Source organism: Ursus americanus, chromosome 24 (genome assembly GCF_024610735.1).
Source record: "Ursus americanus isolate L20-20 chromosome 24, mUrsAme1.1.p, whole genome shotgun sequence".
In the NCBI taxonomy this organism is placed as follows: domain Eukaryota; kingdom Metazoa; phylum Chordata; class Mammalia; order Carnivora; family Ursidae; genus Ursus; species Ursus americanus.
The window spans coordinates 35,652,888-35,712,767 of NC_142150.1; the positions used below are offsets into that span (position 1 = coordinate 35,652,888).

The 59,880-nt window shown below is 39.7% G+C and overlaps 2 protein-coding genes across 9 annotated transcripts; both read right to left on the reverse strand.

Annotated features, from left to right (window-relative positions):
- Positions 1-6,217: 6,217 nt before the first annotated feature.
- LOC123785071 (glycine N-acyltransferase) lies at positions 6,218-27,845 on the reverse strand. Of its 5 annotated transcripts, none has more exons than XM_087854892.1 (7): positions 27,608-27,845; positions 27,173-27,370; positions 23,915-24,010; positions 20,186-20,293; positions 9,229-9,355; positions 7,701-7,872; positions 6,218-7,269 (listed from the first exon to the last, which is right to left on the reverse strand). In XM_087854892.1, exons 3-7 carry the CDS (start codon positions 23,990-23,992, stop codon positions 6,867-6,869), a joined length of 888 nt encoding a protein of 295 aa, XP_087711018.1. In that variant the 5' UTR covers positions 23,993-24,010; positions 27,173-27,370; positions 27,608-27,845; the 3' UTR covers positions 6,218-6,866. The 5 variants fall into 5 exon arrangements, with proteins under 5 accessions (XP_087711018.1, XP_045642697.2, XP_045642695.2 ...); XM_045786741.2 differs by having other exon boundaries at positions 27,570-27,845; XM_045786739.2 differs by lacking the exon at positions 27,173-27,370.
- Positions 27,846-39,081: 11,236 nt separating this feature from the next.
- LOC123785073 (glycine N-phenylacetyltransferase-like) lies at positions 39,082-58,787 on the reverse strand. 4 transcript variants are annotated; one of them, XM_087854894.1, is made up of 7 exons: positions 58,682-58,787; positions 54,067-54,156; positions 51,377-51,484; positions 48,353-48,479; positions 47,088-47,259; positions 45,023-45,210; positions 39,082-39,987 (listed from the first exon to the last, which is right to left on the reverse strand). In XM_087854894.1, exons 2-7 carry the CDS (start codon positions 54,142-54,144, stop codon positions 39,869-39,871), a joined length of 792 nt encoding a protein of 263 aa, XP_087711020.1. In that variant the 5' UTR covers positions 54,145-54,156; positions 58,682-58,787; the 3' UTR covers positions 39,082-39,868. The 4 variants fall into 4 exon arrangements, with proteins under 4 accessions (XP_087711020.1, XP_045642699.1, XP_045642700.1 ...); XM_045786743.2 differs by lacking the exon at positions 39,082-39,987 and having other exon boundaries at positions 43,739-45,210; XM_045786744.2 differs by lacking the exons at positions 39,082-39,987; positions 58,682-58,787 and adding an exon at positions 54,556-54,667 and having other exon boundaries at positions 43,739-45,210.
- Between the last annotated feature and the right edge of the window lie 1,093 nt (positions 58,788-59,880).

Here is a 59,880-nt window from a genome sequence, read left to right on the forward strand (position 1 = left end):
CCTGAATTGCCAAGGAATTGTTGAAAAGGAAAAACAAAGCTGGGGGCATCACGTTGCTGGATTTCAAGCTATACTACAAAGCCGTGATCACAAAGACAGCATGGTACTGGCACAAAAACAGACACATAGACCAATGGAACAGAATAGAGAACCCAGAAATGGGCCCTCAACTCTTTGGGCAACTGATCTTTGACAAAGCAGGGGGGCGCCTGGGTGGCACAGCGGTTAAGCGTCTGCCTTCAGCTCAGGGCGTGATCCCGGTGTTATGGGATCGAGCCCCACGTCAGGCTCCTCAGCTATGAGCCTGCTTCTTCCTCTCCCACTCCTCCTGCTTGTGTTCCCTCTCTCGCTGGCTGTCGAATAAATAAATAAAAAAAAATCTTTAAAAAAAGAAAAACCTTTGACAAAGCAGGAAAAAACATCCAGTGGAAAAAAGACAGTCTCTTCAATAAATGGTGCTGGGAAAATTGGACAGCTACATGCAAAAGAATGAAACTTGACCACTCTCTCACACCATACACAAAGATAAACTCCAAATGGATGAAAGACCTCGATGTGAGACAGGAATCCATCAAAATCCTAGAGGAGAACATAGGCTGCAACCTCTTTGACATCGGCCACAGTAACTTTTTTCATGACACATCTCCAAAGGCAAGAGAAACAAAAGAAAAAATGAACTTGTGGGACTTCATCAAGATAAAAAGCTTCTGCACAGCCAAGGAAACAGTCAAAAAAACTTAGAGGCAGCCCACAGAATGGGAGAAGATATTTGCAAATGACACTACAGATAAAAGACTGGTGTCCAAGATCTACAAGGAACTTCTCAAACTCAATACACGAGAAACAAATAATCAAGTCAAAAAATGGTCAGAAGATATGAACAGACACTTTTCCAATGAAGACATACAAATGGCTAACAGACACATGAAAAAATGTTCAAAATCATTAGCCATCAGGGAAATTCAAATCAAAACCACATTGAGATACCACTTTACACCAGTTAGAATGGCAAAAATTGACAACGCAGGAAACAATAAATGTTGGAGAGGATGTGGAGAAAGGGGATCCCTCTTACACTGTTGGTGGGAATGCAAGTTGGTACAGCCACTCTGGAAAACAGTGTGGAGGTCCCTTAAATAGTTAAAAATTGAGCTACCCTATGATCCAGCCATTGCACTACTGGGTATTTACCCCAAAGATACAGACGTAGTGAAGAAAAGGGCCATATGCACTCCAGTGTTCATAGCAGCATTGTCCACAATAGCTCAATTGTGGAAGGAGCCAAGGTGCCCTTCAACAGATGACTGGATTAAGAAGATGTGGTCCATATATACAATGGAATATTACTCAGCCATCAGAAAGAACGATTACACAATATTTGCTGCAACATGGACGGGACTGGAGAAGATTATGCTAAGCAAAATAAGTCAAGCAGAGAAAGACAATTATATGGTTTCACTTATTTATGGAACATAAGAAATAGCAAGAAGATAGGTAGGAGAAGGAAGGGAAGAAAGAAGGGGGATAAACAGAAGGGGGAATGAACCACGAGAGACTATGGACTCTGGGAAACAAACTGAGGGTTTCGGGGGGGGGGGGGATGGGATAGTCCGGTGATGGGTATTAAGGAGGGCACGTGTTGCATGGTGTACTAGGTGTTATACGCAAATAATGAATCATGGAACATTACATCAAAAACTAAGGATGTACTGTATGGTGACTAACATAACATAATTAAATATATATTAATTATTATCAAAAAATTGCACACATGAGTGAGACCATATGATAATTGTCTTTCTCCGATTGACTTATTTCGCTCAGCATAATACCCTCCAGTTCCACCCATGTTGATGTAAATGTAAGTATTCATCCTTTCTGATGGCCAATATTCCATTTCATATATATACCACATCTTCTCTATCCATTCATCCGTCCATGGACTTCTTGGCTCTTTCCACACAGTTTGGGTATTGTGGACATTGCTGCTATGAACATTGGGGTGCAGGTGCCCCTTCTTTTCACTATATCTGTATCTTTGGGGTAAATACCTGGTAGTGCAATTGTTGGGTCATAGGGTAGCTCTATTTTTAACATCTTGAGGAACCTCCATACTGTTTTCCAGAGTGGCTGTACCAGCTTGCATTCCCGCCAACAATGTGAAAGGGTTTCCCTTTCTCCACATCCTCACCAACATTTGTTGTTTCCTGTCTTGTTAATTTTAGTCATTCTGACTGGTGTGGGGTGGTATCTCATTGTGGTATTGATTTGTATTTCCCTGATGCCGAGTGATATAAAGCATTTTTTCATGTATCTGTTGGCCATTTGTATATATTCTGTGGAGAAGTGTCTGTTCATGTCTTCTGCCCATTGTTTGACTGGATTATTTGGTTTTTTTAGGTGTTGAGTTTGATACGTCCTTTATAGGTCTTGAATACTAGCCTTTATCTGATATGTCATTTGCAAGTATCTTCTCCCATTCCGTAGGTTGCCTTTAATTTTGTTGACTGTTTCCTTTGCAGTGCAGAATCTTTTTATCTTGTTGAAGTCCCAATACATTTTCTAAAAAATCACTAAGTTGAAGCTTTTAATGTAGACCTGAAGCTGGAGGTGGAAATAAGTTTCTATTAGCTGATATAGGAACCAGAAGCATTCAGTTCCTCCCTCTGGGTCAAGGTTCAGGGAACTGGTTCTGCAAGTTCGGAGTTCTGGTTGTGTCTCAGGGTTTGGATCCTGAGGCTACCATTTACAAGTTGTGTGTCTTTGGCCAGTTATCTAATCTCTCTGTGCTTTTGTTTCCTCTTCTGTAGGTGGGGTTAATAATACTACCCACTATTACTAGTTTTTTTTTTAAATTAAACACTCTAACATTTGTGAAGTGGTTAGGCAAGTTCCTGACAAATATAAAATATATATTAGTGTTTCTTAAGTGAAACAAAACAAAACAAAATTACCCTAATGTGGAATAGGTTGTATATGTAAATGTATCTCTCAAAATACTGAGTGAAATACTTTTCCCGGTGGTTGTAGATCCAGCCCCTTTTGATATGATCATGCTAATGAAGAGAAAAATGATGCAATGAAAAGAAGAATGTCAAAAAGAGACGATATATTGTCCTGCAGCACAGTCGTACACAGTCCAGATAACTGTGTGTGCTTTTCCTGTTAAACATCCTCATCAGATTCCTCGTCTGTGTTGACTCAAGGCGACTCTTCCTAACCAGCTCATTATATGTAAGTGGAAATGCTTAAGTCACAAAGTTAGATAAACCTTTGCCTTAATTTGAGATTCCTGGTATTCAAGAAAAGCAAAAGCATGTTAAAACAGATAAAAAGTATTGGAAGTTGTCTCCATCTCAAAAGGGAACTAACTTAGGCGAGGAAGAAACAGTTTGAAGTCAGGTAGGATTTTATTTATCTTAGACTAGATTGTTCGAACTCACCTTTCGTGTTAATCCAGTGTGTTGGCAATGGCACAGATTTCCACCAGTTGGCCAAAGAAAATCCAAGGCGATTCTATTACCCCTAACTCTGTGGACTAAAGTTCATAAACTAGTTTGATCTTGCTATATGGCTTGATGTGTGTTATTTGTTATGATAGATAATTGGAAGCACGATCATAGATGACCACCTCGGGCTGTCCAGTTCCAGTTCTCAAGAGGTGTCTCATCCACTGGCAGGTGTAATTCCATGTGTACTTGACATTTTCAGACTTGGAAAGGATGCATAGTCCACTGAGGGATTGGGGAGAGATACACTGGAATGGACTAACTGAGATTCCCACAGTCCTGGCTTGGCAAAAAAGAATGTGATTCCCTCAGAGGATAAGAAGACAAGAGACTTTCATGAGGTATGTTTAAATTTGCTAATGCTGTGGGTTTTGCATATCTTGTTTTACTATGAACAAGCAGTTCTGATTCTCAGGAATATTTATATGTCCATCTTTACAGCACAAGGACATTTCCTTCTTCTATATATTGTACGAAAAGAATATAATTGTTTGTTAAGAGTAACATAACAGTACGGTACCATCTTTACTTCTTTCTATGTCTAAGAATTTTGAACCTTGGGGCACCTGGGTGGCGCAGTTGTTAAGCGTCTGCCTTCGGCTCAGGGTGTGATCCCAGAGTCCTGGGATCGAGCCCCACATCAGGCTCCTCTGCTGGGAACCTGCTTCTTCTTCTCCCACTCCCCCAGCTTGTGTTCCCTCTCTCACTGGCTGTCTCTCTCTCTCTCTGTCTGTCAAATAAATTAATTAAATTAAATCTTTAAAAAAATAAAATAAAATAAAAAATCAAAACAAGAAAGGACATAAACATGTGAAGGAAAATGGGACAATTAGTAGAATCTTGTTTCTGTGGTCTTTAGTGGAAGCTCAGAAATTTATCTGGATTTCTGGTTTTGTTTTTGTTTTGCTTGTTTTCAAGGCAGTCATCTTCTATGTACTATTTGCTTTCAGAGGTTCCCTGGAAAAACTGCATTTTATAACTTTTAATAGGTTAACTCTTCCAATTCTTATCATCTGGGGTTAAGTCTTTGTGTAAGCTTACAACTGTATTGGCTATCAGGAAAACCTGATAGAGCCTCTTCCAGTGAGACTGCCTTATACCCCAGGGCAGTCTTTTTTAGATTTCTTTTTCCAGAATCACCTGTTTTTATTTTTTCATTTTTTTTTAATTGAGTAGAGTTGACACACCATGTTACATTACTTTTAGGTATACGAAATAGTGACTCAACATCTCTATACCTTATGCTATCCTCACCACAAGTATAGCTACCATCTGTCACCATACAAGACTATTACAGCATCATTGACAATATTCCCTGTGCTGCACCTTTTATTCTCATGACTTACTCATTCCATACCAGAAGCCTGACTACAATAGATCCTTCAGGTCAGATTTCCAACAGCCCAGGTAAATGGTCATGCTGGGCAACTCTTAGCACCCAAAGGTCTGTGTTTTTCCATGGAACAGCATTCAATAGCTGAGGATATTCTTTTCCTTTATTAAAAAATCATTCTCTAGTGAGCAGGTTTTATGGGGAAGTAGTGAAAGTGTAGTTTGGTGTCTGCTTATTGCACTGTTTAATGATGATGTTTTTAGAAGCTTTAGGTATTTATTTATTTTTATTTTTTTCTACTATGTTATGTTAGTCATCATACAGTACACCATTAGTTTTTGATGTAGTGTTCCATGATTCATTGTTTGCGTGTAACACCCAGCGCTCATTGCGACATGTGCCCTCCTTAATAATGAACTAATATGATCAGTTAGAATGTATATTTACATTATACCTACAGAAATAAAACAGTATACCTAAGTAGTGTGCAATATGAATTTTCATCTATGGCTCTAGGACATAATATGTTCTATTATTTCTCTAAACCAGTGGTTCTCAAAGCCTGGTTCATGGACCAGCAGCATCAGGATCACCCGGAAACTTGTTGGAAATGTAAATGCTGGGACTCTACCCAAAATGTGTGGAATCCGAAATCTAGGAGTTAGGCTCCACAGTCTGTGTTTTAACAGGCCTGACAGTTAAATCACAGCCTGTGATTCTGATGCAGGCTCAAGTTTGAGAATCCTTTCTCTAGACTGCTGGCTCTCAGTTACAGGTGACTTTGCCTGCAGCACACACTTATCAATATCTGGAGACGTTTTTAGTTGTCATAACTGGGATGGAGGATGCTACTGTCATCAGTGGGTAGAGGCCGGGGGTCCTGCTAAGCATTCTACAAATGCACAGGACACTCCCTACCCCACAACAGAGAACTGTCCAGTGTAAAATCTCCGCTGGGCCAAGGTTGAGAAACACTGACTGGCCAAGAAATTAAACGTCAGTCCACTTCTGTGTGGGTAGGTGGGTGGAACATTTCATCCCCAATTGCATAGCCTAATGCCAGGCTGAGGTGGACCAGAAGGAAACAGTTTCTTAATCCAGGTGATTTGCTGTGGCAAAGGAAGCCTCCCAGTTCACCTATCCCTACCAGGAAGAATACCCTGCCACACTCCCAACCATATTCTCCCACGAACTTCATAGAATTCAGGCATCCTGAAATAACGGGCTGAGGGCAAGTGGGGCAGTACGTATCCATACCCTCCCTATCATCTTCTGTCTCTTCTCAGTAAATATGCACTGCCTGGTTGCTCCCGCTTCCCTCTCTCCGTAAACTCACCCGTGCTCTCCCCATCATGAACCACTTCATTTCAACGTATGCAGTGAAACACAAAATCTCTTTATTTTTGGGGGTTCAGGTGGGTTTAGGAAAGTGTGGGAGTGAGGAGGGGACAGGCTAACCTATGTCTTTTTCTTATTAATTCTCCCTGCTATATCATGTGACTATGTTTAACCTAACATCTTACATATATTTATATATATTTAATGTACTTCTGGGGCAGCAATCAGAGGAATAGATCATCTCTACAAACCTACTGAGCAGAATACACTTGCTGACCACTAAGGAAACAGCCATAGAAAGGAAGAGGAATAAATCATATTGCCCAGAAAATACTACCCCTCCCTGGAAAATGTGTCAAGGCTCTACTAATCCATGTCCTAGGGATTCCAGGAGAAGCGATTTGGAGCGACATGTAGCTGATCAAGCAAGGTCACAGAGATCCCCGGACTGTGGGGGCTAAGTTATGTGGGGGCCACTGCAGGAATACCTGGGGCTGCCTCAGACTGATAAGTCTAAAGAAGCCCATACGCGATTTGTGTGCAGGGACCGGGGCGGTCTTGTCGACCAATCATGCTGCTTCCCCAGAGCCCCAGTAGTGCTATTCCTTCAGCGGTGGTTACAATTACAGTTTCTTCTTTCCCTCTGTCGGCCCAGGCCCATCCTCTGTCTTGTGTGCAGGGCTGCTTCACAGAGGTACGCAGTGCCACTGGTTCCAGTCACAGGGCATGGGGATGTAATTCAGTTTGTAACACATCTTCTGCATAATTTTGTTATTCTTGTCTGTGTGAGAATACAGGGGGAAGCCGAGTTTTTCTAGAGCCTGGGTCTGGAAATAGATGACGTGAGAGATAAGGCCTTGGTCCCGGTACTCAGGCATGGTCCCCGCCATCCGCATCTCGCCTGTCTGGTCCATCAGGTCCCAGGACACAGGGGTCCCTTCAGGCCCCAGCAGGCAGAAGGTGGGGAAGGTCCGGATGCAGCGCTCGATGAATCTCTGGCTCCTGTCATTGCCACCGAAATGCCAGAATTTATTCACCAAGGGAGCATGGGTGACGTCCAGAGAGGAGAGTTTAAACATCTCTTGGTTGCTATGGAGGGCCAGGAGAAAAGCAAAATCCATGAGTATGGAGCTTTGTGTCTGTTGTTACCTCTATTGTCTCGAGAGACAGAGTTGGCAGGGGAAATAGCAGATGCAAAGTCCCCTAGTATAGGTGAGCTTGCGGTGACAGAAGGACAGAAAAAGGCCACCGTTGTTGGAGTGACTGTGCAGGAAGGGCAGGATTGGTCAAAGAAGTAGGCAGAAGTCTGACATATTCCAGATGAGAAAGGAAATGGTGGAGTATTTTAAGCAGAGAAGGAACATGGTCTGAATTACACCTTTAAAAAAAAAAAAAAGACCCTTGCTGCATTGAAGAAGACTGATTGCAGATGGGCCAGCGTGGAAGCAGGGAGAGAAAGCGGGAGGCTAGGTCAGTGGTGGGAGTTGTGAGTAGTGTGGAATGACTTGTATCAAACTCACATGGTGTTGGGCTTGCCCTCACTGGGTGACAACTTCTTTCCGTCCAGCAGGGAGGGAACCAGTTTCTTCACTTCATTAACCATCATATAGAGAAAGCACTGTGTTTGCTTGACTCGGACGGATTTAGTGGCTGCCACATTTTCTATCACCTCATTCAGGCTGGGCTGTGAACCTAGATGGGATTACAAGGAGAGACAGTGATTTAAGTACCTTCTGCGTAGCAGTGCTCCAGTGGAGTGGGAAGTGTCTGGGATTTACAGAGCACCTAGGCTCAGTGCTGCTGCCGTGTGACTGGAGTCATGTCAGGATTTGTGCAATCTTCCCCATTTCACGTAAGTGAAAACGGGCCCAGAAATTCATTAAGCCATTAGTGGCAAAGCAAGACTGGAACCTAGTTTTCTGGACTTCATGATCATGTACTTTTGATAATGAAAGGAGAGCAGTGTTTTAGAAAAAGAGTAGCCAGTATCCATCGTGCACTTACTATGTTCTCAGTGTAGTAGATTGCTGCCCTAATGGCCTACATTCACCCGTGTCTCCTCGTATCCATTCCCTAGAGTAGTCCTTTCCTGCACCGCATCTGACCTTGGCCATATGATTTGCTTTTGCCAGTGGGGAAAGATAAATTTGATGTAGGGGGAAAAACTTAAAAATGCTCGAACACTGGGGCTAGCCCTCGCCTTGTGATCTCGATGATCTTGAAACCAATACCATATGAATAGGCCTAGGCTAGCCTGCCGAGGTCATGTGCTCCTAACATGCCACCACCACAGCAGCCAACACTGACAGCCAGAACCATCATTCAGACACGTGCCTGAGGCCATGCTGCAGCAGCCGACCCTTAGTCCACCCGCCAACGGACTGCAACTGCATGAGTAAACCCAAGTGAGACCAACAGGACTGCCTTGCAGAGCCCAGCCCAAACTGTTGATTCATAGAATTATGAGGTTTGTTACACAGCAAAAGTTAACAGACCCATCCAGGTATCGTAGTAAGAAATTCTTATTCAAGATTTCATTCAATCTTTTCAATGCCCCTGTGTTCTAGAAACTATTACTATCCTCATTTTTGCATATGAAAGTCATGGTCTCAGGTTAAGTCATGTGACTAGAATCACATAGCAAGTAACAGGCAGATGCCATTCTAGGCAGTCTGACTCTGGGGGCATGTCCACAACCATGACAGTTGTCCTCCATGATCTGGGGTGCTTTATGGCACCAGTTGTCATTCTTTTTCCAGGAACGGAAGGCCCTAGGGGAAGCTCTGCTTTGGTACCCAGTCCCTCAAAGGGATCCTGGATATGTCTGCAAAATATGCCACAAATCCTTAGCTATCAAGAAATTATATTATGGTTCCCTATAAAACCCATTCTTTGCAAGATTTGAGGGTATTTTTTCTCCCTTTATGAGTGAGTTAAAAGATTGGGCAGCAGGCTGAGGGTCTGGAGCTTGGGGTGTAGGAGATATGACTCATAGGGAAAATTGTTCAGGACAGAGAAGTGAGTCTGCACACATCCCATTTCTCTTACTTTGGATCTGCAAATGCTGTTTCCAGTTGATGACTTCTGGTGAGCCAAGGAATTCCTGACAGTTCTTGAGGTCGCTGGAGTAGATTTGGTAAGTATTGGTGTAGTGATCGAAATCATCTATCATCTCCTATTGTCATTGGGAAAAGGGGAATAAAACAAATTCTTTATAGTTCATGATGGCAATACTTTTTTCTAGTTTCCACTATATTGTGAGTTTTTAAAATTGAAGTATGGTTGACACACAACATTACATTAGTTTCAGGTATACAATATCATGATCCAGCAAGTCTATACTTTATGCTATGCTCACAAGTATCACTACTGTCTCTCACTATACATCACTATTACACCACCACTGACTGTATTCCCTATGCTGTACCTTTTATCCGCATGACTTATTCATCCATAACAGGAAGCCCGTACCTCCCTCTCCCCTTCACTCGTTTTGCCCATGCCTCCACCCTCTTCTCCGGGAACCATCTGTTTGTTCTCTGTATTTATGGGTTTGTTTCTGATTTTTGTTTGTTTGTTTGTTTTTTAGATTTCACTTATGAGGGAAATCATATGGTATCTGTCTTTCTCTGTCTGACTTATTTCACTTAGCATTATACCCTCTAGGTCCATTCATGTTTCACAAGTGGCAAGATCTCATTCTTTTTATGCCTGAGTAATACTCTACAAACACGAAATCTTTTTTGTGTGTGTGTGATAAAAAGATTGGGTAAAAAAAGATTCTTCTATGGATGGACACTTGGGTTGCTGTCATATCTTGGGTATTATAAATAATGCTCCTACAAATATAGGGGTACATATATCTTTTCAAATTTGTGTTTTCCTTTTCTTTGGGTAAATACCCAGTAGTGCAATTATTGGATCATATGGTATTTCTATTTTTAGTTTTTTGAGGAACGTCCTTACTGTTTTCCACAGTGGCTGTACCAATTTACATTCCCACCAACAGTGCATGAAGGTCCTTTTTCTCCACATCTGTGCCAATGCTTATTATTTCTTACCTTTTTATTGTAGCCATTCTGACAGCTGTAAGGTAATATCTCATTGTGGTTTTGATTTGTGTTTCCCTGATGATGAGTGATGTTGAGCATTTTTTCATGTGTCTGTAGGTCATGTGTATATCTTCTTCAGAAAAGTATCTAATTCAGGTCCTCTGCCCATTTTTAAATTGGATTATTTGTTTTTTGGTGTTGTTGAGTTGTGTAAGTTCTTTATGGATTATGGATATTAAGCCCTTATGGTGAAGAACTGAGAACTTTTCTCTAAGGCCAGGAGGAAGACAAGGATGTCCACTCTTGCCACTCTTTTTCCTAAAGATTTATCTAGTTATTTCAGAGAGAGAGAGCTCATGAGTGGGAGGGGCGGAAGGAGAGGGAAAGAGAATCTCAAAGACTCCACACTGAGCACTGAGCCAGATGCAGGGCTGGATCCCATGACCACAGGATCTCATCCTGAGCCGAAACCAAGAGTCAGACACTTAACCAACTATGCCACCCAGATGCTCCCACTCTTGCCACTTTTATTCAGCACAGTACTAGAAGTCCTAACCACAGCATTCCAACCAGAAAAAGAAATAAATAAAATTCATCCAAATTGTTAAAGAAGTTAAACTGTCACTATCTGCAGATGACGTGATACTACACATAGAAAACCCTAAGACTTCATTCAAAAACTTTTAAAAGTAATAAATAAATTCAGTATAGTTGCAGGATACAAAATTAATACACAGAAATTGGTTGTTTCTATACATTTATAATGAAGTAATAAAAAAATTAAGAAAACAATTCCATTTACAATTGCATCAGCAAGAATAAAATACGTAGGAATAAACTTAACCTACAAACTGAAAGGCCTGTACTCTGAAAACTACAAAACACCGATGAAAGAAATTGAAGATGACACAAACAAAGGGAAAGATATTCCATACTCATGGGGTGGAAGAATTAATATTATCAAAATTTCCATACTACCCAAACTACAGATTCAGTGCAATCCCAATCAAAATACCAACGGCGTTTGGGGGACCTGGGTGGCTCAGATAATTAAGCATCTGTCTTAGGCTCAGGTCATGATCCCGGGGTCCTGGGATCAAGTCCCGTGTCGGGCTCCTTGCTCAGCGGGGAGCCTGCCTCTCCCTCTGTCTCTACCTCTCCTTCTGCTTGTGCTCTCTCTCTCTCTTTCAGATACATAAATAGAATCTTAAAAAAAAAAAATACCAACAGCATTTTTCACAGAGCTAGAACAAATAATACTAAAATTTGTATGGAACTACAAAGACCCTGGATAGCAAAAGCAATCTTGAGAAAGAAAAGTAAAAATGGAGATATCACAATTCCAGATTTCAAGATATATTACAAAGCTATAGTAATCAAAACAGTATGATATTGGCACAAAAATAAATACACAGGTCATGAAACGGAATAGAGAGACAGAAATAAACTCCTGTTTATACAGTCCATTATTCTATGACAGACAAAGCAGGAAAGAATATCCAAAGGAAAAAAGACAGTCTCTTCAATAAATGGTGTTGGGAAAACTGGATAGCTACATGGAAAAGAATGAAACTGGACCACTTTCTTACACCATACACAAAATACACTCCAAATGTACTAAGGACCAAAATGTGAGATATACTGTGATATTTTAAAGTACTAAAATATTGGTATTTTTATTGGTGCATTACAATTATTCCTAAATCATTTAAATAATGAGATCAAGAGAGTCAGTATTCAATTTATGATAGACAATTGTATAACAACAGTATTCTCTACCCACATATTGCATTAAAATTTCAAATTAAAGACAATTATTAGAAAGCATTCTTCTATACTTCTCTTATTCTCAATGGGAAGAAGAGGAAAACAAGTATAAGGAAAAGGGTCTGTTGCAAGAATAAATTTTACTACAGTTCAAATACTTGCAGAACACACCATTTATGAATGTGACAGTATTAAATTTGGGTATAGCTAATTCTGGATTAAAATCTCCATCTATTAGTTTGGGGGTGGAGTCTTTTGGGTTTTCCATATAGAGTATCATGTCATCTGCAAAGAGAGACAGTTTGACTTCTTCTTTGCCAATTTGGATACCTTTTATCCCTTTTTGTTGTCTGATTGCTATTGCAAGGACTTCTAGTACTATGTTGAATAATAATGGCGAGAGCGGGCATCCTTGTCGTGTTCCTGATCTTACGGGAAAGGCTTTTGGCTTTTCCCCGTTAAGAATGATATTCACTGTAGGCTTTTCATAGATGGTTTTTATGAAATTGAGGAATGTACCCTCTATCCCTACACTCTGAAGGGTTTTAATCAGGAAAGGATGCTGTATTTTGTCAAATGCTTTCTCTGCATCAATTGAGAGGATCATATGGTTCTTGACTCTTTTCTTGTTATGATCTATCACACTGATCTATTTGCAAATGTTGAACCACCCTTGCATCCCAGGGATGAATCCCACTTGGTCATGATGGATAATCCTTTTAATGTACTGTTGGATCCTATTAGCTAGGATCTTGTTGATAATTTTGTTGTCCATATTCATCAGGGATATCAGTCTATAATTCTCCTTTTTGATGGGGTCTTTGCCTGGAATGAAACTTAAATTCCAAATGGATGAAAGACCTCGATGTGAGACAGGAATCCATCAAAATCCTAGAGGAGAACAAGGCTGCAACCTCTTTGACATCGGCCACAGCAACTTTTTTCATGACACATCTCCAAAGGCAAGAGAAACAAAAGAAAAAATGAACTTGTGGGACTTCATCAAGATAAAAAGCTTCTGCACAGCCAAGGAATCAGTCAAAAAAACTTAGAGGCAGCCCACAGAATGGGAGAAGATATTTGCAAATGACACTACAGATAAAAGATTAGTATCCAAGATCTACAAAGAACTTCTCAAACTCAATACATAGGAAACAAATAATCAAATCAAAAAAAGGGCAGAAGATATGAACAGATACTTTTCCAATGAAGACATACAAATGGCTAACAGACACATGAAAAGATGTTCAAAATCATTAGCCATCAGGGAAATTCAAATCAAAACCACATTGAGATACCACCTTACGCCAGTTAGAATGGCAAAAATTGACAACGCAGGAAACAATAAATGTTGGAGAGGATGTGGAGAAAGGGGATCCCTCCTACACTGTTGGTGGGAAAGCGAGTTGATACAGCCACTTTGGAAAACAGTGTAGAAGTCCCTTGAAAAGTTAAAAATTGAGCTACCCTATGACCCAGCCATTGCACTACTGGGTATTTACCTCAAAGATACAGACGTAGTAAAGAGAGGGCCATATGCACCCCAATGTTCATAGCAGCATTGTCTGCAATAGCTAAATTGTGGAAGGAGCTGAGATGCCCTTCAACAGATGACTGGATTAAGAAGATGTGGTCCATATATACAGTGGAATATTACTCAGCCATCAAAAAGAATGATTTCTCAACATTTGCAGCAACATGGACGGGACTGGAGGAGATTATGCTAAGCGAAATAAGTCAAGCAGAGAAAGACAATTATCATATGGTTTCACTCATTTATGGAACATAAGAAGTAGGAAGATCGGTAGGAGAAGGAAGGGAAGAATGAAGGGGTGGTAAACAGAAGGGGGAATGAACCACGAGAGACTATGGACTCTGGGAAACAAACTGAGGGCTTCAGAGGGGAGGGGGTGGGGGAATGGGATAGGCTGGTGATGGGTATGAATGAGGGCATGTATTGCATGGTGCACTGGGCGTTATACACAAGTAATGAATCATGGAACTTTACATCAAAAACTAGGGATGTACTGTATGGTAACTAACATAATATAATAAAAAAATCATTATAAAAGAAATAAAAATAAAATCTCCATCTATACTTAATGAAGCCAAAGAAGGTGAAAAATTAGAAATGCTTTCTTAAAACGATGCTAGAGTTAGACAAAATGTAGTTCCAAAAAGACAGAAACCACTTATTTAGGAAAATCATCTCAAATTATTAAATAACAGATGAGATTATTATTTTTTAGACTTGCTTTCTATTTTTTATTTTTTTAATTATTATTTAAAAATTTTTTTTTTACTGGGGCGCCTGGGTGGCACAGCGGTTAAGCGCCTGCCTTTGGCTCAGGGTGTGATCCCGGCATTATGGGATCGAGCCCCACATCAGGCTCCTCCGCTGGGAGCCTGCTTCTTCCTCTCCCACTCCCCCTGCTTGTGTTCCCTCTCTCGCTGGCTGTTTCTATCTCTGTCAAATAAATAAATAAAATCTTTAAAAAAAATTTTTTTTACTTAAATTCAACTTGGATAACATGTAGTGTATTATTAGTTTCAGAGGTGGAATTTAGTGATTCATCAGATGCATATAGCAAGAAGTGCTCAATACATCAAGCACCCTCCTTAATGCCCATCACTCCGTTACCCCATCACTTCACTCCCCTCCCCTGCAGCTACACTCAGTTTGTTCCCTATTGTTAAGAGTCTCTTGCGGTTTGCTTCCTCTGTTTTTATCTTTTTTTCCCTTCCCCCTCCCATAGGGAAACTATGTTCATTGTTTTATTTTTAAATTCCACACATGAGTGAAATCTTATGGTATTTGTCTTTCTCTGACTTATTTCGCTTAGTGTAATATTCTCTAGTTCCATCCATGTCATTGCAAATGGTAAGATTTCATTCTTTTTGATGACTGAGAAATATTCCATTGTATATACATATATACGACATCTTCTTTATCCATTCACCTGTCCATGGATATCTGGGCTCTTTGCATAGATTCGGAGTGGCAGGGTAGCTCTATTTGTAACTTTTTGAGGAAACTCCATACTGTTTTCCAGAGCAGCTGCACCAGTTTGCATTCCCTCCAAAAGCATAAGAGGGTTCCTGTGGGAATTCACAGTGCCTGGATAGACAAAATCTGACTTTTATATGCCTCCCTGGATGACACTAATTGAGAAGCAAAGGAAGGAGGAGTGCCTAGAATGCTGGGCCTCCTTGGAAGTTTCTTGACTGAAATGGCCAGATTCTTACTGTGGCTCAAGGTTCTCATCTAGAGAGTAAATGCTTAATTTTTGAAGAAAAACGGGCACCTGTGGTAGTCACATACTTCACGGACTTCTTGCCTCCTCACCCTTATCACATGCTGCCCCATATATTATTATCCCGACCATTGTTATTATATTAAATTATCCTGACACTTTGCTCCTTGCTTTGCTTGCTCCTGATGTATTGCTAAGACCCCAATAAAAGTGGAGACAAAGCTTGGCTCAGGACCTTTCACCACTACAGTGTTTGGTCCCCAGGCCTCTCCTTTCTCCCACTAAGGTGTCTGGAATCATCTTTTCATTTGCCTCTCGGAGTTTGCCCGCCAAACCCGACAGGTTCCCCTTTCTCCACATCCTCACCAACACTTTTTGTTTCCTTCATTATTAATTTTAGCCATTCTGACTGGTGTGAGGTGGTGTCTCATTGTGGTTTTGATTTGTATTGATGCCGAGTGATATTGAGTGATATTGAGATATTTCATGTGTCTGTTGGCCATTTGTATGTCTTCTGGGGAGAAATGTCTGTTCATGTCTTCTGCCCATTTCTTGATTGGATTTTTTTGTTTTTTAGGTGTTGAGTTGGTAAGTTCTTTATAGAGTTTGGATACTAGCCCATTATCAGACATGTCATTTGTGAATATCTTCTCCCATTCTGTAGGTTGCCTTTTAGTTTTGTTGTTTGTTTCCTTTGCTGTGTAAAAGCTTTCTATCCTGGAAGAAGTTCCAATAGTGCATTTGTGCTTTTGTTTCTCTTGCCTTTGGAGACGTGTCTAGCAAGAAGTTGCTGGACAAAGAGGTTGCTGCCTGTGTTCTCCTCTAGGATTTTGATGGATTCCTGTCTCAAATTTAGGTCTTTCATCCATTTTAAGTTTATTTTTGTGTATGGTGTAAGAAATTGGTCCAGTTTCATTCTTCTCCATATGACTAATTTTCCCAACACCATTTTTTTGAAGAGACTATATGTTTTCCATTGGATAGTCTTTCCTGCTTTGCTGAAGATTAGTTGACCACAGAGGTGAGGATTAATTTCTGGGTTTTCTATTCTGTTCCATTGATCTATGTGTCTGTTTTTGTGCCAGTACCAGTCTGTCTTGATGGTTACAGCTTTGTAATATAGCTTGAAGTCCGGAATTGGGATGCCTCCAGTTTTCGTTTTCTTTTTTAACATTCCTCTGGCTATTCAGGGTCTTTTCTGGTTCCATACACATTTTAGGATTGTTTGTTTCAGGGGTCTTGCTTTTTTAAACATTCTGATACTCTCTGTCTTTTGATTGCAGCATTTAGTCCATTTACATTCAGAGTAATTATTGAAAGATATGAATTTAGTGCCATTGTATTACCTGTAAAGTCAACATTTCTGTAGATTGTCTCTGTTCCTTTCTAGTCTTTGTTACTTTTGGTCTCTCTTTGCGCTCAGAGGGTTCCTTTAAATATTCCTTGCAGGGCTAGTTTAGTGTTCATGAATTCCTTTAGTTTTTGTTTGTCTTGGAAACTCTATCTCTCCTTCTATTCTGAATGACAGCCTTGCTGGATAAAGTATTCTTGGCTGCATATTTTTCCCATTTAGCACATTGGATTTATCATGCCAGTCCTTTCTGGCTTGCCAGGTGTCTGTGGACAGGTCTGCTGCCAGCCTTATATATCTACCCTTGTAGGTTAAGGACCTCTTGTCCCCAACTGCTTTCAGGACTTTCTCTTTATTTTTGTGATTTGCAAGTTTTGCTATAGTATGTTGAGGTGTTGGCCTATTTTTGTTGATTTGGAGAGGAGTTCTCTGTGCCTCTTGGACTTCGATGCCTGTTTCCTTTCCCAGATTAGGAAAGTTCTTAGCTATAATTTTTTCAAATTAACCTTCTACCCCTTTTCCCCACTCTTCTTCTTCTGGGACTCCTATAATACAGATATTTTGTTCTATGAAATTGTTGAGTTCCCTAAGTCTACCTTCATTATCTAATAGTTTTCTTTCCCTCTTCTTTTCAGCTTCCTTATTTTCCATTATTTCTTCTTCTGTATTACTGATTCTCTCTTCTGCTTCATTCATACTTGTTTTTATGGCCTCCACTTGGGTCTGTATCTCAGTAATAGCAATTTTAATTTTGGCCTGACTAGATTTTAGTTCTTTTATCTCTACAGAAGGGATTCTCTAGTGTCTTCTATGCTTTTTTCAAGCCTAGGTAGTATCTTTATAATCATTGTTTTAAATTCTAGTTCAGACATCTTACTTATATCTGTATTGATTAAATTCCTGGCTGTGAGTACTACCTCTTATTCTTTGTTTTGGGGTGAATTTTTCTGTCTTATCATTTTGTCCAGAAAAGAAAAAAAGAAAGAAACAATAACAAGGAAAAGAACCCCTAGATCCTGGGTGTGTTTTGGTCTGCTTGTTAAAAAGAACTATATATCCCAAAATAAGGAAGGAAGGGAAGAAAGAGAGAGATATTATATATATATATATATATATATATATATATATATACACACACACACACACACACACATACATATATATATAAAATATAATACAATGAAATATATATAATGTATATATATATAAAAAACAGTGAAATATGAATAATGTGTATATACATATATACATTAAATATATGTATATATATAAAATACAATACAATGAAAGCAAACAAAAAATGAAAAATAGATATAAAATATATAAAAATAAAAAATTGAAAAACTAAGAAAATAACAAAAAATAATACTAAAAGACTTAAAGAATAAAAATACAAAGAATGCTATATACTGTTTTCCCCAAGGGCTGAAGCTTTGCAGCCTCTTGCTGCAAGTGATCAGCAAGTGATCAGTAAACTTGGTGTGAGGAGTTGTTCGTGCTGGTTTTCTGGGGGAGGCACCAGTTGTGCTGATTCTCAGATGGACTTGTCCTAGTGGAAATGCACCTCCAAGCGCACAGGGGCAGGGCTCCGTGTAAGCGACTCCAACTCCACTAGGTGGCGCTGTTTTACTCCCTGAAGACTTTCAGCCCTGAAGGGGGTTGATGAAAATGGCCCTGCCCGGCTCTCTAGCCCTGGAGCTGAAAATTCTCGGCCCCCCCTCTTCATTGAGCCCTCAGAGAAAAGCAATCAATCACTTTTGTCTACTTGGTTTTCATCAGAACTCTATGTTCACCCTACATGTGTCCAAGCATTTTCATCTCACAAACACAACTGAGTTTCCAAACTCCACAATTTTAGGACTCCCGTGGTGGGGACCTGCGCTGTTCCTCCCACGGAGGGTCTCCGTATGCTTCTGCCTTTTGCTGGACCTGTTCCCAAGAAAGCTGTCACACGACCGCGCAGCTCTCTGCAGTTTACAGCAACATAGAGCACAAAGCCAGCACCTCCAATCACTGTTCTCAGCTGTCTTCTCAGCTGTCTTCCCCGTTCCTACACCTGGAAACTCTGCCTGCCACACTTGGGCACCACCCTTCCTTCTTGCCACCCTGGGGATCCTGAGACCACTCTGTCACACCTGGGATTCTGCCCTGATTCACCACCTGAGCTGCTTCGCCACCAGAGCACCGTTAAGCCAGGCACATCCCCCACTGTAGCCGACTGCTCAAAGTTCCAGTTCTGCATTTCACTGCTTAGAATACTTCGCAGTAGCCTCCTGAAGCCGGCTGCCTCCCTGCCTCCGTATCCTCAGTTATATCACCCCAGATTCAAGTCTCTGTACCTCTTACCTTCCAAACGGTGGTCGCTTTTCTATGTGTAGACTTGCATTTGTTTTTTCAGATCTCTGATTGTTTCTTGGGTGTTTAGAATGATTTGATAACTATCTACTTGTATTCGAGGGATGAGACAAACTTAGGGTCTCCCTAACTCCTTCCAATAACAGATGAGATTATTGGGAGGAAGGAGGCACAGAAAGTATTACCACAGCTCAGTGCAGAATAAGAAAGCTTCTTAAAAAATAATCGGAAAATGTTGCCCCAAAACACACTGACAAGTCAGCAAGGATACCCGCTAATACATTTTGTTCCTTAAGATCACATTTAACATAAAAGATCAAATAATTTTATTTCAGTTCAGTTTTTATTACTAATACAGATTTCTTTATATATTATTTAATTTAGTGGTTTTCAAATAATCTCATTTCTATGAAAGATACAATATTTGTATTTTTATAAATTTATAATTTTACTGGGTGTTTAAAAATAAGCTTAGGAATTTTTGTCTGAAATGTATTAACTGTTTAGTTTCTCTAGTTTTTAAGTGTTTCCCCAAAATGTGGGCACCTGGGTGGTGCAGTTGGTTAAGTGTCCAACTCTTGGTTTTGGCTCAGGTCATGATCTCAGGCTTGTGAGAGCTAGCCTAGCCCTGCATCAGGCTCCACGCTCTGCTTGAGATTCTCTCCTTCTCCCTCTGCTCCTCCCCCCACTTATGCTTTCTCTCTCTCTAAAACAAAAATAAATAAATCTTTAAATATTTCCCCAAAATGCATATGGAAATTGTAGTTTTATAAGTTTACTTTTTTATAATCGTTCTAACGCATCGTGCTGTCTCACACCTTCCTGTCTTGGCCCTTGGTTTCTTCTCTGGTTCAAATGGCCTCTTTTTCTTGTCAGCCTACCACTATCTACAAAATTTGCACGAAATCCAGTGCAGATGAAACCTCTCATTAGGAAGCGTCTCTGACCTTATCCTGTAACTTCCATCTCCAACCTTCATCATTGAATCAGCTTTTACCTGGGCTATTTCTTGTTGTATATCTTCTGTTCTTGCACACTTCACACTCTGTTGTTTTATTTGCTTATCGATTTTTATTTCCAGACTATGAGCTCCCTGAGGACAGGACTTGCTCACCATCACACAATTCATTTCTGTATCCCCTGGGGCTGCCACACTGCCAGGTGCATGGCAGACACACAGTAAAAATGAACACAGAGGCATATTCATTCCACATGTGGCACCTTACCTCCTTCTGAGGGCGGATAACCACTGTTGTAAAATCAGGCCACTTGTCCACCAGGGCCTTCAGCTTGAATGGATTTCCCTGGTTCATGTGGAAGACAGTCCCATACACCTGCAGCATTCCAAGTAAGGGAGAGAGGGTTGGCTCGTTAGGAAGAGATGGTAAAGTGCCTTGTTTGATCAGGACAAGGATGATTTCTATGAAATCATGGAATTTTATGTTGGAATAAGGCCAAGTAGGGCATCTAGGTCAAACAATCTCCATGTACTACATTTTTGCCCCTCTAATGAGGAGAGCTTTTTCTTCCCCATCCAATCTGAATCACACATGCATACAGTAAAATGTTTGGACAGATAAAATATGATGATTTTAAGAATACCACTCTTCATTTTAGGATTTAAAATGATCTCTTCCAAGACTCTCCTATTCATACACATAGAGATACACAAGTTTGCAAACATAAAATAATCTGATGCCTCGTGTTTCCCCCACTGAATGCACTGTGGTCATATTTATCTCTTCATAAACAGAAAATTTTTCAATTATTTTATAATGGCTGCATAGGATTCCACTGTATGGATGATCACAGTTCAATTTATTTGCCTATTGGTGGCAATTTTAGCCATTTCCATCTTTTCACTTTGACAAATCATTCTTCATAGAACATGCTTGCACAGAAATCTTTGCACGGGCACCTATTTTCTTAGAATATCCAGAAGAGTAGTGCTGGCTCAAAGATTATGCACGTGTTTAAAACTCCTTAACATAAATGACCACATTATTCTCTGGAAAGATTCAATGAGCTTCCACTAACAAGCAGAGCCTATAGCAAAGTGCTCAAGAGAATGGGCTGTGCGGTCCCGTGGCCTGGGGTCCAGTCTTGGATCCCCACCCTCATCGTGTTATATGGGCTGTTGAGAGAGAGGGAGGAGGAGGAGAGAATGAATGAGATCGAGGCTGTGAACATTTGCATTTTTGTGGTTTGGGGACTGGGGAATGCAGCAGTGGATACCAGCGTGGGCCTCATGGCAACTGTAAATATGAAGACTCTGCAGATACCAGCATGGAAACATGCCAATGGCCCAAGGTCAAAAAGATGGTATATACTTTAATAATTTCCACCACGGATGGATGATGACCAAGGACCATGCCAATATCTTTCCCCCCTGCTCTCCAGCCCACATAAACTATTGATGTTACGCCAGGGAGAAAGAGAAGGGAAAAAAACTCAGTTGAGGGGCGCCTGGGTGGCTCAGTTGGTTAAGTACCCCACTCTTCGTTTTGGCTCAGGTCATGATCTTAGGGTCATGGGATCAAGCCCTCATCAGGCTCCGCACTCAGTGGGGAGTCTGCTTCTCTCTCTCTCTCTCCCTCTCCTTCTGTTCCTGCCCCTGCTTGTACATGCTCCCTCCCTCTCTCTCTCTTTCTAGCTCTCAAATAAATAAATAAATAACTCTTTAAAAAAATCTCAGTTGACTGAGTTTATCTAAATTTATTTTGCTTTCAACCATAAGTGGAGTCTTGATAAAGAAATTCAGTATAGTTTGGCAAAATATAGACATTATCTTTTAACACATTTGCTTTTGGGGCCTGTAAAGTGGATTTGCACTACAATATTATCCATGATGGGATCTGAAAACATGTAGAACTGTTACTCTGTTATTCCCATGGCCTAAATAATTAAAAATGTTTTTTTCTTTTTTCCTGCTGAACTCAGAACGTACCAGGCAGCTACTCTAAGGTGACTCGGCTGGAGCTGACACAAGCACTACCGTGTGTTTAATATCTAACACTGAGAAGAATGGCTGGACTTCTTCTCAACTGAGATGCAAGTAAGTTTTGAGTTTTAGGTCATACATCCATTAAAAGGACCTGGCATACAAATATTCTAGATTTCAATTAGGAGGAAACGTGTATCTTTAATATGCAATGGAAGGAGAATGCTAATCCTGCATGGAAATTAAGGCACAAAGAGAGCCACCTTATCCTACCACAGAGATGTTCCAAGAAAGGACACTTGGGATACACCAAGAGTTTTCTCAAAATATTTGGGGTCTAATTAACAGAAGGGGTAAAGAGAAATTTAAATGACAACATTCTGCACTAAAGCATGAAGAAACACTTGTGACCTGAAGAATTTATAAAATAGCTACTCACCATAAACATATCTTAGGCAACTGTTCGTAGAGTGTCTAACTAATGCAACCTCCTCCCCCAAAATTGACTGTCTCTCTGCAAGATTGCCTGGATCTTAAGGATAACCAAGGGAAAAGAGTTAAAGATTAAGTAATAGAGATTAATGTTAGTGGGAGTCTACCAAAGTGGGTGACTTTAGTTTTGGATCACAGTTGGCCCTTGAACAACATGGGGGGCTGGGGGTACTGATTCCCCGCACAGTGGAAAATCTGCATATAACTTTTGATTCCCCCAAAACTTAACTATGAATAACCTACAATTGGCCAGAAGCCCTACTGATGATATGAACAGTCGATTAAGATGTATTTTATATGTTACATATTGTATTGTTACAGTAAAATAAGTTAGAAGAAAATGTTATTAATAAAATTTCAAGGAAGAGAAAATACATTTGCTGTAGTGTACTGTATTTATTGAAAAAAATCCACATATAAGTGAACTCAAATAATTCAGACCCATGTTGTTCAAGGATTAGCTGTGGCTCGAAGTTATTTTTTTCGTAGTAATTAGAGAATAGGGCAACGTTTCATTAGTCTGTTTCTAATAATTAAAAACTATGCCAGGTGATCTCCAAATAAAATAATGCTAATATTTTTCTCCTTTATACTGAAAGAAGGGAGTAACAGACCTGTGAGGGAGTGAGGGAGACAAATGCATTTATCTTATCTCAAATGTATGCATCTTATAGGAGTGTCTATAAAACAGTAAAAATCCAATTTCTATGTCTACAGAAATTTCTTTTTTCAGGGAAAACAATTGTCATCTAAACACACATACACAATACACAAAGACACATGGTTGTATTTTGGTTCCACTGGTACATGCACCCTGTCCCTTTGGTGCTAAAGAGAAACACAAGCAAGTACCCGAGCATGTCATTAGAGATACTCTTGCACAGTTCTGGATGTAGGTATTTATATGTACATCTTATTTAATCCTGAGATTTCTGAGCAGTTGTACTAGGTTAAGGGAGATACTGGGAGTCAGTCACAAAATAGCCTGGTGTGCAGTCAGTTCAGAGAAATTGGGAAATTTAAGTCAAAATAAGAATTGACCTCTTTTGACTTTCAGAGGTCTTGATGGTTAACCTCTCACCTGGGAAGTGTTCTTTTCAGGAGAATAATTTAAACATTAACTGTAGTCCCAGTGAACCTTGGAGGAAAACTCTGGACAAAATTCCAGTGTTATTACAAAATGTTTTCCTTTTTTTTTTTCCTTGGAAAGGAGTAAGGGAACCATTTTGTAATCACAGAGCACAAAGCAAAAGGCAGTTAGGTTCCAAGCATACCTATGTTCATAACATAGCATTGAACTTACTGTTTATGTGATATTAGGTAAATCACCTAACTGAGCTCTGTCTTCTCATCAGTGACACAGACATAATAGCAAATATGTTGTAGAAAGGTAGTGCAAGCTCAGTAAGAGAAAACACCACTAGCACCTGGCACAGACCGGATGTTCAATAAATGTTAATCTCTTTTCTTGTTTCACAGAAAATTTCTATTCCTTACTTCCCCCAGAATTTTTCACTGTCACCTTTAAGGATTCAGGAAGGCTCTTCCTCAGGGATTTCTCCAGTGTCTGCAGCATCTGGACACCTTGTAATGGGAACATTGTGGAAGATACTTTAGCCTAGAGGGAGAACCAAGAAACAGCCAGCAATGAGAAGAAGCTGGAGGCGATTCAGAAAAATGAGTAGTAAGTTGTCTTCCAATGGCCAGGTCCCCCTTCAGTGTCTCTTTATCTTCACTAAAGTTTTCACCAACTCCAAGGAAGGATGATACTGGTAGAAAGGAAGGGAGGTGCTTTCTGCATGTTTTTAGTTCACTTTCTTACACTTCAGTGTAGTCCAGCTATCAGTTTCACTTTAGATTAGCAAGCACATTTTTAAGTATATATAACATCTTTTGAAATTCATTTGCCATTAGTGATTCTCCTGACTCCACCAGTAAAAAGTTGTGTAACACTGGGGAAGTTACTTACTCTTTCCGGACCTTGGTTTCCTCTGTTAACCTCAAAAATAAAACTGCCAGTTATTTTACCATCAAAAATGGCTACTTGGGAATAGCAAGGAATTGCAATCAAGGATAAGAAAGCTATGGAAAATTGTAGGCAAGTCTGGAGAACAAAGGGCAGAAACACTCTTTCATAGAAGGATGAGAGAAGTTGGGAAGGCTGTTCTAAACAAAAGGCCCATTGGAGGAAAGGAAGGGTTCCAAGGATAGAGGCTTTTTATTGGCTGAGTTGTGACCACTTCTCATTGGCTGGGCTGTTGCTGAGGGGAGGGCTGTTGCTTTCTTCCAGCTCCCTGGTAAGGTAGGAGCTAGAGTAAGATGGACTTAGAGGGAGGTCACTTTCTGTTGGGTCTGTACTGTGTGCAAGGAAGAGTGGTATGGCCACAGCTCCCTCTGATGGCTTCCTGAGTCCATTCTAAAGGGTTCCTCTTATTGATTTTCACAACTTCAAAAGGAGATGGGGGAGGGGCACGTGGATGGCTTAGTCGGTTAAGTGTCTGCTTTGGATTGGGTCATGATCCCAGGGTCTGGGATCCAGCCCTGTGTTGGTTCCCTGCTCAGCAGGGGGTCTGCTTCTCTCTCTTCCTCTCCCTCTATCCCTGCTCGTTTACTCTCTCTCTCTCAAAGAGTAAAATCTTAAAAAAAAAAAAAAAAAGGAGATGGGATAATAGTGCTATTTAATTTATAGAATGCTTGTGGGAACTAAATGAGTTAATACATTAAATGAGTCAATAAGGGCTTAGGAGACTATCTGTCATATAGTCAGCACTGAACATGGTATTTTATTACTACTACCACTCCTCCTCCTCCCTCTCTTCTTCCTTCCCATCCTTTTCTGTCCTCTCCTCTTCTTCCTCCTCCTCCTTCTCCCCACCTGAGTTAAAGTGCTGTATATTGCACGGTATTTTGCTGCAGTCTTTTTAATGTGGGTATTTGGACATGGTCTAAATATAAACGATTAATCTTTTTTAAAAAAAATTTCCAGACTAGGGGCACCTGGGTAGCTCAGTCCATTAAATGTCTGCCTTTGGCTTGGATCCTGATCCTGGGGTCCTGGGATCGAGCCCCACATTGGGCTCCCTGCTCAGTGGGGAGCCTGCATCTCCCTCTCCCTCTGCCTACTTGCATCCTCCCTCTCTCTGTCAAATAAATAAATAAAATCTTTAAAAAATAATTTCCAGGCTACATTCCAAACTGGTATTTTCACCCTTTTCTAAAGCCTTACTCCATCTCGAAGCCTCCCTCTTGCACCTCTGGTGCATATTGTACTGATTACGAGCTAGAATAAATACAGCAGCTTTACATAGTTGACCCACTGCGTGAAATTGGGATTGCCAAAATGTTCTATAAAATCCCAACCACATGGAAAAGGAGAAAAGAGTCTGTGTTACAGCATTCTACTTTGGAACTATGATCTTTGGAGGAGGACAAAGTCACTTCTAAGTGAAGACACCGAAGAAGTGTTCTGAGATGTTGTATTAAACCCGGCTGTGAGTGAGATGCCGTGCTCCAGGTCGGAACTGGGTAACTTTGTCACTTTAGGACAGCAGGGAGGAGGCTTCTGCTGCTGGCCCAGCTAGGGTAACAGGATCTGGATTTACCTTCTCCCCTGGAAAAAAAAAAAAAAAGACAAAACTAAACAGCAAATGAGGGGCACCTGGGTGGCTCAGTTGGTTAAGCATCTGTCCTCAGCTCAGGTCCTGATCCCAGAGTCCTGCTCAGCAGGGAGCCTGCTTCTCCCTCTCCCTCTGCCACTCCCTCTGCTTGCGTGCCCTCTCTCTCTCTCTCTGCTAAATACATATATACAATCTTTTAAAAAAAGATCAAATACTTGAAAAAAAAACCCAAAAAACTAAACAGCAAATGAAACAACATTGCACAGTGCAGAACTACCATTTCCGATTAAAGGGAAAGAAAAAATGTGAGTTTTATGATTGTATCAGCTTGTTTGAAGGCTACAGGTCAGGGAAATGGAGCCTGACCAAACCACTGCACTCGCACTGACTTGAGCATACAGAGATAGAGGCCAGTGTGGAGCTTCAGAAAGAGAGAAAGCAGGAGGATGGGGAGAGAGAGAGAATGAGAAAGAGAGAAAACGAGAGAGGGAAAGGGAGAATGAGAGAGAGTTCTGGAAATCTTTGGGAAAGAGCAATCTCCTACAGTCTTTGGCTCGTTGCTGAACTGTGTAAGGGGAAACCACCTTGGGCTTTCAGCCTGTCTTGGCTTTTGGCCTGCCTTCCTCCCTAAGCTTAGTCATTTCTAGCTTTTGTTTTTTGTTGTTGTTGTTGTTTTGTTTTTTCATTTCTAGCTTTTGATTCGCAGTGGGAGACGTACGACTCTTCCTTTCACCTGAACACTTACAGGTCATTCATTGTATGGTTAACTGTCCTCATTTCAATATTGTTGTGTCTCAGGGAATAGGGAAGCCCAAGGAGAAAGAGACATCGGAAGGGCAGTCAGCACACACACAACATTTAGTGATGGAGTTCACCATCTTGTATGTGCCCAGTTCGTGGCATCTCCAAAGAATTACAAATGCAACACCAAAGATCACTGATCACAGAGCACCATAACAAATACAATGATAATGCGAAAGTTTGAAATAGTATAAGAATTACGAAAGTGTGACACAGAGACACAAAGGAAGCAAATACTGTTGGAAAATGGTGCCCATAGACTTGCTTGATGTGGGGTCACCACAAACCTTCGATTTGAAAAAACACAGTATCTGCAAAACACGACAGTGACACTCAGGCAAACAAGGCAGGCTCGTAGTCACCTCCTTCTTTCTTTTCTGAGTGTGAGTGCAGCAGTCTTCTTATGAGTCACATGCAGGGAAAAACGACCTCCCTTGTAATATAACCAGAAGGATTAAATATGATAACAGGTGCAGTCCCCACACATTAAGGGCTCCATTCACCCCGTGCTTCCAGAAAGTGTCCAAATCTCTCCTCATTCATTAGTTCAGATCAGCGACCTGCAAGAATTTTTCATATTACCGAACAAGTTACTCCTCACAAACTAAGTGCCAGATACATGTTTCTTAAGTTATTCCCTTTCCTTAGATATGTCTGCCATCGTATTTTGATCACATTTTGATTTGTCTCCCTTAAGTGGAGATGATGTCTTAAAGCAATGGAGATTTTATATATATCTATTTTAGTATGAGTCACCACCTGGAAAGCTGTCTCGCTGTCTCCACACCAATCCTTGCCGGTGTCCCCAGGAGCAAATGAAGAGGAGCAGACTCCTAGACGATGAAATTTCCTTCTGATGCAGTCGGTTCGGTAGGGTCTTGCAGACTGCGTTTAGGTTTGTCTCCTCCAGAAATTACTGAGCACAGGCTCATTTAGTGGACCTTGCACGTTAGCAAAAAAAATCTGGTGTCAGCTCTTGTGAAATCCAGCCCTTCTTCTCAGGGACTCTTGTTAAGGGAACTATCTGCGAGGCCAGCAGTGTACCACCTGAGCTGCTTTTTCCAAATCACCAGGTTGCTCTTTGCCCCCACCAGCCCTGCTATGACTGCAATCCTAAAGCCCTGTGGTACCGAAAGACCAGGTACCAGAAGGAGAGGCATGTTGTGTAAGCCACACCTTTAACCTCTCCTTCGCATTCTCAAGTACCTGCGATACGAGCAAGACGCAACAGGAAAGATAGGGATGAGGTCTGATTTGCAGCATCTGGTCTCTTTTCTTACACGTGTGAAGACACGAAAATTATTTGCATGGAGTGCATCCTTTTTAAGGATGAGCTGTGCCCTCTCCCCTTCCCATTTTGAAGCTGTGGTTAAACATCCCAATGACTCAATGCAGGCACTTCTTAGCCTCACTAGTATGGAGGAGGACACTGAGGCTCAGTGTGGCTGAATCAGATAGAATTTGAGCCCAGGGCCTTTTCACTCTGAAGTGCCACCACCCCAACGTTAGCACTTGCTCTACCATTCTCAGGAAAGAAAGGATGGCTCATGGAAAAGATTTTGAGTCTCAGCTCCTCTGTGTAAAACAACCAAGGAGGGAAATTTGACGCTCTCTAGGGCCTTGTCCTCATCACCCTTATCCTTGTTCGCTGGGTTAGTGGTTGGTTTCATTATGACGGGAAGAAGAGTCCTTCCCATGCAAGGAGCAGGGACAGAAGCGGCTAGTGTCGAGAGAGAAGGTTGAAAAGCTTGCATGCTCCTTCAGGCTGTGGACCAGCGGAGCACAGGTCTGCACATATTTCTCTCTTTCCTTTCCAGGAGTCTTGATTCCTAGATTGCTAATTCTCAATTTTATCTCCTAAGGCTGAAGTCATTAGAATCATGCCTTACTCTTTCTCCAAGGCTAAAGGCCACTGAAACTGCTCTGTCCCTATCAGCACAGGGGACGCCTTGGTCCCCATGGAGTCCACATCTCACAAAGGCTGACCATAACAAGAGTAGTGTCCCCTGTACCCCAGCCCCAGAAACCAGACCCGTAAGCCTCTGTCTCCTTCAGCCTTAACAGCAGTCAGTCAGGATTTGGGTCTCCTAACCCGTATCTTAAACTAGTCTCTCAATCTCTCTGGGTGGTTTCCCTGGATGACAAAAATGTTGTGGTATCAGGTAATCAAGCATTTTTCATGCTCTTCCTTGACTCTGTGTGGTTATTATCCTTGCTCCGTTATATGAAATAACCGTTATAAATCTCACACACTTTGGGATGAGATATAAGGAGAAAGGTTCAGGAGCAGTGGCATTAGTTCTATTTTTGTTCCTCTGAGTGCTGGGTGCAGGTCCAGGCACTGATGGTAGAAGCACCATCGCATAGTGGCTCAGAGGGAGGATGATGGGGCCAAACCAACAGGGTCGAGATCCTGACTGCACCACTTTCCTACTCTATGACCTGGGACAAATCATTTCCTCTTTCCGTGCTTCTGTTCTTGTATCGAGAAAGAGGAGTAAATAATGGCACTTACTCTGCAGGGTTTTGAGGAAATATTAAGCTCTTCCCCTGCTGTGCCATAAGTGAGTCCTTTCTTACTGAAGAGGGGCCCTTCCTTAATTGGAATTCAGGCTGATGGGTTTCTCTGTGCCTGCCTTAATGAGTTCCAGAAGATGTATGATTTGTAGTTTATCCAGCCTTTTCTTATCATTGGTGCGGGAACAACAAGAAAACTTTTTCTAGTTTTCTAAACCCTACATATGAGCAGAAATGAGATGATGTCTTCTCTTCATTTAGATATACATAATTATAATGGCTTAGACAATAATTGCTTAAAGAAGTTCCTGATACGTGGTAAGCATATATACATGTTTTGTTAAATAAAGAAAGAATAATTGAATACAATGCATTATGCATGTAAGATATTTAGTGAAATTAATTCTTTTCTGGTGTTCTAGGTGTAGTCCTTTTCCATAAGGCTCATATTCAGTGAAATGACAGAGAGAAAAATTTCTTTAAAAGTTTCCATGTTGTTCTACTGAGGAAATGTGTGTACCTTTCCTCCAAAAAACTCTTACTAAAATCACTTAATTCATTAAATCCCCAAAACCCATTTTGGACTTTTCTGATGAGTTTATCCCATAGACCTTGTGTGCACATCTACATCACTGTGTCGGTTGAAGCTTGCCTCAGTCTGGAACTCCTCCTCCTCCAAAATAAATACGTAATAAAATGTTATCAAGATAAGGTCAGGCAGCCAATTGCCAGCATATGCCTTGATCACAATTGAAGTGATCAGAGCAAATCACTTGTCTTTGCAAGAGCTGATTTTGGAGTGGAAATCCGATGTTTCTGTTGGACAGGCCAGAGACCTGGCCAGAGGTGAGACAAGACCAGGCTTGTTCCAAACTGTTTTCCTTCCTATGCTGGAGATAAAGAGCCCTAAACTATGAAAGTAAGAAAGATTTTCCGAAGCCCATATTTCTTGAACACTTGTTGAAGAAAGTGGCCATACTTAGTATCTGAGAGAAAAAGCTTGTTGGTGCTTTTCAGGCTGATGGTGTGGGAGCAGGGCACATTCTCTCTTGTCCTGATTAGGCCTCCAGTCTTTTTTTTTTTTTTTTAAAGATTTTATTTATTTATTCGACAGAGAGAGAGACAGCCAGCGAGAGAGGGAACACAAGCAGGGGGAGTGGGAGAGGAAGAAGCAGGCTCATAGAGGAAGAGCCTGACGTGGGGCTCGATCCCAGAACTCTGGGATCACGCCCTGAGCCGAAGGTAGACGCTTAACCGCTGTGCCACCCAGGCGCCCCTAGGCCTCCAGTCTTAAGCAAGACCTCTATGCCTATATGCCTGAGAGGGGAGCTTCCTCATGCCTGTCCCTCCTCCTCATGGCAGCCAACCTCAGCCTTGTCTTTATGGCAGGAATTGCATGGAAGAGTATTTCCTACCACTCTCCCAGTGGTAGCATACATTTACTAATTTTGAAATAGGATCCTGGGCCCAGGACGATTTCCTGTCCCTTTCCAGGAGTAGTGGGCTTTTATTTATTTCGCTCTTCTCCAGCAACAGTGGGTTTTTGCTCATGCCTTGTGGGTGGCAGGAGTTGTTACCCCTCTTCCAGCAGTTTAGGAGTTTTGCTATAGAGGAGAAGAGAGGACAGATAGGGGGTTGCATTGTATGCTTTCTTCACAGAGACATTCCCTGCAAAACCAAGGAAGGCACTTTCTGGTCTTCACCCTATCCCCAGCCTTTATTTATTTATTTATTTATTTATTTATTTATTTATTTATTTTTAATAATAATATTTTTTATTATATTATGTTAGTCACCATACAGTACATCCCTAGTTTTTGATGTAAAGTTCCATGATTCATTACTTGCGTATAACACCCAGTGCACCATGCAATACGTGCCCTCCTTAAAACCCATCACCAGCCTATCCCATTCCCCCACCCCACTCCCCTCTGAAGCCCTCAGTTTGTTTCCCAGAATCCATGGTCTCTCGTGGTTCATTCCCCCTTCTGTTCACCCTCCCCTTTCTTCTTCCCTTTCTTCTCCTACCGATCTTCCTACTTCTTATGTTCCATGTATGAGTGAAACCATATGATAATTGTCTTTCTCTGCTTGACTTATTTCACTTAGCATTATCTCCTCCAGTCCTGTCCACATTGCAGCAAATGTTGAGAAATCGTTCTTTTTGATGGCTGAGTAATATTCCATTGTATATATGGACCACAACTTCTTAATCCAGTCATCTGTTGAAGGGCGTCTCAGCTCCTTCCACGTTTAGCTATTGTGGACAATGCCGCTATGAACATTGGGGTGCATATGGCCCTTCTCTTCACTACGTCTGTATCTTTGAGGTAAATACCCAATAGTGCAATTGCTGGATCATAGGGTAGCTCAATTTTTAACTTTTTAAGGGACCTCCACACTGTTTTCCACAGTGGCTGTATCAACTCGCTTTCCCACCAACAGTGTAGGAGGGATCCCCTTTCTCCACATCCTCTCTAACATTTGTTGTTTCCTGCCTTGTCAATTTTTGCCATTCTAACTGGCGTAAGGTAGTATCTCAATGTGGTTTTGATTTGAATTTCCCTGATGGCTAATGTTAGCACCTGGAGAAGGCCTATGGAGAAGAATCTGTGAGTAGGTAGGACTCTTGTGTCTGGGGCTCCAGGTGCTTCCTACTGTCACACTAGCTCACATTCAATCTTTAGCAACTTAATAAAATTCTAACTAATTTCCTACCTGTTGGTATGGAAGCCACCTTATTCTTCTTGTGCTCTGACACAGGTAAGACCATCTGTGTGTCATTTCTTATCTCTCTTGGTATTCAGCCTACTTGGTTGTCCTGTGCCCTCAGTTTTCTAGTGAGTTCCAAAAAATTATGATTTTGTAGTTTTTATCCAGCTCTTTCTCATCATTAGGGTGAGGCCAGTGCTCTTTAAATCCTAGTCAAAAGCAGAATTAAGATGATCTTTTCTTAATTAAGATATGCATTGTTATACCTTACTTTTGGTCTAGAAACTACATGAAGGGTTAGCAATGGCAAAAAATAAAAAATCCAAAGCTATTCATTTACTCATAACTAGTTGGACTATGAAGTTTTAATTGATTCTTTTGGTGGGGTCTGTGTTATGGTCTGAGTTATTTATTTTGCCAGCTAAATTGAAGGATAAATATAATATAACCATCCAACATGTTTGTCTTCTATGGGTAAGATCACCCATTATCAAGGATCCATTCCACCAGTTATAATATGCACTTGTGATGCAGGAAGATTTTTTTCTCTTCAGGTTCTTTGTAAGGAGAAGTAGTCCACTAAGAATACTGGACAGTTGAACAGTTGGAATGGCCTAAGATCTCCAGAGGACAAGGAGTCTTTATCATTGATCGGCACAGAAAAACCAGAGTCCCATGAGTGCAAAGAAGCCAGACACTCCTCAAGAGAGTAATCAACTTTAGTGGAGCTGTAAGTTTATTTTCTCTGGGTTTTGACATGACAGACAGTCTCAGGTACATCCATGAATAATATTTCCACCTCCTCTTTCAGCACAAGAACATGTATTTCGCTTAAATGTTGCTTGTAAAAGGTGCATTATCAAAAAGGTTAGTGTGATATCCTATTATTCCATCCCCAGCTTTTTCTATACCCAAATGTCCAACTTCTTATTTCTTTTTTAGGAATTATTCATGGTTTCAAATGTTGAGTGTCTTTGTTATTTGACTTTTATTATCTATAGAAAGAAAACGTTATGGAAAATTGACAAAGGGAGGAGTGTCTGGGTGGCTCGGTCGGTTAAGCAACTGACACTTGGTTTTGGCTCAAGTTGATACCTCAGGGTCGTGGGATAGAGGCTCCACACTCAGCATGGAGTCTTCTGGAGATTCTCTCTCCCTCTCCCTCTGCCCCTTCCCCTGTTCTCGCCCTCTTTAAATAAATAAATAAATAAATAAATAAATAAATAAATAAATAAATAAATAAATAGAATCTTTAAAAAAAAAGAAAATTGACAAAGGGAAATATATTTTGAGATTGAACTGATTCATATGATTAAATCAAGTAATGGTATTTACATAAGTAGAATTGTAGCAACCCTATCCTAGATATTTATTAATAGTTATTTTATTTTTTTGAAGACTTATTTATTTATTGGAGAGAGAGAGAGAGAGAGAGAGAACGAGTTGGGGGAGGGGCGGAGGGAGAGAATCGTCAAGCCGACTTCTCGCTGAGCACAGAGCCTGACTTGGGGCTTGATATCACCACCCATGAGATCATGACATGAGCCAAAACCAGGAGTTGGCCACTTAATCAACTGAGCCATCCAGGCGTCCCTAATTATAATTATTTTAAGATAATTTTTGTTGGAATATTTTTCTTAAGTTTGTATTTAATCCCAGTTAGTTGACATACAGTATAATATTAGTTCCAGGTATACACTTTAGTGATTCAGCACTTACATGTAACACCTGGTGCTCATCACAAGTGCCCTCCTTAATCCCCATCACCTATTTAACCCATCCCCCAACCCCTTCCTACCTGGTAGCCATCAGTTTGTTCTCTATTGTTCAGAGTCTGTTTCTTGGTTTGCCTCTCTCTTTTTTTCCCCTATGTTGATTTGTTTCTTAAATTCCACATATGAGTGAAATCATATGGTATTTGTCTTTCTCTGACTTACTTCACTTAGCATAGTACTCTCTAGCTCCATCCGTGTTGTTGCAAATGGCAAGACTTTGTTCTTTTTTGTGGCTCAGTAATATTCCATTGTATATTAGAATATTCTTTCTGGCATATTAGAATATTCTTGATCAAAATTCAATTTAGAAGCATCAGTTGGAGGTATGGCTATTAATTGGGTTTTTACAGTTGTTGTATCCTATAATTCTGTAAATTAATTCTACTAGTAATAGCTTGGGGTATCTAAAATAAAGACTGACTCTGTCTAGGTCATTAATATTAGTAAGTGCAACATATATGCTATGAAAAACCATGTGAACTGTTCCTCTAAAAATTAAAAATAGGACTACCATATAATCCAGCAATCTCACTTCTGGGTATATAGTCAAAGGAATCGAAAACAAGATTTTGAATAGCTATCGCATTCCGTGTTCACTGCAGCATTATTCACAGCCTACATGTGGAAGCAACCTAAGTATCGACTGACAGGTAAAGAAAACGGATAAAGAATGGATAAAGAAACAGTGTTATATACATAAAACAGAATATAATTCAGCCTTTAAAGAGAAGGAAGTAGGGACGCCTGGGTGGCTCAGTAGGTTAAGCGTCTGCCTTCAACTCATGTCATGATCTCAGGGTCCTGGGATCGAGCCCCACATTGGGCTCCTTGCTCAGCAGGGAACCTGCTCTCCCTCTGCTCCTTGCCCCCTGCTTGTGTGCTCTCTCTCTGACAAATAAATAAATAAAATCTTAAAAAAAAAAAAGAAGGAAGTACTGTATGGATAAAACTTAAGGACATTATGGTAAGGGAAAGCCAATCACAGAAAGACAAATACTGCGTGAGTCCACTCATGAACTGTCTAAAATAATCAAACTCATAGAAGTAGAAGGTAGAGTGGTGGTTACCGGGAGCTGGGGAAATAGAAAAATGATAAGCTGCTGTTGAATGAATATAATGTGTCTGTTATGCAAGATGAGAAAGTTCTAGAATTCTGCTGTACAATATTGTGCTTACAGATAACAATAAGGTACAATAATATACACTTAAATATTTGTGAAGGGCACATATTATTTTTTTAGCCAGAAATAAATGAGTAAGATTTTTTAAGATTTTATTTATTTTTTGACAGAGAGAGACAGCGAGAGAGGGAACACAAGCAAGGCGACTGTGAGAGGGAGAAGCAGGCTTCCCGCCAAGCAGGGAGTCGGATGCGGGCCTTTATCCCAGGAGTCTGGGATCATGACCTGAGCCGAAGGCAGACACCTAACGATTGAGCCACCCAGGCGCCCCTCCCTGGAATGTGTTCTACAGTGATGGTAAGCAAGACCATCTCCACAAAGCCATAGTATAGCCTAATGAATAATACAGAAGAATAAATGTGTCGGTTATATATCTACAGAGGGAATATTATAAGGAAACCAACCTCTATAATAAAACGGTGCTGCATGTCATGGTTAAAGAAAAAGGACTCAGTAAAATTGAGGAAGAACTTAACATTACTTTTAAATACCCTTTGTAAAGTTAGGTAACTTATGAATACAGCATCCCTATGTGTCTCAATTTCATGCGTGACATGGAATCCTGTCTTTCCAACTGGTATCATGAGGAATCTTTTTCTCTGAGTGTCATGAGGTCTCCTATAACTACTTCAGTGACACAGTATCCCTCCTCCCTTGCTGACCACAGGGATGTCTTAGAGAGGGACCTGAGCTTGATGGCTTGTTACTTTGGTGTGTTAAGAAAATAGGCTGTGGTGGTCTACAGCCTTGGCATGGAGAGCTCTTCCCTTCTTTCTGGCAATTCAGTCATACTACAAAGTTTTAAATTCTGAGTCTCTTGTTTTTTCATGCCTTCCCACAACAGTATCTTTGGGTATCTGGATTCAGCTGGATAGTGGGTCCAGAAAAAGGATATAAAACACAATATTCTCTATTATAGCTGCAGGCATCATAAATGAGAGGAAGAAGGAAGAAAGAAAACTTGAGCCCCCAGTTTGGTTCTCAGAGGTTTCTAATATTTAAGGACAGGCTAGGACACATAGCCTCTCACCGCGGAACATCTAGCCAGCTCTAATGTTTGTTAATAGGACCAAGATTGCAGAATTGGTTAATGTCGATGTTAATTTCAGGGACCTTGGGATGCCTTAAAAATGGCTCAAGATGAGAAATGCAGCAACTGTGCTGTTGCTGAGTGGTGGCGAGAGAAGATGTGATTCTGAATATGGGGCCACAGAGGACAGAAAGGTAGGTGGCACTCTGGAGAAAATGATGCTTCAAGTAGAATTTCAAATAACTCTGGTGAATGTCCTTGCCAGGCATTTCTTGGAATTTGAAGGTTTATGTCTTTCTGTGTTATTACATACACTAGCTGAAAATATTCTTTCCTTTGCTGTGAACCAATTCTGCTTTCAATAGTCAGCATGTTTAATGGGAATCGTGCAAAGGGGTAATTTGTGTCTGCCTAGTAATCCAACTGGTGTCCATACTGGGACTCAAGCCAATAAAAATGGATATTTCCTTTTCCTGCCACTGACATTTCTGACACAAGGACTACTAAACATATATATGTGGTACATGCTAAATTGACACCCAATTATTTTGAATCCAATTTGTAAATTATACTCTGGACATCTTATAGCTTGGTCCCACCCAATTTGCTAACCATTCCCTGACCACCCCGCCCCCCATCTTGTAATGATAGTCTTCAGTCCATATCGCACCTATCCTGGTGCTTAATACCAAAAATTACAACTTATGTTTTTGGAGTGCTTAATATGTGCCAGACGTTTTCCCAAGTTGTTTGCTTATATTTTTTTCATTCATTTGATTTGTGCAATACACCTGTAATTTGGGAACTGTCGTTTTCCCTCATTTTAGGAATGACAATTCTGTGACACAGAGATCTTAAATAATTTCCCCCACATTATAGAGCTGACAAAAGACAGATCTGGATTTTCATTCAGAGAGTCCAGCTCCACAGGGTGTACTAATCACTACACTACACTGCCCCATCCTCAGTGTTTATGTAATATTATTGATGGGTTTTGTTTTATATTAATAGGTGATTACGAGAATGTAAGCTCTTCAAGGGATCTATGTTTCATTCAGTATGTGTCCAAATTCCTAGAATAGTCCCTGGCACACAGTAGGTGATCAGTTAATATCTATTCTATTGTTGAAATGAGAAAATTGTGGAGAATTCAACACATCTGTTTTGTGCTATTAGCACATAGAAAGGGCATGAGACATTCATATAAAAAGGCAGGAGAATCTTTGCTCATTTTGACAGCACTACTTCCAATCCCTGGAATTTCCCTCAAGGAAATTTTTTTTTTTAAAAAAAGGAGAAAGGAATAAAAGAAAGAAAGAAAAGGAACTTTAGTATTCCATATTAAGTAAAGGTCGTGTAAATGTGATATATTAGTATAATTGAATATTTGTCATTTGATATATATTGATCTCTTTATATATTGATCTATAAACACACACACACACACACACACACACACACACACACAGAGACAGACCTAGAAGCATATTTACAAATATCTAAAGATTCATCTATTTATCTATTGACCTATAGACAGTGTGTGTCCCCACTATCCCCTCTCAATGTCTTCCAACTGATGGACCCTCTAGTTTAACTTCCACAATCAAACACAACATTTGTTTATAGCAGGGTGATTATCAGGATGGAAATGGACCCATTTCAAGAAAGATAACACTGTTCTCACTTTCTTGGGGTTTCTGTGAGGAAAATGCTACCACTAGTCAGTCTTTCTGAGGAGCATATATACCTGATGTCCTATATTCATGTGCATAATATGTTAACATGGTTATTAAACAGAGATCAAAGGGCTACTGGTGAAAGATTCACTTCACAACACCTACTGAAGAGATAGAACACACTTTGGTCACTAAATAAAAGGGGGTCAGGAGTGATGGCACCAGGATGGTGGAATGGGAGGCTCTTGACTTTGTCTCCTCCCAGGGACACACTCAGAGGGGGCAGTTCCCTCTGAGAGAAATCCAGAAACTTTCAGAGCAACTTCTACACATGAGGTGAATGAGAAAAGAGCCACATTGAAATGGATAAGAAGGGCTAAGATATGCTTGCCATAAACCCCACCCCAGCACAGCACCTTACAACAGGAGGGAACCCCCAACTCCCAGTTTCTTCCTGAGAAGCAAAGGGTTGGACCACACATCTAGTGCCTAGTTTTTAAGGTTGCCACCCAAGGGATGGGCCCCCAAATCACCTTGCTCTGAGAGCCATTGTGGCTTGGCATACATGAATCTCACAGGGCCACATCAAACAAAGAAGCAGTTTTTAAATGGGTTCATGAGCATTTTTTTCCCCCAGCAATTCCTTCAGGGCTCAGCACAGAAGGAGCAGGCAAAATGCCACCTCCCAATTTGTCCCTGGAAAGGATTTGACTGTATACTTTCTCAGCTGCTGCCTTAGGTTCTGGCTTCCAATCAGCCCACATGTGGGAACTCACTGGGATATTCCCAGAACCTAAAAGAGCTAGTGGTACATCTTCTGCTTTCTCTCCTCATATAACTGCAGTAATAAAACAGTCTCCAGTTTCTTCCTGAAAGGAGTTTGTCTACAAATCTAGCACCTCATTATCTTCTCTCTACCTTTTTTTTTTTTTAGCAGCTCATCTTCTAAGGCTGCCATTTGGGGGACTGATTTCTAAATTACCTAGTTTCGGGAGCCAGTGAGTTTCAGCATTCATGAATCCCCCAGGAACACACAAAATAAAGAGTTCGCTCTAAATAGGCACAAAAGCATTCCCAGAGACTCTCCCCTCTGACTTAGCACAGAGTAAGTAGGCAAAAACACCCAGCTCCCAGTTTCTCCCTGATAGGGCTAGATTGTATATCGAATATCTTGACTTTCCCAGGTGCTGCCTGGAGGTTGGGCTTCTAATTAGCTTGCATTGGAAGCTGAAGGGGCTGGCAAATAATAGCTCTCTGGGAGCCTAAACAGACATGTGGGAAATTTCCATGCTGTTGGGACACTAGCAGATCTTGACACACCCTAATCTCCTGGGAACCACAAAGACCAAAGACAGTGCAAAAACAGAGCCTTGAGGAAAATAAAGGTTCAGGTCAAGTTTATTGACAAAGATTATTACCTACATGAGGCAAGTCTGGCAAGACTGGGAGACGTGGCTGTTTTATCTAATGTGCCAAAACCAGCACAGAGAGTCAAGGAAAATAAAGAACAGAGGAATATGTTCCAAACAAACAAACAACCAACATAAATCTTTAGAAACCAGTCTTAATGAAACATAGATAGGTAATTTACCTGACAGAGAGTTCCAAATAATGGTCATGAAGATGCTCACCAAGCTGAGGAGAGCAGTGCATGAACAAAGTGAGCATTTCAACAAAAAGACAGAATATATTTTGAAAGTCCCAAACAATTCACAATAACTAAACAGAAAAATGCAATAAAGCAGATCAACAGCAGACAAGATCAGATGGAGAAAAGGATCAGAAAACTCAAAGATAGGTCAATAGAAATCATCTAATCAGAGGCAAAAATTTAAAAAAATAACTAAAAAGAGTGAAAATAGCTTAACCAATTTATGGAACTCAAGTAAGTGGACCAATATACCTATTATAGGTGTCACAGAAGGGGAAAGAGAGAGAATAGTGCAGAAATGTGTTTTAAAAAATGGCTAAAGACCCAAACCTAGGGAAAGAAACAGACACTAAAATCCAGGAAACCCAAAGAGAACCATAATAATAATAATAATAATAATAATAATAATAATAATCCAAAGAGACCCACACCAAGGCACATTATAATTTAATTGTTAAAAAGTAAAGACAAGAGCGCCTGGGTGGCTCAGCGGTGAAGTACCTGCCTTCGCTCAGGTCATGATCCCGGGGACCTGGGATCGAGTCCCACATCAGCCTCCCTGCTCAGCGGGGAGCCTGCTCCTCTCTCTCCTGCTCCTCTCTCTCCTGCTCCTCCTGCTCGTGTTCTTTCTCTCTCTGTGAAATTAATAAATAAAAAAAATCTTAAAAAAAAAAGACAAAAAATTTTAAACACAGCAAAAGACAAGTGACTTTTTACATACAAGAAAACCCTCATAAGAGTATAAGCAGATTTTTTTAAGCAGAAACCTTGAACGCTTGAAGGGAATGGAATGATATAGTCAAAGTGCTGAAAGAAAAACAACTGTCAGCCGAGAAATGCTTTACCCATGAAAGTGTCCTTCAGACCTGGAAGGGAGATAGATTTTCCCAGACAAACAAAAGCCGAAGGATTTCATTACTACCAGAGCAGCCTTATAACAAATGTTGAAAGGAATTTCTTCAAGTTGAAAGATATTCAGTACAAATGGAAACAAAAAGAGTAGGAGTAGCTATACTTATATCAGACCAAATAGACTTTAAGTCAAAACTATAGTAAGAAAGAAAGAAGGTCATTATATAATGATTAACATGTCAATTTATTCAAAGAATATGATACTTAAAAATATATATGTACCAAACAATGGAATGCCTAAATATATAAAGCAGATATTGACAGAGCTGAAGGGAGAGATAGAAAACAATAAAAATAATAGAAAGGGACTTCAATATTCCACTTTCTACAATGAATAGATCACCCAGGCAGATAATCAGTAAAGAAACATTGGATTGGAGCTACATATTAGACCAAATGGACCTAACAGATAACATACACATATTCCATCATACAGCAGTTGAATACACTTTTTTTTCTTAAGGGCACATGGAACATTCTCCAGGATAGGTTATATATTAGACCACAAAACAAGTCTTAACAAATTTTAAAAGATTGGAATCATACCCAGCATCTTTTGTGACCACAGTGGCATACAACTAAAAATCAATAACAAAGACAAAAACTGGAAAATACACAAATATGTAGAGATTAAACAATATGTTCCTGAACAACAGTGATTCAAAAAAATTTTTTAATTAAAAAAATTTTCAGAATCGTGAAAAAGGACACTATATACTAAAACATATACAATGCAGCAAAAGCAATTCAAAGAGAAAAGTCTATGATGATGAATTCTTAAGAGAAAAGAAAGATCTCAAACAATCTAATCTCACACCTCAAAAAACTAAAAAAAGAAGAAATAAGCACAAAAGTAGTAAAAAGAAGAAAATAACTACCAGAGCATAAATAAGTAAAATAGAGACTAGAAAAATAATAGAAAAGATAAATGAGACTCAGAGTTTTTTTAAAGGATAAACAAAATTGATTAACCTTTAGTTAGACCAACTAAGAAAAAAAGAGAAAAGACTCAAATGAATAAGACCAGACATGAAAGAAGAGAGATTACGAATGATGACACAAAAATGAGAAGAATCATAAGAGACCACTATTAACAATTATTAACCAAAAATTGGATAACCCAGAAGAGATTGATAAATTCTTAGAAACATGCAACCTATAAAAACTAAATTATAAAGAAGTATAAAATCTGATTAAACCAATTACTAGTAAGAAAGCTGAATAATCAAAAACACCCAACAAAGAAAAGCTCAGGACCAGAGGACTTCATGGGGAAATTCTACCAAACATTTAAAAAAGAATTAATGCAAACCTTTCTCAAACGCTTTGAAAAAATTAAAGAGGAGGGTACACTTCCAAACTCATTTTATATGGCCGGCATTACCCTGATACCAAAGTTAGATAAGGACACAACAAGAAAACGAAAGATCAGTGTCTCTAATGAACATAGAGGCAAGAATTCTCAACAAAATACTAGCAAGCCACATTCAACAACACATTAGAAGAATCATACACCATGAGGAAGTGGATTTTATCTCTGTATATTAGCCCACAGCTAACTTCATACTAAATGGTGAAAAGCTGAACACTTTTCCTCTAAGATTAGGAAAAAGACAGAGATGTCTCCTCTTGCTACTTATCTTCAATGTAGCACTGCAGGTTGGGAAAAGAGATAAAAGACATCCAGGTAAGAAAGGAAGAAGTGAAATTGTGTCTACTGGTGACATTATCTTATGTATAGAAAACCCTGAAGATTCCACCAAAAAAACAAAACAAAACAAAACAAAAAAACCTACAAAAACTAAGAAACAAGTCAGTGGAGTTCCAGAATACAAAATCAGGATAAAAAAATGAGTTGCATTTCTAGACTCTAACAAAGGATTATCAGAAAGAGAAATTAAGAAAGTCCCATTTATAATAACAACCAAAAGAGTAAAATGCTTAGGAATAGTTTTAAACAAGGAGGTCACTGATCTGTACCCTGAAAACTATAAAACATTAATGAAAGAAATTTAAGAAGACACACATAAATGGAAAAGGATTCTGTGTTCATGGACTGAAGAAATTAATATTGTGCAGAGGTATATTCTACCAAAAGCAATCTTTATCAAGGCAATCCTTATCAAAATTCCAATAGAAATAGAAAAAACAATCCTAAAATTTGTATGGAACCACAGAAGACCCCAAACAGTCAAAAAGATGCTGGAAAAGAAGAACAAAGTAGGAGACATTATACTTCCTGACTTCTTACTACGTTACAAATAATCAAAACATTATAATAATCAAATAATCAAAACTATAATAATCAAAACATTATAATATTGGCATAAAAGCAGACACGTAGATTACTGGAACAGAATAGAGAGCCCAGATATAAACCCATGTATATATGGTCAGGTAATTTTCAAGAAAAATTCCAGAAATATATAATAGATAAAAGACAGTCTTTTCAATATATGATGTTGGGAAAACTGGATATCCACACGCAAAAAAGAATGAAACTGGACAACTACCTTACACTATACACAAAAATCAACTCAAAATGAATTAAAGACATACATATAAGACCTGAAACCATAAAACTCCCAAAAGAAGACTCAGGGGAAAAACTCCTTGACATTGGTGTTGGTAACAATTTTTTGGATTAAAACCAAACACAATAAAAACAAAAATTAACAAGTGGGACTACATCAAACCAAAAAGTTGCTGCACAGCAAAGGAAACTATCAACGAAATAAAAAGGCATAGTATGAAATGGGAGAAAATATTTGAAAACTATATATCTAATGAGAGATGAATCTCCAAAATATATAAGGAACTCCAATAGCTCAAGAGCAAAACCAAACAAAACCCCATCCAACCAAAAAATGAGCAGAGGACCTGAAAAGACATTTCTCTGAAGAAGACACACAAATGGCCAACAGGGGCACGAAAAGATGCTTATCACTATCATCGGGATAGGCAAATCGAGACCACAGTGAGATATTACCTTCGTCTGTCAGAGTTTGTGTTATCAAAAAGACAGGAGAGAACGAGGCCGGCAAGGATGTGGAGGAAAGGGAACCCTGTGCACTGTTGGTGGGAATGTAAATCATGACAGCCACTGTAGAAAACAGTGTGGAGGTTCTTCAAGAAATTAAAAATAGAACTTCCATATTATTCAGCAATCCTACCTCTGGGTATATGTATCTTAAGGAAATGAAATCAGTGTCTAGGAGAGATTTCTACATTCCCGTCTTCACTGCATTGTTCACAACAGCCAACTCGTGGACAGATGAATGGATAGAGATGATGTGGTGTACACACACACACACACACACAATGGACTATTATTCAGCCATAAAATAGCAAGGAAATCCTGCCATTTTTGACAACATGGTTGAGTCTGGAGGGCAGAGAGAGAAAGAATAAATTGGGCCAGACAGATACAGACCAATACTACATGGTATCACATGTGGAAGCTTTAAAATAAAATTAAAAAAAAAAAAGTCAAACTCATAGAAAGAGTAGAATGGTGGTTGCCAGGGGCTGGGATGTGGACAGCATAGGGAGAGGCTGGTGAATGAACCATGAGAGACTATGGACTCTGGGAAACAAACTGAGGGCTTCAGAGGGGAGGGGGGGTGGGGAAATGGGATAGGATGGTGATGGGTAGTAAGGAGGGCACGTATTGCATGGTGCACTGGGTGTTATGCACAAGTAATGAATCACGGAACTTTACGTCAAAAACTAGGGATGTACTGTATGGTGACTAACATAATTAATAAAAAAATATTATTATAATAAAAAAAAGGGTTCAAACTTTCAGTCTTGAGTTAAGTGCTAAGGGCCTAATGTATAGCATGGTGATTATTGTTGGTAATTCTGTAATGTGTCATTGAAATTTGCTAAGAGATTAGATCTTAAGTGTTCTGTCTCCCACACACAAAAGTAAGTATATGAAATAATGAAAGTATTAATCAACTTGGTTGTGGGAGGCCTTTCACAATGTGTGTGTATATGTATAGATAGATAGATAGATGATAGATATCACCACATTTTATACTTTATGTATTATAATTTTATTTGTCAATTATACCTCAGTGAAACTAGTTGAGGGTGGGGGCGGGGAGATGGAAGGTAAAGGAAAGAGAGAGGAAAATTTTACTACCTTTAAGATAATGCCACATCTTGGCAAAAGTGTCAGGATATGTGTATTAGTGATACTCTACGTGTAAGATAGGTGTTCCAGGAGAAGCATTAGGGCAGAATGCAGCTGAATAGTGTGTCACTGAGATCCAGAAGTGTAGGAAACTGAACAAGACCAGGGTCCGCTACAGGAAGGTCTGGCCATGCCAGGTCTGCTGGACTCAAAGGGGAGTCCATGAGTAGTTTGAGAGCAGGGACCATGGTGGTTCTGTTGACCATTTGTACTGCTTCCCAGAGCCCAGACAACACACAGCACTTTACTGCTGATTACAATTTATTCTTTCTCTCTCTGCCCACCCATCCACTCCGCCTGCCACGTCAGCCCACCCAACACTGTCTTGTGTTCAGGACTGCTTCACAGAGGCACACAGTGCCACTGGTTCCAGTTACAGGGCATGGTGATATGATTCAGACTGTGACTCATTTTCTGTATGATTTTGTTGGTTTCCAATGTATGGTAATAGGTAGGGTAGTCAAGTTTGACCAGAGCATGGCTGTGAACATCCATGAGATAGGAGATGAGACCCTTGGCCCGGTACTCAGGCAGAGTACCCCCCATCCGAATCTCGCCTGTCTGGTCCATCAGGCTCCAGGACACAAGGGTCCCCTCGGGCCCCAGCAGGCAGAAGGTGGGGAAGGTCCGGATACAGCGCTCGATGAATCTCTGGCTCCTCTCATTGCCGCCGAAATGCCAGAATTTATTCACCAAGGCAGCGTGGGTCACATCCATGGAGGAGAGTTTAAACATCTCTTCGTTGCTGTTGAGAACAAAGGAAAAGAACACCCCATAATATCACACATACTGTGGAGTATTATATTTGTTTTCCCCAAAATTGTCTTCAGACAATGCAAATTGGAGCACGGTAAAGGCATAGATTCTGCAGCCAGACTGCCCGAATTCATAATGTTCTTATAAAATGGAGATATTAACACAGTGGTGATATTAGTAGCACCTCTGTTAAATAATATCAGAGCTATCACATGATAAGTACGTAGGACTTGTGCCACACACAAAATAAGAATTACACTAAAATGAAGCATTATTTTTGTCAACATTGCTGTGATTCTGCACTTAAGATGGGAGGATTGATAACATCCCTGTTCTACACATAAGAACAGGTAAGCAGAAAATAAGCAAGTGCCTCAAAGCATATGCTAGCAAGCTATAAAGCCAGAACTTGGAATCCTGTCATCCTGGAAGCTCTGTATGTTGGTGTCAGAGGCTCCTTGGCCACTGTGGGAGAGCTGAAGTCCAGGGAGAGACCGTGGTGTGGAGTGCGGGCAGCCCCCGTCTTACAGAACGCTTGTCTGAAGGCTGCTGCAGTGGTGTACAAGGGCTTCGGGAGGTGTCCTGGGAAGAGCCCACAATGGGGAAGCAGGAGATGTAGACATGAGCCCCAGTTGTGCCCTTAACCATCCAGGTTACCCGAACAAGCTGTTTCATCAGCTGGACCTGTTTTCCATCAGGAAAATGGGGATAATGTCTCCTACCTTGTCTATCTTGTGGGATGGGCAAGAAATCAAACTAACATAACATAATAAAAATTATTATTTAAAAAAAAGAGAGAGCTTAAGAAAAAAATTCCTAAAATATTTACAGTTATGCAAATATACCAAAAATTGAAGTGTGTGCTGTTGTTGACTGTCCAAGCCTAGACAGATAAACAGTAAATTATTTAACTCATTTTACTCTTTTCAGAATAAAAGAAATAAAAATTGGGAAAAAAAGAAAAGAAAAAGAAATCAAACAAGATTATAGATTTGGAGGTGTCTTTCAGAGGTAAGGGGCAGTACAGTGTGAATACGGCTTTTCCAGGCATTTTTACACCACAGGGCCGCAGGATTGGACATCTCCATATCACAGCCCTGTATCAGTTTTAATTCTATTCAGGCATCAGTGGAGGGAAATATATAATATGCTTAAATTCTTTTTACTGGAGAAGTTTTGCTCTGAGAAGTAAATTCATTGCATATTTATGAAATATCTACTTTGTGTTCTGTTCTGGCTACTGAAAACTTGGTGAACAACATAAAGACTATCTCCCGCTCTTGTAGAGTTTGAATTGTTACAAGGAAGAATCAAACAAAAAGTAGGTCAATAAATACACAAATAAGCTGATTTTGGATAGTGATAAGTGCACTGAGGAAAACAAAAATTGGATTTTGTGATGAAGAATTACGGGAAGGGGTGGTTTTAGGTTACTCTGAGGAGAGCTGTCGAAGGAAATGACATTTGAGAAAATGAATGGCAAGAAAGCAGCAGAAATGCAAAGATCAGAGGGAAGGACGTTTTAGGTAAAGAACAAATGCAGTGGTCCAAAGGCATGTGTGAGTGTATGAAATCAAGTCACAGAAAAAAAGCCAAAGTGGCTGGTGAGAGTAAGCAAGAGGGACAAGACGAAGTCCAAGAGGTGGTGGATTGCAGGTCTCGTAGGACCCCAAATGTCTGTAATGGGCATGGGAGCTGAGAAACACGGATGGCTTTTAAGTGGATGAATTGACATAATCCACGTCCAGAAGGATCACCCAGGAAATGGTTTGTAGGGAGGCGAGAGGGAACATAGGGAAAGAAGTTGGGAGGCCTCTTCCACACAGAAAGATAAGACAAATTCAGAGCATCTTTTTTCAAACTTACATGACTTTGCGTCTGCCAGATTTCAGAGGCAAGTTATTTGCCTCCGGCAAGGAAGGGAGCAGTTTACTTGCTGTCTTGGGCAACATATACAGAATGCCTTGTTCTTGCTTGACCTTGACCAATTCAGCAGCTGCAAGGTTTTGTATCACTTCGTTCAGGCTGGACTGTGAACCTAGAGAGGGTAAAGTAAGGTGAGAAATAATTGCCCATATAGAGGCGACAGACGCTTCCTAGTGGAAATATGCAGAATTTAAAGTCAGGCAGTGTTGCTTCTGGTGTTGCCATTAACCATGTGACCATGCCCAAGTCATTCTCTTATGCAAGCAGATAATACTAGAAATCCTGACTATATCACTGTGAAATCAATGGAGAAATGGTATTTTAAAAATAGTAGCCATGGGGCACCTGGGTGGCACAGCGGTTGAGCGTCTGCCTTCGGCTCAGGGCGTGATCCCGGCGTTGTGGGATCGAGCCCCACATCAGGCTCCTCCGCTATGAGCCTGCTTCTTCCTCTCCCACTCCCCCTGCTTGTGTTCCCTCTCTCGCTGGCTGTCTCTATCTCTGTCGAATAAATAAATAAAGTCTTTAAAAATAAAATAAAATAAAATAAAAAAATAAAAATAAAAATAGTAGCCAACCTTGAATGTGCACATACTTCATGCCCAGGTATTGGTCTAATACCACATTTAATTCTTCCACTGACCCTATGTTTTAGGTACTTTTCCTACCCTCATTTTTTAGATATGAGGAAACTGAATAATAGATAAGTTACATCACTTGCTCAAATCACAGAGCAAGTAACAGGCAGAGCAAGTATGCCACCCTAGAAAATCTGACTCTGGAGGGCATGCTCACAACGATGGTAGTTGTTCTTGTGACCTGGAGGCGCTCTCTGGCACAAGGAACTGTCATTCTTATCCTAGGAATGGAAGGCCTGAGGGGGAGGGAGCTCTACTCTCACACCTAATCACCCAAGGGACCCTGAATATGTCTGCAAAAATATGTCATGAATCCTCAGCTAACAAGAAATTCCATTATTCACAGTTCCCTGTGTCAAGTCCCTAGTTTGCAATGTTTGAATTCTGTTCCACTGCGGAGGTGGTAGCCGGCGATGCAAAAAAAGAGCATCTAGCTGAGTGGGGTTTGGTGGAGCTTCCTACCCCTACAAAGGCTGTAGGGGAATGTTCTCAGGGTGAAAAGGGACCCTGCAGGAGTAGCCATGAACAGTCACAGAAGCCAGCACACTTCCCAGATCCCTTACTTACTTTGGATCTGCAGATGTTGTTTCCAGTTGATGACACCTGATGAACCAAGGAATTCTTGACAGTTTGGGGGATTCTTAGAATAGATTTGGTAGGTGTTGGTATAGTGATCAAAATCATCGGTCATTTCCTGTTTGGTTAGGTAATGTGGAATAAATCAAAATGATTATACCCAGTGATTGGAATACTTGTCTTTAGTATTTCATTATACTGTGCTCTTTTATAAACTTATAAATACTGATATTTTTCTTGATGTACTATCATTATTCCTGAATCATTTACATCATGAAAGCAAGTCAGGGATTTAATCACTCAATTTATGGTTAAGAAAAACTTGCTGAACTAGGTATTTATGTGCTGTGTTACAATTTCAAATCAACCAAATACGCACTGGTTTAGAAAACATTCTTCTGCTTCACTCCCCCCTCTGGTTATCCCCCTTTCTTTATCCCTTTCTTCTCCTACCAATCCTCCTAGTTCTTATGTTCCATAGATGAGGGAAACCATATGATAGTTGTCTTTCTCTGCTTGACTTATTTCACTTAGCATTAGAGACTGTGGACTCTGAGAAACAAACTGAGGGCTTCAGAGGGGAGGGGGGTGTGGGGGAATGGGATAGGCCGGTGATGGGTAGTAAGGAGGGCACGTATTGCATGGTGCACTGGGTGTTATACGCAACTAATGAATCATCGAACTTTACATCAAAAACCAGGGATGTACTGTATGGTGACTAACATAACATAATAAAAAAAATATTATTATAAAAAAAGAAAAAAAAAGAAAACATTCTTCTGTAATTCTGTAATCCTCAGGAGAAAGAAAGTATTTCTATCAAAGGCAAGCTTCCATTGCAAGAGTAAATCTTACTCTATTTAAAAGAGTCTCAAAAAAAAAGAGTCTCAGAACAAATGAATTATAAACATAACGATGTTGAAATTGACACAGGTAACCTTGTATTAGAATTTTTCACTTATATATGATATAGCTGATGAAATAAAGACACATGATATTTTTATTTTTCCTTTTTAAAAATTTTTAAATTTTTTTTAAGTATAATGAATATACAGCGTTATATTAGTTTCAGGTATGCAATAAAATGATTCAACAATTCTATACATTACTCAGTGTTCATCACGATAAAAGTACCCTTAAACCCCTTCACCTACTTCACCCATCCCCCCACCTCCCTCCCCTCTGGCAACCACCAGTTTTTTTTCTGTATTTAAGAGTCTGGTTTTTGTTTGTCTCTTTTTTCTTTGTTCATTTGTTTTGTTTCTTAAATTCCACATATGAGTGAAATCATATTTTGTCTTTCTCTGACTGATTTCATTTAACATTATACCCTCTAAGTCCATCCACATTGTTGTAAATGACAAGATTTCATTCTTTTTTATGGCTGAGTAATTTTCCATTATATATAATATATAAATAATTATACTTATATATTTTATATATAAAGTTATGTTTATACATATATAAATCATATTCTTTATCCATTCATGTATCGATGGACACTTGGATTGCTTCCATATCTCGGTTATTGTAATATTCCTGCAATAAACATAGGGGTGCATATATCTTTTCAAATTAGTATTTTCACTTACTTTGGGTAAATACCCAATAGTGAAATTATTGGATCATATGGTCATTTAATTTTTAAGTTTTTGAGGAACTTCCATACTGTTTTCCATAAAGACTGCACTAATATACATTCCCAACCATGTACAAGGGTTCCTTTTGTTCCACATCCTCACGAACATTTACTTCTTGTGTCTTTCATTTGAGCCATTCTGATAGATATAAAGTGATATCTCATGTGGTTTTGATTTGCATTTCCCTGATAATTAGTGATATTGAGCATCTTTTCATGTGTCTGTTGGCCATCTGTATGTCTTCTTTGGATAAATGTCTTTTCAGGTCCTCTGCCTATTTTTTAATTGGGTTATTTGTTTTTTTGGTGTTGAGTTGTATAAGTTCTTCATATATTTTGGATATTAACCCCTTATTAGACACATGATGTCTTTAAAATGTAAACCACAATTCACTATTATTTTAAAAAGTTATTTGCATTCCTCAAAAAATTGAAACACAAAATTTATTCCAAAAGATAGCAGGGAGATCATTAGGAGAAAGAAGGGAAAAATGAAGGGGGGAAACAGAGGGGGAGATGAACCATGAGAGACTATGGACACCGGAAACAAACTGAGGGTTTTAGAGGGGAGAGGTGGGGTATGGGCTAGCCCGGTGATGGGTAGTAAGGAGGGCACATACTGCATGGAACACTGGGTGTTATAAGCAAACAATGAATCATGGAACACTACATCAAAAACTAATGATGTACTGTATGGTGACTAACATAACATAATAGTAAAATATATATATATATATTATATATATGTATATAATATATACATATATATTTTTATATATACATATATTTTGCATGCATAAATTTTTACTTTATGTTTTCCAATATGCTTGTAACATATTTGTATTTGAAATGTATTAAGCACTTAGTTTGAGTGATCTTTAAATTTGGAACTGAAAATATATTCCCAAATACAGGCATTGCAACTTGTTCTTTATATTTTCTTAACATTCTTCATATTTACCTCTACATATTTTTATTTTTTTCTGTTTAGAATGTACTCTCTATTCTTGTCAGTGTGCTAAAATCCTATTTATCTTCAAAATCCAGTCTTGGTGAAATGCCTACCTAGAAGGCCCTCTGGTCCTCTATTTGCATGCCCTGACATCTTTCGTTTTCATCATCTCTTGGACAGTACTGCTTGTATCTTGTATGTTGTATGTGCTTATATGTTGTATGTATATGTTTTCACTCCATGTTGTAATTTATTCACTTATCTATCTTTTCCTCCAGGCTGTGGACTTCTTGAGGACAGCGCCTTGCTCACCATCATACAATTCATTTCTATATCCCCTAGGTCTACCACATTGCCAGGTGCATGGTAGGCACAGAGCAAATAAGAACACAAAAGTGTACTCATTCCACATCTGGCACCTTACCTCCTCCTGAGGGCGGATAACCACTGTTGTAAAGTCAGGCCACTTGTCCACCAGGGCCTTTAACTTAAATGGGTTTCCCTGGTTCATGTGGAAGATGGTTCCATACACCTGTGGCATCCCAAGAAAGATAGGGGGTCAGCTTATTAGAAAAGGATGGTAAAGTGCCTTGTTTGATCAGGACAAGGATTATTTCTATAAAATCAAGTCAGTAAGTGATAGGGCATGTGGTTCAAATCACCTTCAGATTCCACTTTATTACTCCAAATAGAATAGATTTGGGGGTCAAACCATAAGAACATTTATGAATACAGTTAAACATCCAGATAAATTAATTAGTTAAAAATCATCCACTATCACTTCGTCGAGCTTAGGTTATATCTTTCCATTTTATTTCATTTATTGACAAATACACATACAATTTTTAAGCAATGAAATTACCTAATATATATTAGTTTAGCGCGCGCACACACACACACACACACACACACACAATACCAAGGGTATATTTCCATGTCAACAAACACAAATATAATCATTTTTAATGACTGCATAATATCCATCATAGGAAAGAACTCCAGTTTGATTTTTCTTCTGCATCTATTAAGAGATCATCTGGCGTTTTTCTTTAATCTGTTGATACAGTGAAATACACTGATTGATCTTTGAATGTTGAACCTGCCTTCATTCTCAAGATAAATTCCCCTTGGTTATAATGTATTATCCTATTGATATATTGATGGATTTCACTTGATAGTATTTTGTTGAGGATTTTTGCATCTATGTTCGTGAGGAATATTGTTCTCTAGTTCTTTCTCTTTTTTTTTTTTTAAATAAAATCCACTTCTGGTTTTCATATTAGGGTAATTCTGGACTCATGAAATGCGTTGGCTAGTGTTTCCTCCTCTGATCTATTCTGCAAGAGTTTGCAGAGAATTGATATTATTTCTTCCTTACACGTGTGGTAGAAATCGTCATGAAAGCCATCTGAGCAATGGTATTTTCTTTGTTGGAAAGTTTTAAATTATGAAATCAGTTTCTGCAATGGATACAGGATGATTTCGGTTCTATTTTTCTTCTTCAGTGACTGTTGACAGGTAATTTGTATTTTTCACAGAACATAAATTGTGAGATCTATGGGCACAGTGTTGATAATGGTATGTCTTTATTATCTTTATAATGTTTATGGGGTTGGTATTAATGTCCCCTGATTCATTCCTAGTTTTATTTGTGTCTTCTCTATGCATTTCTGAATCAGAAGTTTATCAACATTATTGATCTTTTCAATGAGCCAGATTGATCATTTTCTTAATTGGTTTTCTCCTCTCAAATTCATTGGTTTCTGTTCTTATCATTTAACATTCTCTTAATTCTATTTGCTTTGGAGTTAATTTATTCTTCTTTTTCTAATTTTTCAGATGGAAACTTAAAGCACTGATTGAAACCACTATTTTTTTTCAGTAAAGCACTTACTGCTATATATTTCCCATTTATCACTGCTTTAGCTGTATCCCAAAACTTTTGATATGTTGTGCTTTTGTCTTTACTCAACTCAAATATTTTCTAATTTTCCTTATGATTTTGAAGTGTGGTTTATTTAGAAATGAGTCATATATTTCTAAAATTTGGGTGTTTTTCTAGATACCTTTCAGGGTTTTTTAAAGTTTAATATCATATTGTTGAAGGACACACTTGTTAGGATTTCAGTTCTTTAAAAAGTCTTAAAAATGTGGTCTATCTTTGTACACATTCCATGTGCATTTGGAAAGAATGTGTATTCTGCTACTGTTGAGGGATGTACTCTGTAAATGTCAATTAAGTTGGTTCATAGTATTTTTCAGGTCTTCTATATATGTTATAGGTTTTCTGTCTATTCTATAAATTACTCAGAGAGGAGTGTTAAAAATCTTTAATTACACGCATGGGTTTATTTATTTGTTCTTTCAGTTCTATTGATTTTTGTCCCATGTCCTTTGAACCTCTGTTGTTAGGTGTATACATTTCAGCATTTTTAATGTCTTTGTGGTGAATTGATACTTTTATTAAAATGCAATGGCACTCTTTATCCCTAGTAGTATTCTAGTCCCTTTGCAACATATATTATTGCCCCATCAAAAAAAAAAAAACCTCCTCTTTATATGCAAGATCATTGATCTGTTTCTAAAACAAAATTTCTATCTCATCCTATATCTCATCCCAAACCCCACATAAGCTTTGGGGTTTGACAAAATAGAAACTGGCCTATCATTAATTTCAAACAAGAATCATAATGGTTAACTTTTGTCAGGCACTCAATTGTTAAGAAAGAATAAGTTAAACATTAATGTTAGTTCAGTCAACTGTGCAGTTCTGGGAAATCCTCCAGTGTTACATAATATAATTCTTGGAATGGCACAAAGAGGTGTTTTTGGATCATCACATAGCAAAGATCATAGTGGATTTAATTCACACGTTAATTCACACACTCACTAGTGGTGTGATCTTGGTCAAGTCTTAAAACTGAGCTTGAATCTCCTCTTTGGTTACATGGACATAACAGACTTGCCTTCCAGTAAGGTGATGTAAGCTAAATGAGATGTAAGACCCGTGAGTGCCTGGCACAGAGTAGATGCTCAGAGAAACCTTGTTCTCCTTCCTACTTCTTTCATAGCAGTTGCTAGTCCTTTTGTGCTCCCCTAAGAATGTTCTGTCACCTTTAAGGACTCTGGGAGGCTCTTCCTCAAGGATTTCTCTAGCATCTGCAGCACTTGTGGGCCTTGTAGGTGGAACATCTTGGTTTTCACCTAAAGAGAGGATCAAGAAATATCAAGGAATGAGATGCGATGGAAAACATACAAAGACACAAAACAGACACAACAGACAGTTCTAGGTAATGGTCAGGCCTTCATTCTTGCTGTTTTATTGGTGCCCCATTCACCGAACTCCTCACTAACTCCTAGGAAGAATAAGACTGGCAGAAACCACAGGTGCATCCTTCCAAAACTACTTTTTAGTATTTTCTAAACTTTTAAAAATCTTTATGAAATTTTTATTTTAATTTTTATAACACCCAGCATACCAATAATTAAGGTTGTACTAAGAAATCCTTCCATCTACTTTGTGTTCCTGGAAGGGCTTACTGCAAGGAAACTTCCTTCCTCCCACCTGCCTTAATAAGACTCATGGATGCCCCGCTTGCTTACCTATGACAAGGCCAGGCACCAACCCTCCAAATTCCCAATCTCTGCCTTAGAAATGATTAGCTGAGCTGTGAGTCACCCACTGATATATCAAAACAAACTGCTTGTTAACCAAATGTTGGTTAAATTAATGAATCATCGAACTTTACATCAAAAACCAGGGATGTACTGTATGGTGACTAACATAATATAATAAAAAAACATTAAAAAAATAATAAATAAATAAGTTTCTCTTCTTTCTCTACACTGAGTCAACATATAACCCCTTCTTAACACCCCCCACTAAGAATAGGCTAAACTTGGGTAAAACATTCTCTGAGCTGTATTGGTCCTGCCCCTTCTACAGCGCACTTCCCCACATTGGATTTTCCAGCCCTGTTTACTGTTCATAAATGATTAGCTTGACTTTTTATCCTCACTGTTCCATCAGAACAGTTGTCTAAACTTTAATTAATCTTCTCCCCTCCACACAGGACTCTGGACTTTGAGCCTACCGCAGCCTGAGCCATCATTGGCATGCAGAAAAACACTCCATGAGCTTTGCTTACTCCTCTCTAAAAAACAGACTCTTCTCTGGCTGACCTCTCAGTTGTTTGAGATCATATGGCCTTAGGGTTCTTCCTGTTGAAATTGATCTATTCATCCAGTCACTTATTCGATCACTCGATAAATCTTGATTGAGAGCTCACTGGAGTGGCTCTGTAAGGCATCACCCCAGCTAGGCTGAGCTACCTTTCCTGGAATTCCCTTCCTTGCATGGTTGCAGCTAGATTGGGCCATATGAGAGGTTCCTAGGGGAGATTTGGGGGACAGAGTTGAAGCAGCGGACATTTAGTTGCTAACTTCATGATATGAGGCCATGGCTGGGCAGGCAAGTGCTTCACTGTCCCCTGGGTTTGCCTTCAGCTTCTCTTTCATCTGAACCAGGGTGTTTAGCCCCCTAATGAAGGAGCCTGTCCTCTACAGGGCACCCAATCTACCAAGGTCAGAGTCAGCAAGAACTGACAAGATTTCCATCCCTGTGAGCTTCAGTTTTAACATGGTGGGAAATTCTTGGATAGATTAATGTTTCGATTTTTTCATATGTGCTCCCTTTTCCCCAGGTTCTTATCAGTTATTTGGATCCTTGCCAGTGAACCAGTCCCTTCACTTAACCTGGAATTCTCTTCATGATTTGAGGGGAGAATCTTGACCAGAACCACTTAAGGCAGTGGTTGTATTTTTTTTTCTTTTTCGCCCCCAGCTTTACTGAGATGTAATTGAAACGAACATTGTGTAAGTTTAATGCGTGCAATGTGATTGATACATAGATCTGTTGTGAAATGGTTGGCGCAGTAATGTTAGTTAACATCTCCATCACGTCACATAATTACCTCTTTTTTTTGTTGTTGTGAGAACATTTAAGATCTATTCTCTTAGCAACTTTCAAGTATTATATTATTAATTATCATCACCATGCTGTACATTAGATCCCTGGAACTCGTTTATCTTGTAACTGGAAGTTTGTATGTTAACCACCATTTCCCCATTACCTCAAACTCCCAGTCCCTGGCAACCAGTATTTTACTCTCTATTCCTTACAGTTTGGGTTTTTAAGATTCTGTACATAAGTGAGATCATACAGTATTTGTCTTTCTCTGACCTATTTCACTTGGCATAATGCCCTCAAGGTCCATCCATGTTGTTACAAATGGCAAGATTTCCTTCTTTCTCATGCCTGGATAATAGTCCATTGTGTATATATACCACAACTTCTGTATCCATTCATCCATTTGTGGACACTTAGGCTGTTTCCATGTCTTAGTTATTGTCTATAATGCTGCAGTAAACATGTAGGTACAGAGATCTCTTTCTTTTTTAAAGATTTTTTTATTTGTCAGAGAGAGCACAAGTGGCGGGGGTGGGGGGCGGCAGACAGAGGGAGAAGCAGGCTCCCCGCTGAGCAGGGAGCCCCTTGTGGGACTCAAGCCCAGGACGCTGGGATCATGACCTGAGTGTAAGGCAGAGGCTTAGCTGACTGAGCCACGCAGGCGCCCCCAGATATCTCTGAGATTGTGACATCATCACCTTCATATGTATATATACACACACATCCAGAAGTGGGTTTGCTGGATCGTATGGTAGTTCTAGTTTGAATTTTTTGAGGAACCCACATACTGTTTTCCATGGTGTTTTTATACCATCTGACACACCGTAAAGACTCAATAAATGTCTGTTGAATGATTGAGTTTATGAAGTATTTACATCAACATAACTGTCTATTTAGGCACTCCACTTACCAAGGGCAAAGACTCATTCATTCAACAGGTACCTCTAGAAAGCCTACTGTGTGCTGGGCATGGAACTTGAAAAAGGCCTCAGACCAGAGGCCGTATCTTGGGCAGCATCAAGACAGTAGAAGTATAATATTTCTGAAGATTAATCTGACATCATCTAGGAGCATCTCACAAAAAGGCCACATGACAATAAGAAGCTGAGTTGAATCTGATGCTAGATTACCGGGGATGTAATATTGATGTACTGCCCAGTACATCTGGGACAACCTTCAACACACACACGCACACGCACACACACGCACACACATGCACACACACACACACACACTAAAAACACAAATATGATGTTCAGTAAATGCATTTGACTGAGATAGAGGATTCAAGGGAGCCGGCACATTTTGGTGGTTGCCTGCATTGATAATGGACAAAGCCCTATAAGGACACTTTGAAACCTTTGATGAAACCATTCCAATACTTGGAATTTATCCAAAGAAAATTCAAATGAAAAATGCTCTACGAACAATTTTGTAAAGCAATACTAACTTACAGAGAAGTACGAGGCACAATCTCAATTTACATAAATAATGAACTATTATTATTTTACAGCTCTAAAACCCCTTAACATGAAAGCTATGATATATAGCTGCTATATGGAGTCTTAAGATGAACACAAAAAAGGCAGAAAATGACAATACATAAATTCTAATCAGATATGTAAAGTCTTTTTGTGTACATATTTATATGAATCACATAAATATGATAGCAGCAATGTCCACAATAGCCAAACTATGGAAAGAGCCCAGACGTCCATTCACAGATGAATGGATAAAGAAGATGAGGTATATATATGTATATATACTCCACCATCAAAAAGAATGAAGTCTTACTACTTGCAATGGCGTGGATGGAACTAGACGGTATTATGCTAAGCAAATAAGTCAATCAGAAAGACAGTTATATGATTTCACTCATATGTGGAATTTAAGAAACAAAACAGAGGATCCTAGGGGAAGGGAGGGAAAAGTAAAATATGCCTAAATCGGAGAGGGAGACAACCATAAGAGACTCTTAAATATAGAGGGGAGGTGAGTGGGGGTGGGGTAACTGGGTGATGGGCGCTAAGGAGAGCACATGATATAATGAGCACTGGGTGTTATATGCAACTGATGAATCACTAAACTCTACCTCTGAAACTAATAATATACTGTATGTTAATTTAATTTAAGTAAAATTTTAAAAATATGAAAATATAGAAGGAAATACCAAATATCATAAGAGTGTTACAGCTAAGACTTCTTTAAGTTACATTTTTTATGGTTTTACATTTACAATTAATCTTGTCTGTATTGTAGTCCTCTTACTAGAATCTACCTTTGCAGTCTTAAGCAGTGCACTTAATTTCCCTGGTCATCATTTATCCAAGGAAAAAAATCTGACTACCTCAGAATGTTACTAGAGGAAGAAATAAGATAATGTTTACATAGTACGTCTGTAAATTGTGTTATATGTCACCGAAACCAGCATATTCCTTCTAGAGGCTGTTGGATTGTCTCCCCTCTACCAAACCCTGGCTCTCAAATCTCCTCACATCTCTTCATCGGTTCAGAACAAGAGCCTGGCTTTATCCTGTCAAGAATTTCTCACAGAACTAGGGTATTGCCCTATACACAGTAGGTGACTGATACAGGCTTCTGAAATGGAAGAGCTTCTTTTTTCCTGGCATAATTCTCAACCCAAATGAGTTCAGAAACTCTTATCCACACCCAACAGTAGCATTTTGATTCATTCTACTTCAGTGGGGAAAGCAATAGGAGACGAGGGGTCCCAGAGCAACGATTCTCCTTTGTTCTCACCTGCAAAGCTGTCAATATTACTCAGTCTCTGCAGAGATCCCCAAGTAAAGACCAGAGGCTGCAGGCTGTTCTAGAAGATGAAATACACCACCCGCACACACTTCTGGCAGCACTGTATGAAATTCAGTCCCTCCCTCAGGATCCCACGTTCAGAGGGGCGGCTCCGAAATACTGGTATGTTGGCAGCATGCCCTCTGAGGCTCTTTTTCCAGAAGGCTCAGCTGTTTTCTGGTCTTAAAGGTCCTTCCATTATTCAGCACCTCAGTCTGGACTGTGAAATCAGCTGGCTGAGCACAGGAATGCAGGTGGACCTCTACAAAAAATACCTCTTTTCCTTCCTTCCTCCTTCACAAGCACCAACAAGAAGAGACAGCCAGCTCTTGTTAAGGTTTGACTTTTAGAATCAGAGTGGGTTTTTTTTTTATAATAATTTTTTATTAGAATCAGAGTTTTTAACTGTAAATAAAGAAATTACTTATTTGGGGGCCCCTAGGTGGCGCAGTTGGTTGAGCAGCCAACTCTTCGTTTCAGCGAAGGTCCTGATCCCAGGGTCATGAAATGGAGCCCCGTGTTGGGCTCCACACTCAGCGCAGTATCGTCTTTCTCTCTCCCTCTCCCTCTGCCCCTGCCCCTCCCCCTCGGCTCATGCTCCCTCTGTCTCTCTCAAATAAATAAATAAATCTTAGGGGAAAAAAGCTAATCAGAAAACCAAACTTTCACTGATGGCCACATAATTTAATTCAGTAGCGTATCTCAAAACTCTTGAGACGGCACCCAGGATCAAAGGCAGAGGGCTTTTGAGAGGTCCTTTGGAAAATTTTGTCCGAGGAAGGGGAGAAGACACTCTTCAAATCAGTCTTTTTATTTTCAAGCACAGAAGCATGGAAAAGCAGGATTCTTTCATGAAAGAAGACTTCAAAGAGGAAAATGTTGCTTTGAAAGGTTTGTCCTGGCACTAATGATTGACATTGGACGATTTTAATTCTGAGGGTCTGTCATCATAAAGGCAAAACATAACACCAAAAGCTTCCATTTTTCTGTAATATGGAGGAGGACAAAACTATTATACAAGTGTGGGTTAAGTAATGCATGGACCCCAAATAATTGGATGTTTTTGTGCTAATATAAATTATAAGTTTGTGTTTGAATGGTACTTTTTTCACTGATAAGAAAGGCTTGAAATGGACAATGGCGCTAAT

Excerpts from the sequence above, each read along its gene's own strand:
- LOC123785071 (XM_045786739.2), bottom strand. The coding sequence starts at position 23,992 with ATGTTCCCATTACAAGGTGTCCAGATGCTGCAGACACTGGAGAAATCC. Across the intron at positions 20,294-23,914 it reads GCCTTCCTGAATCCTTAAAG|GTGTATGGGACTGTCTTCCA; the intron begins GTGACAGTGAAA and ends GGAATGCTGCAG. Across the intron at positions 9,356-20,185 it reads TTATCCGCCCTCAGAAGGAG|GAGATGATAGATGATTTCGA; the intron begins GTAAGGTGCCAC and ends CAATGACAATAG.
- LOC123785073 (XM_045786743.2), bottom strand. The coding sequence starts at position 54,144 with ATGTTCCACCTACAAGGCCCACAAGTGCTGCAGATGCTAGAGAAATCC. Across the intron at positions 51,485-54,066 it reads GCCTCCCAGAGTCCTTAAAG|GTGTATGGAACCATCTTCCA; the intron begins GTGACAGAACAT and ends GGGATGCCACAG. Across the intron at positions 47,260-48,352 it reads ACAACATCTGCAGATCCAAA|GTTCACAGTCCAGCCTGAAC; the intron begins GTAAGTAAGGGA and ends TACCCTCTCTAG.